We start from the raw sequence: 72089 nt of genomic DNA on the forward strand, positions 1-72089 counted from the left end.
AGATCGGAGTGATCCCAATCTCTGAGGCCAACTAATATCTGTCTGTTCATCCCAAGCACACTACAACAAACAAGACCTTAGACAGCGCTTTTTTTAGCCTTAGACAGCGCTTTAAAGCGTTGTCTAAACCTCCGCTGCTAAAGGTTTAGACAGCGCTTTTTTAAATCTTAAAAGCGCTGTCTAAGCCCCCCCCCCCCCTTAGACAGCGCTTTGGCCAAAAGCGCTTTATAAGACCCTCTTATTTTAAATTTTTTAGATATACCTTAGACAGCACTTTTGAAAAGCGCTGTCTAAGCCCCACCCCCTTAGACAACGCTTTGGCCAAAAGCGCTTTCTAAGACCCTCCTATTTTAATTTTTTTAGGTATACCTTAAACAGCGCTTTTCAAAAAGCGCTGTCTAAGCCCCCCCCTTAGACAGCGCTTTTGCCTAAAGCGCTTTCTAATCCCCCCCTTAGACAGCGCTTTTTACAAAAGCGCTGTCTAAGGTATACGAAAATTTTTGAAGCTTTTGTTTTAAACCACATTTTTTCCAGGTTTATAAACCAGAATTTCTACCTGTTTTCAACCAGATTTTGACAGACAATTATCACATTTTATATATGCCATTTTGGCCTTTTTTCTACCAATTTTTGGCTAACAAATATATATATATACCAATTCAAAGCAATTGAAAACAAAAATATAATGAAATAATGCATTATCAGATATAAATTATAATCAAAGCAATTGAAAACAAAAAAATAAAGAAATCATGCATTATCAGATATAACTTATAATCAAAGCAATTGAAAACAAAAATATAATGAAATCATGCATTATCACATATAACTTATAATCAAAACAATTGAAAAAAAAATAAAGAAACCATGGATAATTTACCTAAGTCACTAACTTATTAATCCACTCGATTCAACATTCTCGTTAATTTTCTCACCATGAAATATCCAACACTGATAACTTTGATCAATTCCATGCCTCAGCAAATGCGATTTCAATCCATGTGCGTCAACCTTACCAATATAACAACAACGCAAGCAAGGACAATGCATTCGTCTGGGGTTTTCAGCGTGTTGAACAGCATACTTAACGAATTCCGCAACCCCACTCTCGTACTCTTTGGTCATTCGATCGGCACAGATCCATGTTTTATCCATGGTTTTCCTACTTATTAAAGTAAACAATTAATCCAGACGAAAATACATAACTAAGGTAGTATCTTTGAATATCCTAACAATTATAAAGTTTCTAGTAAAAGCAACATTAGAGGGAAATTACAGTTTCCAAAACTACCACTTTATGAAAAGATGACAATTGTGAAACAAGTTTCTGTTCAAATATTTACAGATAGCAGCAAGCTATGGACAACTTACTTTAGATCTCAGGAAGAGAGCATCATAGAAGTCCCGTTCAGATTCTGACTGTTCACACTCAATCAATTGAATATCAGTTGGTGGCAAGACAAGTATAGGCCTGAAAAAACATAAGCATAATTGATAACTATCATTATAAATTAAGAAATTCACTCATGCATACTGAAAGAGACAATTCACATGAAGTAAGAATGACTACCTTCCTTCTTTATCCTTTGTTTCCTTGGTTCTTCTTAACATCAAGGTCCTCAAAATTCCCTTGACCAATTTCAGGGCTCTTTGATCACCCTGCTCATAGGGCTTTTGAATCAACTTAGTCCACCTATATTACAAAGCAGATTAACAAATGAAATAGTAGTCTTCAAATGATTTTTATTCCAAAACATTGATCAATTTACACTAGCTACAAGATAGCCTAATATTTGACATACCACTGCCAACTGCACCAAGGTTCAATGCGCAGGAAAGACAGGAGACTGAATAGATCCTCCAAACTATTCTGAAACAGAGAACATCACAATTTCAGAAAGAGATTCTTGACAATACACTCTTTTGCTTAATAACTATGAGCTCATTATATGGGAGGAGTACTTTTCTACTAGCAATTCTATAAATTACACAAAATGTTTCTCAATAATTAACCTGAAGCGGTGTTCCAGTTAGACACCAGCGGCAGTGTGAGGACAGGGCAATAGTAGCCTGGGCAACCTGACTTTTATGGGCTTTAATATGGTGAGCTTCGTCTAGTACCACTCTGAACAATTGGACCCTGTGGTAGATGCTATTCTCTCCATCCTGGTTTCAAAGAATCAGGGAATCCAAAATGAGGAGGTTCACTATTTAAATTTATGAAAATAAAATACAAATAAATATTTCCTTACACTTTTATATGAAGCTGATAGGACACCATATGTTGTCAAGACAACGTCGTACTCTAACAACAAATCAACATTATCAGTTCTACCCCCACCATAATGAACAAATATGGATATGCTGCCTGATTTTGAATGTGTTTCAAGCTCGTCCTGGATATTATAAACCATTGTAAATTGCCTTTCACATAAATATTGAGATATATATAAAAGAACAACCATGCTTTTTTAATTGGCTTAAATATAAAAGAACAACCATGCTTTTTTAATTGGCTTAATTAGAGAGGAATCTCACCTTCCACTGACCCAATAATGCCATGGGACAAACAATCAGAGTGCCACCCTCTACATTGTTAATATTCCTCCTCTTAGTTGAGAAAATGTTGTCATATAGGCTCTCTGCGTTACTGTCTTCTGACTTCACCCTGCCTGGATTACTTAGAATCAAAGCAATTGTCATAACAGTCTTTCCAAGTCCCATTGCATCCGCCAGAATCTACAATAAACAAACACAACTGCAATAAGACAAACAGTTCAAAGTGCATGTCGCATTTGGTATTTCAAAATTGATGGCTTCAAACAAACTCACTCCTCCTCTTGCTCTCTGTGTTGCTTGTGGAAATTTCTTTGCCGCCTCCCCAGTAAATATGTTCACATAAATTGTCCTTCTGATAAAAAGTATGTCAGGTTAAAATGTATATTGATATTGAGGTAAAAGCTACGTTTTGTTTGAGGAACCATGTACTATTAGTACTTACCCATTGCATATATTGTAGGCTGACCAGCAAGGATGTAGATTTCTATCAGCATTTTCATCATCAGCTCCCTTCTCAATTTCTGTCATCCAATACAGAGCTTGACTCTGGTAAGGCTTTAGACTACACATCAGGGTTGTTGGTGCTTTTTTCTCCTAAAGATACGTAAGACATAAATGGGTTGGCCACAGACACAGAAGAAAGAGAAGTTGAAGACTATCAATTGAAATTGGAACACAATTTATACACCTCTAAGTCAAAGACTTCAGCAGCTCCAACAAGTTTATTCAAAGCTGACTCTGAAAGAGCTTGTTCATTCTTATTTGGCTCAGGAAGTGGCTCACTGATGCCTTTTCTTCGCTTATTAACAGGAAAAACTGAAGCTTCATCTGAATCAAGCTAGTAATATAAACAGAAAATTTAGGCATCTAGCATGCATTCACAACAACAACAACATTCAATTCAATTTAAACAATAATATCATGAAAGCTCTATAAAAGTGGGGAAAGAAAGAAAATAGTTGAACATACTTTAAGAATCCGCTTCCGAGCCTTCATTTCCTCAGGGGTGAAATCAGCCTAGTTAAAATAACAAAAACACATTACAAATGCAACACTAACAAACAAACAAACAAAACAATTAAAAAATAGTGATTCAATACCTTCCTATATGGCTCAATCTCTAGCATGTTTAACAGTGTAAGGAGGGGGTAAGCAGCAGAGTTAATGTGGCCACAAGCCTCTAGCCTCCAAGAGGTATCAACAGACTCCAAGAATACAGATTGATGAACATAAAAACTGTCCATAAATCAAACGAATGGGTTCATCCACCAATAAACTCAACATCATATTCAAATGAAATAGCCAAGTTACAGGCACAAAACTAAGTAAAAGGGAAAGCTTTCATCAACATCATTTAAACTAAACTAAACTAACATAAGGAAACAAGAAGTTACCCATACCTCACTAACAACATTATTTCTTGCATCATTTCCAATTTATATGGTGTGGCAATGCATCGGCCTTGAACCCTAACATTTCCAGATTGCACAAGAGGCATGACAGATTTTGCCCATTCCATTGGCAGCCTCCCAACCTAAAGTGTTAAATACAACAACATAACCAAAATATATGACTTCGATTCCTTCTCACAAAAGCATCAAATCAAGCAACATTGCATTTTAATAACAAAACAATTCAGGGAAATTACACACAATAAAATATTTCAAATAGTAAGCATTGCAATCAATTGATATTATTATTACCACTCCAGAACGTTTGGTTGAGACGCGAACAATCCATTGGAACTTGTAAGAGGTATTTGGGTCAGGGAAATTGAAATAAACAATCTCATTATCCACCAATCTCCTTAGTCCTCTAGCTGTGGAAGTAGCAACCTCAATCTTCCTTCCGAGTAATGACCACCCAGGCTCAACAGGAAACTCACCATCCTCAAGATTCGGAATCTTCTTCTCTTCCACTGCATCTTTCTTCACCACCTTCAAAACACTAACTTCGTCATTAACAGCGGCTTCTTTCCCTTTCACTACCTTCAACACCTCCAAATCATTAATATCTACTTCCTTCTCCTTGGAAGCTTCTTCATTTGATTGAATCCGCGTTGCTTCATTAATCGGATCAGCGATGATGGATTCCTGTGTTTCACAAATCACATTGACATTGATAGCTTCTTCCTCAGTTTGAATAGGTAGTTCAACTTCCGTTGACTTCAGCGATTCATCTACGAATCCAGTCTTAACCGATTCCTGAGTCTCATAAACCACATCAACATCGGCACTCTCCGTATTCTTTGGAATCGTTGATTCAACTTCCATTGATTTCATCGATTCGTCAACAGTGACAACTTGTGTGTTCGTAGCCTTTAGAAAATCGTCAAACGGGAGCCTTGAACGCCGCTCCACGGAAGGTTTGACATCTTCTTCTTGAGGCTCGTCGTTCACCTTGATCATCGGGGTTTTGCATGCTTCGAACTCGTCGGAGTTAGGGTTCAGAGTAGGCGGCGTGGCAAGAACACGAGCGTCGCCATTGCTGGTTAGGGCGCGGACAACGGTGAGTGGCTGAGCGACGAGAACTGGATTTCCGTTTCTAAAAACGACATTGTCGTTTTCCATTGTTCTGAAAACCTTCTCTTTTTTTCGAGAACGTTCCGTCATGGATATACAGAAATATCAGAAAATAACTTAACGAAAAGAGAAAATATCAAACCTATTCGAAAGCGCTTTTGGTTTTAATTTTTTTTTTAATTTAAAGACTTTAGACAGCGCTTTATCAAAAGCGCTGACTAAGGTCTATATTTAAAAGCGCTTTCTAAAAGCGCTGTCTAAGGGGGGGTCTTAGACAGCGCTTTTAGAAAGCGCTGTCTAAGACCCCCCCTTAGACAGCGCTTTCATTATTTTTTTGGAACATTTTCCGTGTTTTATTTTAATTTTAACCTTAGACAGCGCTTTCTTTTAAAAGCGCTGTCTAAGATGCGCTGTTAAAAGTCATTTTTGGCGTAGTGGCACCTGTCTTCGGAAGATGTTCTAGAAACCACTGATACAATAAAGGAGCACAACAAGCAATCAACCCCTTCTTCTTAGTATACCTATGACTTATGTGATAATAGACATCGGCTAACAAAGTGGGTACTGGGTTCCTAGTAAGGAAGACACAAATGGCAGTCATGTCTATAAAACCATCCATATTAGGGAACAGGACGATGCCATAGATAGCCAATGCAATAGCAGAGTAACAAGCATCCCAACTTTCTGCCTTCAACAGGGTATGAGCTCTTTCCAAAAGAAAACTTAGTGAAAACCCTTTGGTATTTCCTTTGGTCTCTAAATTATCTTTTGCTTCTTTTTCATCCATGTGTAGCGCACTAGCAATGTCCTCGAGGGGCAAAGATTCATCTGTCCCTTCAAATAGTGACTTGTCCTTCATAGGGATCCTAACAAGACGCTCGAATTCTTCTAACGTTGGTGCTAGCTGGAAGTCTTGGAATGTGAAGCATCTTAAAGGTAAGTCATAAAATTGGGCTAAAGTGATCAAGGCTGTATGGTCCACTTGTTGATTGAGGATGCTGAGCAAATTGCCATAGTTCTTTCCAAAGTTGATTATGTATACAGGGTGCATCTGAGAGATCAGGCTACGTAAGCTCCTTAGATCGGGATCTTTGAACTTGAATGAGTAAATGTTCCTTTTGCTTGATTCCATGTTTCTTGAATTCCTGCAACTCATGATACTCAGATTCCTTGGAAATAAAATAATATGAATGCTATGCTATGAATGATGTTATGTGTGTCACATGTAGGTTAATATACAGGTCATGAGAGCGGGTATTCTTGGTTTCTAAACAAAACCCTTTTGGTAGAATGCTAAAGGTAAGAGGTTCCCAAAGTCATCAATCAATGTTTAAGAAAGTTATTGTCATGATGAAAACTCATCTGCTAATAACATCCCTAAACAGAGTCTCGTTTGGGTGAGGCCTTCGTATAGTCCCAAAGAGGAAGACTCCTAGTGGGTCCATACTATACAACTCTCGAGTCCAAGGTTCTAATAAGGTTCTCAGAGTCATAGATCGAGGTTGGGAATACCACTGTAAGGTAGTAATACGCCCAAGGGATCTCATCTGATTGGGGCTTTCATATTACCCTAATAAGTCTGAGACTTTTCAGGTAAATACTACATAACCACCGGATATAATGGGTTAAAAGGTCCCTAGAGTCATTGATCCAACTTGAGAATACTATCGCCGTGACGAAAACTCGTCGGGCAATAATATTTCAAGAGAATCTCCTCTAGGCGGGGTCTTCGTTTCTTCCCAACAAGGAAGACTCCTTGTGGGCGACCACTACGCAACCACCAACTTAATCTTATGGTTTTTCTCAGACTCGGGTGGAGAGCCTATCTCACAAAGTATCATCAACCAGAGCACCCCCAATAAGACATAGTCAATAAATCACAATATAATAATTATGACAGAATAATAATAGCATAATAGAAAAATAACAGACAAACAAACAAGATTAACACACAATTCAGAAACTGAACTAAATTAGGCTTCACTCTCTTTTGCTTGGAGCTAGTCCCTAGCAGAGTCGCCATCTGTCGCATCTCGAAAAATACGATTCCTCGCGATGGTCGCGGAAAATATTAGTGTTCGAACAGAGTCGCCACCGAACTTTATTTATCCCAATGAAGGAATAGGAAAATATCTATAAAACCTTTAGGAAGTGGAATAATGGTCGTCGCAACCATATTCGGGTTCGGGAGTGGATTACGTAAGGGGAAGGTATTAGCACCCCTTACGTCCGTTGTACTCAACGGGAACCTTTTAGTTCAAATGTGCGTTTCGAGTGTTAATTTATGTTTGTTTGTTATCTTTGGGTTATAGAAATTAATGGGAACCTCAGAAAGGGAAAAGGGAGGTTTTTTATTAGTGTGCTCGCGAAGATACAGCAATCTCCTGCCTACGTATCCTTATAGTGCAATAAGGAAGTCAGAGCACTCGTAGTTCGGGAACTACGGTTGGTTGGTGTGTTTTTTATGAACAACTGTTTAGATCGCGTTCTAAAGGCTAAACACTGGCTTGTCTACTCTCGGCGGAGGCTTAAGCATTGGTTTGTTGTGCGCATTAGAAAAGATTAACAGTGTTCCTTTTTAAAAAGAGTTTTGGTCACACGAGGGTGACAAGTTGGATTAATATGTTGGATATTTTGTTTGACTGTTTTCGATCGCACGAGGGCGAGAAAGGATAAACTTGGTAGGTTGAGATATTTTTGGTTGGATGACGATTACTCGGATAATTGAGTAAGATAACTCGTATCCTAATAGTCGGGAAAGGGAATAGAAGACTCTAGACCACTTTCTTTTTCATCCTTAATTATAGGAAAGATTTGATAATAGTTAAAGTGCTTTGGGCGGATGACGAATACTCGGATAATCGAGTAAGACAACTCGCATCCTAATAATCGGGAAAGAGAATAGAAGACTCTAGACCACTTTCTGTTTCATCTGAATATTTATGAAAATAAGGTTGTATATGGTTGATGTATTTTTAGGATAAACGACAAGTGCTCGAATGACTGAGTAAGACAACTCATATCCAAGCATTTGAGAAGAGGAGTTGAAAGCTCAAAACTATCTCCTTTTTCGTATAGTTTGTTACGAAAATAATTTGATTAAGTTGTACGTTTATGGAAAAATGATAATTGCTCGACTGACCGAGTAAGAGAACTCGTATTCAAACAATTGAGGAGAGAAGTTGAAAACTCAAAGTCATCTCCCTTTTCATTTAGTTCATTATGAAAATAATTTGATTTAATCGGGTTTAGAAGTTTGTAGAGGAACGACAATTATTTGACTGACCAAGTAAGAGAACTTGTATTCAAATAATCGAGGAGAAAAATTGAAGACTCAAAGTTATCTCCCTTTTAGTTTCTTGTTATAAAAGGATTTGATTTATTTCTTCTTAAATGGATTAGAAATGACGACCATTTGACTAACCGAGTAAGAAAACTCGTATTCAAATAATCGAGGAGAGGAGTTGAAAACTCAAAACCATCCCCCTTTTCATTTTCAAATAGAGTGTCGTTTAGAGGTGATTAAGTATTTTAATTTAACTTTCGATGTCGGATCGAGGTTTTAAAAATTGCATTCTTGTGAATGAATTGAATTTATTTAGTGAATGGTTCATTTAATCGATTAATTAAAACCGAGTAGGTCTCATTGTAAGAAAGCCCAAGAGTAAGCCATGTGAGGTTGATGGCGATGCTTTTACAAGCGATCGACTTACATAGGTGTTTTGAGAAATGGGCTCGACTTTGAATCGAGAGGTTTTATTTGTTTTTTTAAAAATTGGTTTGAATTGATGGCATGAGAATTATAATCTTTTTTGTATTTTTTAAGTCTTTATCATTTTTTTTGGTTCATTTTAAGATGAGATGAAGGATGTACAATGATATAAAGTAAATATAAAAAATAAATGTTAGAAGCGGAATTTAAAAGAGTTAGATGCTAATTGCGGTAATTAAAAAAATAGCGTTAATCGTTAAATGTTAGGTGGTAATTGAAATCAACATGGAATAATCGAGAGAATTGCAATAAAAATATTAAATCTAAAACAAATAACTAAAGTTTAGTTAATAAAAATATCATTAAATTAAAACTCAAAACAATATTAAACTATCAAAAATCTCAATTCTAAACTATTATCCAAAATATTAATTTTAAAATATTAATAAAGATTTAAATTCTAAAATCATTCTAAATTAAAGTTCTAAAATAATTCTAAATTAACTTATAATTCTAATTAATCTACAATTATTTTAAAAAAAAAGTCTAATTAAATTCTAAAATATTTTCAAAGATTAAAATCTAAAATAATTCTAAATTAAATTAAAAATTCTAAAGTAATTTTAAATCGACTTATAATTCTAATTAATCTACAATAATTTCTAAAAAAAAGGAAAACTAATTAAATTCTAAAATATTTTCAAAGATTAAAATCTAAAATCATTCTAAATTAAACTAAAATTCTAAAATAAATCTAAATCATAATAGGATTCTAATTAGTCTGCAATTATTTCTAAATAAAAAAACTATCTAATTAAATCCTAAAATATTAACAAAGATTTAAATTTTAAAACCATTCTAATTTAAGTTAAAATTCTAAAAACAAATCTAAATCACAAAATAATTCTAATTAATCTATAATTATTTCTAAATAAAAAATTATCTAATTAAATTCTAAGATATTTTTCAATTAAATTCTAAAATCATTCTAAATTAAACTAAAATTCTAAAATAAATATAAATCACAAAAGAATTCTAATTAATCTATAATTATTTCTAAATAAAAAATTATCTAATTAAATTCTAAGATATTAACAATTAAATTCTAAAGTCCTTCTAAATTAAACTAAAATTCTAAAATAAATATAAATCACAAAAGAATTCTAATTAATCTATAATTATTTCTAAATAAAAATTATCTAATTAGATTCTAAGATATTTTCCAATTAACATTAAAAAAATCATTATGGTCTTAACAAAAAAAAACAGCCAATCGTATGGGGGGTGCTGATAGGGATTAATGGGCCAAATCTGGAAGGCCCGAAACAGACCCATCTAGGTTAAACCTAAAACAGAAAAAGGAAAAGGCATCGTTGCTTTCTCAATAGCCTTTCTCTTTCTGCAGTTTTCAATCGTTCCAAACTTAGCAAACCCTAAAAGTTTCTTCCTCCCGGAGAAGACCGCCGAAGGCGACGGCTTACGGTGGAGCCTCCCTTCTTCTCCAACCACCCTCTACCCAAAAAACCTAACTTCAAACACTAACTCCCTCTCTTTTTGGCCGGAGAATCAAAATCCGGCCTTCCTTTCCCCTAAATCGTCCTCAATCGACCGGATCGAGACGAAAACGAGCCTAAAACTCGACCAACCGAAAACCCAAACAAACGACCAAAACAAAACCTAAAACTCCTTTCAAACAGCCAATAGAAACCACATGGAGACAAAACAGTTTAAACCTAAACCCTAAATTTGAAATTAAACCTTCAGTAGTTGCATTTCAATGAAATCATAAAGGGGGTTTTACTCAACTCACAAAGACGAATGCAATAGTATGGAGATTTTTGGAAAAGAAGGGAGAAAAAGACTACTTGATCGGAGCCGGTCCGGCGATGAAGTCTCCTCTGACACGATCCAGATAAGCCTTCTTCTACTCTTTAAACTCTCTTTCCCTTCCTCTGTTCTTCCTTCTTCTTTTTGTTTTTGGACTATGTTGATGTCTTTTTTAATCTTAGGGTTTGGATGTTTTTTGATTTACTGTTGAATCTGGCTTCGTGTTAAGGAAATATTTTTTGAGTTTAACAGAGAAAAACAATTTTAATTGCTTCTCTTAGATTTCCCCAAAACGTATGTTGTGTTGTTTTTGGATTTTATGCTTACAAAGAAGTATCTCCGTCCCCCTGGATTTTTTAGATGTGTTCTTATATATCTCCTGATCTCTTCACAGATGAATTTTTTATCCTCAAAAGAAAAACCGTCTGTTATGCCTTTCCATTCCCGGTTATTGTGGATTCCATTTTTGTAAATGTGTTACTGTTTTAAGTTATTTTCGAAGTGCTTTTTTGAGTGTTCGTATTGGACTTCTGGATAAAATGTTAAACTGATTAACTCATTAATTACTTTTCAGTTCTTTAAGTGCTTATGAAAAGGGTTTTTTAATTAAGCTATTTTTATCCCTGCAGGTTACAATTTGAAGTGATTTTGATGGGATGGGATGTGGTTGCGTGAAGCTTCACAGAAACAAGTTTGAGGCGTATCAGCTCCAAGGAATGTCCAACGGTCCCTGGCTTTGGTCTCTTGGGGCAATGGTTCTTATCAATTGCAACAGCTTTTATTAAGTTAGGATGTAATCAATTAAGTATTTAGGTTAAGTGTATATTTGGACTATTTGTAACCTATTGTACTCAGAATCCGTTTATGTAATCACTTTGTAGCATTCAAACCTTATTTCCATATTTTAATTATGCTTATTCAATTAAAGCACTTTTGAAGCTACAAATTCAATTTTGGTCATTCTGTTTTGTTGGTTTTGCTGTTACAATATTTCTTCCCTTGCAAATCACCACATTTAACTGGCACACGCTCTACTTAGGACGTACACACTAATGAAGCGACGGAACTTGGAGTGCCTGGAACATCTTTAAGAAATTACCCTCAAACCAAAACCTTTATACTTTGATGGCACGAAATATTTAGAATAGGACAAATCCCAAATTATTTACTACTATAGCTTATGGCCGGTAATATGCTTCACTCATCTTTCATAATCAATGTAAACATTTTGACCTTTTCACTAATTACTTGCTATTATTTCAATTCAAATTCTCTTCAGTCAACAAGGCACAAAGAAACCAACTGGGGTTACTTGATTTAAAACAAAAAAATAATTCTAACTTCAACACCTGAATCTGAATATGGTGATTTAATTTAAAACCAACGCATACATGCCTAAAAGAAGATGCAAATTTAATTTGGAGATCTACGAAGGACTTAGGATTTGGCATAAATATTTGGGTTGCGTAAATGGACTAACAAATAGTGAGCATAAAAATAATAACATGGCTCCCAATACTTACTAATAGGAAAATAGATTTTGGATCAGTCATGTAAAAGATTCAAACCACATGAACATGCTTATGCAAATAGCCCTTTAAAACAAAGAGATTTCATGGGTAGACCACAAATGGCCGGACAAATTTGGGGTATGACACCAACAACAATTCGTCTACAACTACTCTCAACAAATGGAATCAACGGAATAACCACCCATTTCTTCTCAGCAAACAACTGCTACAACCAGTGTTGTCTCTACCCCCATTTACAAAGAACCACACATTTTGGATCGTGAACCACATATCCATCTTACCACTCCATTTGAAAAGCTTGAGGTCTTGTGTGAATCTTTGGTAGATTTCGAGAACATGAAGCAAAATGGAATAGACCTTAGTGAGGAACTCAGAAGGCAAGGGTGGGAAAACTATTTCTAAAGGCTCTATGGTCTTGTCTATACTTATCTGGTAAAAGAATTCTGGCATTTTGCAAACTTGGATGATCATTACATAGTGTCACATGTTCTGGGGGTAAAGATTGTTATCACTGAGAAGTCCATCGCCTCCCTTCTGAACATGGAGAAGACATGGGGAAGAAGGATCTACAATATCAACCCTAGGGCAAAGTACATGTCCCAGGAAATTGCCCCAACCATTTTCCAACAAAACGCTGAAGGCAACTCCTCCAAAAACAAAGAACTTCACCAGAACCTCCGAGTCTGGATGAAGATCATTATGAGAACCATTCATCACCGCCCAACCTCAAACTCTTCAGACTACATCAACAAGGATAAGAAGTGCATACTCTACTGCCTTCACAAAGGGCTCAAGCTGAATCTTCCAGCACTGCTCTTCAAATACCTCAGAGACTCTGTCAAAGACACTAGAAACAACATGAACTCCATAACCTACATCCCTTTGGGAAGGCTTATCTCCGATGTTTTGATTGACAGCGGGCTAGTGGATCACCTGATTCATCATAATCTAATGGAGGATGTCACTTTTGACACTGGAAGGCCTCTGAACGCTCACAATCTGAAGAGCATGTGGGTGATTGAGCAAGTTAGGGTGAAACCCTCGTTAGATACCTCCTGAAGCACTCAAGGATCAGAGGAAGATTCCAAATAGCCTCTACCTCTTCTCCAAGATTAATCCTTTAGAGGTTTTGGCACACTATCTAAAGGACCTCGCAAGCCAAGGTGTTGACATCTCAGAGTTCTCTGTGGATTGGCTGCCTGAGCATCCATCAAATTTCATGAAGAGACAACGAGAACCTTCTGAGAAGTCAAAGAAGGCCAAAAAAGCAAAGCTGGGGGAAACTTTTGTGTTAAGACCTCCAGTCCCTCTAATTGAATCTCCAAGTAAGTCTTTGCCTCCTCACTCTCGCTCTATCAATTTAAAGCAAATTGCTTCTTCTCTTTCCCAAACCAAACCCATCTACACTCACTCATAACCTTCTCCCTCTACCACCAAACCATCTGACACTCCCACCTCTAATCCACCATCATCTCTATTTCAAAAATTTAACCTCTCCACCACAACCTTACCAGTTTTTGAAGCTGAAATGCTTAACGAACCTATCTCACCAATCTCTTCATCACCTTCATCTCCACCCTACTACATCCTATCATATGATTCAGAACCCTCTGACCCTCAATCCCCCACCCTGGCTCAGCTTCATGCTCGTGCTCTTGCCTCACAACAACAACTTGAACCAGAAGCCAATACTCCACCACCTGAACAACTAACTCAACCACCATCTGAACAACCACAAAATCCACCACCTGAACAACCAACAACACCACCCTTTGAAACTACCATCGTACCACCCATTGAAAAAATTATCACTCCTACCTCTCAACCTCCCGCTGGCACTACCCAAACACCACCAACATCCCCATCTCCCAACTCTAAACCAGAAAATACCTCCCCCCTAGAAGAAGCAACCTCTTTATTTGCTGAGTCTTCAGTGGAGAAGATCAGATCTCTATCTGAAAACTCTGGTATCAATGATGATCCCTCTGCAGTAAGGATTCACTGGAACAGAGTGATCAGATGCATGACCTATGGGGCTTTCAAACTGAAAAGCCTCTCTGAACAAGTCCGCAACGACTTTATCAGAGAAGCTGGAGAAAGACTACAGGCACGACTGGTCAGAGAGGTAGAGGAAAAGGCCAGAAGAGAAGCAGAAGAGAAAGCTCGTCTGGAAGAAGAGCAATGGGTTAGAGAAGCTGTAGAGAAGGCTGTTGTTGCGGCTACTGTTGAAGCTGAAGCAAAAGCAAAAGCTGACACTGAAGAGGCAGCATACATAGCTGCGGAAGAAGCTGCAAAGGCTAGGACGGATGCTCTGGCTCAGGGGGAGCAATCAAACTTTGGCTTCGCTCCTCTGGTCCTAAAGACTTTGGAAGAGCTGCAGAAGGAGCAACAGATAGTGCGAGCAAGATTGGATCACCAGGACTCCGTTAACAACAATATTCAGAACTTGCTGACTCAGCTGCTCTAGAGATTGCCTCCGCCTCCGAACCCTTAGACACTTAGGCTTCTCTTGTTGCTTTCCTTATGTTTTCTGCTATTGTTTTTTTTGTGCTCTTTGTTTTCTGAATTGCTGCTTACATGTACATGTCTTTATCATATATGAAATTTCTTTTACCTATTTTTGCTAAGTCTTTTTGAGTCTGACAAAATGGGGGAATAAAAACAGCTCTGATGAAAATATATCTAAGCCTCTTGCTACACTGTGCACATTAATATCTTATGAAAACTAAGTTATGCAGGATAACAACTAAAGTAATAACTAGCTGCCACACAAGGAAAATCTGGTAAGAACTTCTGAGAAATTCTATGATCCATCTCAGGGGGAGTCAGATCTCATTTGACTCTGAAATATTATTTTTGTTGATAATATCATTGTTTCATCATCACTCTGAATTTTTTTGTCATCATCAAAAAGGGGGAGATTGTAAGAACAAATTTAGTATCTACAATTCATCTCTAAGATTTTGATGATAACAAAGGATGAAACAAAAATGGTACCCTAACAAAATTCATCTAAGTGTGTAGGACTCTAATCAAAAGAAGTCAGATAGACTTTCATCAGATACAAACATAAGTTCAGAATGACCACTAAGACGCAACTCAAGCAGACAAAGAGAGATCAGACACTCTGAAGCGGAAGAGCGCACTCTAGCATTTGAAGATTTTACACTCTGGTGAATCAATCAGGAAGACATCAGGAACCTCTAAAGACAGTCAGTTGCAAGCAACTATCTGAAGATATACTTGCTGAATAGAAACTCTGACATCTGAACATTCTGATTCAGAAATGATCTCCAAAGACTTAGGTATAAAGACTTCCACTTATGGCAAGAATCTAATTTTGGAAGAGAACTATAGCATCCCAAACTGCTTTGGGAAGAACGCAGAGATTAATGACATTAATCATCCATCATTGCCAAAGATCTTGTCACTCAACGGTCTTCTCATCACTCCTATATAAAGGATGAATCACTTGACTAACAACAACAGAAACACACGACAATACAAACACTACTTTCATATCGTTTATTCATTCTCCTTCTCACACGAGTTACTGCTATAAAAGTGTGAACAATTCTTTTGCTCTTACTTTGTGTAATTTTTGCTTACGTAGAAGCATTAAACATTACTATAATTCTATTTATTTGTTGAATTCTCCTCAAGTGACTTGTGAAGTCTGTAAACTTGAGAGGGCTAAGAGATCTTTATCCTCTTAGACGATCATTTTTGTAATCTTTCAAGATTAGTGGATTAAGTCCTTATTGAAGGTGAAATCACCTTGGCCGGGTGGACTAGAGTAGCTTTGAATTTCAAGCGAACGAGTATAGAATTCTGTGTTGATATTATTTAATTTTCGCGTGTGTTTCAGTTTACAAAAGTTTTTATTATCAGTTAAAACAATCCAAACACCCCTTTCTTGTTTTTCTCTACCTTCAACATAATAGCCTGATCCAAAGGAAATAAAATTAAATTAGGATTAAATTAATTTTTTAAAATCAAATTAACATTAATTGATATATTATCTAATTAGGGTCATAATGAAGTTATTAGAGCATAATATTAGTATTAATATTATTATTAATATTAATATTATCATGAATTTATTATTAAGATTATTATTATATACTACCTCCGTTTTTTATTATATGTCACTTTGGAAAAATATTTTGTACCACAATATAAGTCGTTTTATAATACCAATGAATCATTAATGTTATTTTTCCTATTATACCTGTAACACCCCGATGAAATTAAGATAATTGTTTAAATTAAGTTAATATTTTATTTATTAATTTAATTAAATAATTAGAAAATTATTGGATTATTAATATTATTATTGGGATAATATTATTGGGTTTTATTATTGGAGTATATAAGTTGGAATAATAAAAAGTCCTAAATTGTTTGGAAAAAGGTTTTTCACGTGAAAAAGGAAAAGAGAAGCGGCTGAAAGAGAAAGGGAAAAGAGGCAGAGCAAGAGAAGAGGAAAAGCTTGAAGCAAACGGAATTGCCGGATTTACTCAGGTAAGGGGGTTTATCATCGTTTGATGGGTCTTATGGGATAGCATGTAATGGGTAGTGATGAACCTCTGAATTTGACTCTGATTGAAATGATATGTGATGAATTTGTGAAATATTGATGAACGAAATTGGATGATAATTGATGAAATTGTAGGAATTAGATGTAGTAAGGTTAGCGATTTGAGAAGTTGAATGTATCTGAGTTGTAATTGATAAAACGAACGAACGTGTATGAAAAAATTGGACTGTGAGAGGTTGGATCTGAAGGATCTCGTAGCAGAGAAACCCATAGCAGATCTGGAAAACTGGATTCTGGTCATACGCGTATGGCACTAGGCAATACGCGTATGGGATGGCTTGAAAATGAGGGTTTTGGCGCTGGTACGCGCCATACGCGTGTGATACGCGTATCCCTGGAGTGATACGCGTATGGTGTATGCTATACGCGTATGAGTGAAAGAGATGATGTTTTGAACGTGAAAGCGTCTCTGTTGGTACGCGTATGAGGATGTGGTACGCGTAGCATACGCGTATGGGCGTGGGCGATACGCGTATGGGATGGGCGAGGAAATGCGCCATACACGTATGGGCATAGGCGATACGCGTATGGGCAGACTTGTGGTTTTCCTGAGCAATAGTTGTGCAGTTTTGGTTGTTTAGGCTGAGTGATGTACTTAGCTGAGGTATGATGTTGTAGGGATCATTTCCCGTTGTTTTGAATAGTGTAGGTATTAGTAGAGTGTGCTAATACTATGAGTGATTATGTGGCATGATATGATATGCTTTTGTTGATGATATGTGATGGTATACATGATGATGTGAATGTATGCATTTGTGAATAGACTGTTTTATGGCTTAGAGTGTGAGCATATGTCTATTCTTGAGTTGTTGTTGTTGTTGCATTGCTAGGTGATTAGCATGCATATTATGGCCCATTTGGGGTGGTAGCTAATTCCCATGGTGAGGAATTAGTGAGTAAATCATTGTGATTGTTGTTGTTGATGTTTGCATGCTAGGTGATTAGCGTGCATAGCATGGCCCATTTAGGGTGGTAGCTAATTCCCATGGTGAGGAATTAGTGAGTGAGTCACTATGTCTCAAATGAGTGGGACTAGTGAGCTTGGTAGCCGTGCCTGGATTTGGACGGTGAGGTTGAACTATATGTTCACAAATAGTCGGTACCGCATGCATGGAGTCTCATTGCATAATATATGTATGGCGTATAATATGAATGGATGTATTCCAATATTATACGTGTGTTTGTGTTGGTATTGTTGTGCTGTTATTGAGTATGATGTTTGAATTAATATGTTGTTCCTGAATGTGTGTTTTGATTAGGGTGATGAAGTGTGTTGAATCACTTAACATAACATGATATTTTATAATACTCATTATATTGATTGAGGAACTCACCCTTACAACTATTTTTCAGGTAACGAGAAATGAGTTGAGTAGAAGCTAATTATTGGAGTCCGTAGTGGGTCGTGCTCTGATAGATGTAACATCGGGATGGGTTGTCTTAACTTGTTTCGAATGTTTTATTGTTGGTTGAGAACCATTGTCCATGTAATGTTTTACATGATTGATGAAACTATATCCGCTGTGTTTTATGCAATTGTTTAAGTTTGAAATTAATAAAAGAGCATGACCGTTATATTATTGAAAAGTGTGGAATATTGTGTGACACCCTTAATGGGCATAATTACTCTGATGTTATATTTTGATATTTAATTAAATTATTGGGGTATTTTAGAAGGGTGTTACATTAGTGGTATCAGAGCGTAGTCGGTCGAGTCGAGTCGTAATTATTCTGTTTCCCCTGTACGGGATAGGTGTTGTGTAACCCTATCAGTACTTATTGTTTTAGTTTGTTGGGTTTTCAGAATAGAGATGGCTGGAAGAGGTAGAGATGATGCTGCAATTGCTGAGGCTCTGGGTATGCTAGCTGGAGTACTTGGAGGAAATCCGAATGTTGTGGGAATGGGAGCTGCTCGTCAACTGAGTGAGTTCCAGAAGAATAATCCTCCAATGTTCAAGGGAGCATACGATCCAGATGGTGCTCAGAAGTGGTTGAAGGAGATCGAGAGAATCTTCTGAGTGACTGAGTGCGCCGATAACCAGAAGGTCAGGTTCGGTACGCATATGTTGTCAGAGGAAGCTGATGATTGGTGGGTTGCTACCCGCACTGAGTTGGAAACTGCTGGGAATGCTGAGATTACTTGGGCAGTGTTCAGAGAGAGATTTCTGAGGAAGTACTTTCCAGAGGATGTCAGAGGAAAGAAAGAAATAGAATTCTTGGAATTGAAGCAGGGTAACCGGTCTGTTACTGAGTATGCTGCTAAGTTCACAGAGCTGTCGAAGTATTACACTCCCTATAGTGAGGCTGCTGGAGAATTTTCAAAGTGTGTGAAGTTTGAGGACGGGCTGCGTCCCGAGATCAAACAGGCTATTGGATATCAGCGGATCAGAGTGTTTTCTGACTTGGTTGACTGTTGCAGGATTTTTGAACAGGATTCCAAAGCCAGAGCAGAGAGCTATCAGCAAAGGGTTGATAGGAAAGGCAAGAATCAGAATGATCGTGGAAAACCGTATGCAGTTGGCAAAGGTTTTCAGAAGCAGGGTGTAATGAAGAGGCCTAGTGGGGGAGACTCTAGTGCTCCTGTTAAGTGTTACAGATGTGGTCAGGCTGGACATCGTATCCATGAGTGTACCAGTAATGAGAAGAAGTGTTTCAAGTGTGGAAAAGGTGGTCATTTGGCTGCAGACTGCCGGTTGAAGACTGTGACTTGTTTCAACTGTGGAGAGTTGGGTCATATTAGTCCACAGTGTCCTAAGCCGAAGAAGGAGAACCAGTCGGGAGGCAAGGTCTTTGCTTTATCGGGTTCTGAAACTTCTGCAGATGATCGGTTGATCCGAGGTACGTGTTATATTAATGGCTTTCCTCTTGTAGCTATTATTGACACAGGTGCAACTCATTCTTTTATATCTTTGGATTGTGCTGTGAAACTTAAGTTAGAGATATCTGAGATGCATGGAAGTATGGTGATTGATACTCCTGCAAAGGGTTCAGTGACTACTACTTCAATTTGTTTGAATTGTCCTTTGAGTATTTTTGGTAGAGACTTTGGGATAGACCTTGTATGTCTTCCGTTGGTGCAGATTGATGTTATCTTGGGTATGAACTGGTTGGTGTTTAACCGAGTTTACATCAACTGTTTTGATAAGACTGTGACCTTTCCTGAGATTGAGGAAGGAAGGAGTTTGTTTCTATCAGCAAGGCAGGTGAATGAGGCAGTAACAGATGGGGCAGAGTTGTTTATGCTGTTAGCGACCTTGGAGGCTAAAGATAAACTGGTGATTGGCGATCTAGCCGCGGTGTGTGATTTTCCTGATGTGTTTCCTGAAGAAGTGAATGAATTACCGCCAGAGCGTGAAGTTGAGTTCTCGATTGATTTGGTACCTGGTACTAGGCCGATATCGATGGCTCCGTACCGTATGTCTGCTGTTGAGTTAGCTGAATTGAAGAGTCAGTTGGAAGATCTGTTGGATAAGAAATTTATTCGTCCGAGTGTGTCACCGTGGGGTGCACCAGTGTTATTGGTTAAGAAGAAAGAAGGTACTACGAGGTTGTGTGTGGACTACAGGCAATTGAATAAAGTGACGATCAAGAATCGGTATCCTTTGCCGAGGATTGATGATTTGATGGATCAATTGGTTGGTGCGAGTGTGTTCAGCAAGATAGATTTGAGATCTGGGTATCATCAGATACGTGTGAAAACTGAGGATATTCAGAAGACTGCTTTCAGAACAAGGTATGGACATTATGAGTATTCTGTGATGCCTTTTGGTGTGACTAATGCGCCTGGAGTATTTATGGAGTATATGAATAGGATTTTCCATCCGTACCTGGACAAGTTTGTTGTGGTGTTTATTGATGATATTTTGGTGTATTCGAAATCTGAAGAAGAGCATGCTGAGCATTTGAGAGTGGTTTTAGAAGTTCTCCGAGAAAAGAAGTTATTTGCTAAACTCTCTAAATGTGAATTTTGGTTAGAAGAGGTGAGTTTTCTTGGTCATGTGATTTCAAGAGGTGGTGTTGCTGTTGATCCTTCTAAGATAGAAGCGGTATCTAAGTGGGAAGCTCCGAAGTCTGTTTCTGAGATAAGGAGTTTTCTTGGACTTGCAGGTTATTATAGGAAGTTCATTGAGGGATTTTCTAAGTTGGCGTTACCGTTGACGATGTTGACTAGAAAGGGGCAAGCGTTTGTTTGGGACTCAAAATGTGAAGAAGGTTTCCAAGAGTTAAAGAGAAGGTTAACTACTGCTCCTATTCTGATATTACCGAGTCCGTCGGAACTGTTTGAGGTTTACTGTGATGCGTCATTGTTGGGTTTGGGTGGTGTAATGATGCAGAATAAGCAGGTTATAGCCTATGCTTCGAGACAACTGAGGGTTCATGAGAGGAACTATCCGACACACGATTTAGAGTTGGCAGCTGTGGTATTTGTTCTGAAGTTATGGAGACACTATTTGTACGGGTCAAGATTTGAGATTTTCAGTGATCATAAAAGTTTAAAGTATTTGTTTGATCAGAAAGAACTGAATATGAGACAGAGGAGGTGGTTAGAATTTCTGAAGGATTATGACTTTGGTTTGAATTATCATCCGGGTAAAGCAAATGTAGTGGCTGATGCATTGAGTCGGAAATCATTACATATGTCTATGTTAATGGTTAAGGAATTGGATTTAATTGAGCAGTTTAGAGACTTGAGTTTGGTGTGTGAGAGTACTCACAATAGTGTTAAATTGGGAATGTTGAAGTTAACGAGTAATATTTTGGATGAGATCAGAGAGGGTCAGAAATCCGATATGCTTTTGGTTGATAAGTTAACTTTAGTGAATCAAGGCCAAGGTGGTGAATTCAGAGTTGATGAGAATGGTGTTTTGAAATTTGGTAGCCGGGTGTGTATTCCGGATGTTACTGAGCTTAAGCAGAGTATTCTGGAGGAAGGACATCGTAGTGGCTTGAGTATTCATCCTGGAGCTACGAAGATGTATCATGATTTGAAAAAGTTATTTTGGTGGCCGGGAATGAAAAAGAAAATTGCGAGTTTTGTTTATTCCTGTTTGACTTGTCAGAAGTCGAAGATTGAGCATCAGAAGCCGTCTGGGCTAATGCAACCGTTGACTATTCCAGAGTGGAAGTGGGATAGTATCAGTATGGATTTTGTGTCTGGTTTGCCGAGGACAAATAAGAATTTTGAAGCTATTTGGGTGATTGTGGATAGATTGACGAAGTCGGCTCATTTCATTCCGATCAGAATGGATTATCCGTTAGAGAGATTAGCTGAGTTGTATATTGAGGAAATTGCAAGTTTGCATGGTATTCCGTCGAGTATTGTTTCGGACAGAGATCCTAGATTTACATCGAAGTTCTGGGAAGGTTTGCAGAGGGCTTTGGGAACTAAGCTGAGATTGAGTTCTGCATATCATCCGCAGACTGATGGTCAGACGGAGAGGACGATTCAGTCACTAGAGGATCTTTTGAGAGCTTGTGTTTTGGAAAAAGGAGGTGCTTGGGATTGTTACTTACCTTTGATTGAGTTTACCTACAACAATAGTTTTCATTCGAGCATTGGTATGGCACCGTTTGAAGCTTTGTATGGTAGGAGATGTCGGACACCGTTATGTTGGTATGAGTCCGGTGAGAGTGTTGTGGTTGGACCGGAGATTGTTCAACAAACTACGGAAAAGATTAAGATGATTCAGGAGAAGATGAGAATTGCTCAGAGTCGTCAGAAGAGTTATCATGACAAGAGGAGGAAGTCACTTGAGTTCCAAGAGGGAGATCATGTGTTTCTTCGTGTTACTCCGATAACTGGTGTTGGTCGAGCTTTGAAGTCAAAGAAGTTGACACCTCGATTTATTGGTCCTTATCGGATTTTGGAGAGGATAGGAGAGGTAGCCTATCGTATCGCTTTACCGCCGTCGCTTGCGAATTTGCATGAGGTTTTTCATGTATCTCAGTTGAGGAGGTACATTCATGATCCGTCGCATGTGGTCCAAGTAGATGATGTCCAGGTGAGAGATAACCTGACTGTTGAAACATCACCTATGAGGATCGAGGATCGAGAGTTGAAGCAGTTGCGGGGTAAAGAGATCGCCTTGGTGAAGGTAGCGTGGGGAGGACCAGCAGGTGGCAATGTGACTTGGGAACTTGAGAGTCAGATGAAGGAGTCTTATCCTGAGTTGTTCGCCTGAGGTATGTTTTCGAGGACGAAAACTCTTTTAGTGGGGGAGAGTTGTAACACCCCGATGAAATTAAGATAATTGTTTAAATTAAGTTAATATTTTATTTATTAATTTAATTAAATAATTAGAAAATTATTGGATTATTAATATTATTATTGGGATAATATTATTGGGTTTTATTATTGGAGTATATAAGTTGGAATAATAAAAAGTCCTAAATTGTTTGGAAAAGGGTTTTTCACGTGAAAAAGGAAAAGAGAAGCGGCTGAAAGAGAAAGGGAAAAGAGGCAGAGCAAGAGAAGAGGAAAAGCTTGAAGCTAACGGAATTGCCGGATTTACTCAGGTAAGGGGGGTTTATCATCGTTTGATGGGTCTTATGGGATAGCATGTAATGGGTAGTGATGAACCTCTGAATTTGACTCTGATTGAAATGATATGTGATGAATTTGTGAAATATTGATGAACGAAATTGGATGATAATTGATGAAATTGTAGGAATTAGATGTAGTAAGGTTAGCGATTTGAGAAGTTGAATGTATCTGAGTTGTAATTGATAAAACGAACGAACGTGTATGAAAAAATTGGACTGTGAGAGGTTGGATCTGAAGGATCTCGTAGCAGAGAAACCCATAGCAGATCTGGAAAACTGGATTCTGGTCATACGCGTATGGCACTAGGCAATACGCGTATGGGATGGCTTGAAAATGAGGGTTTTGGCGCTGGTACGCGCCATACGCGTGTGATACGCGTATCCCTGGAGTGATACGCGTATGGTGTATGCTATACGCGTATGAGTGAAAGAGATGATGTTTTGAACGTGAAAGCGTCTCTGTTGGTACGCGTATGAGGATGTGGTACGCGTAGCATACGCGTATGGGCGTGGGCGATACGCGTATGGGATGGGCGAGGAAATGCGCCATACGCGTATGGGCATAGGCGATACGCGTATGGGCAGACTTGTGGTTTTCCTGAGCAATAGTTGTGCAGTTTTGGTTGTTTAGGCTGAGTGATGTACTTAGCTGAGGTATGATGTTGTAGGGATCATTTCCCGTTGTTTTGAATAGTGTAGGTATTAGTAGAGTGTGCTAATACTATGAGTGATTATGTGGCATGATATGATATGCTTTTGTTGATGATATGTGATGGTATACATGATGATGTGAATGTATGCATTTGTGAATAGACTGTTTTATGGCTTAGAGTGTGAGCATATGTCTATTCTTGAGTTGTTGTTGTTGTTGCATTGCTAGGTGATTAGCATGCATATTATGGCCCATTTGGGGTGGTAGCTAATTCCCATGGTGAGGAATTAGTGAGTAAATCATTGTGATTGTTGTTGTTGATGTTTGCATGCTAGGTGATTAGCGTGCATAGCATGGCCCATTTGGGGTGGTAGCTAATTCCCATGGTGAGGAATTAGTGAGTGAGTCACTATGTCTCAAATGAGTGGGACTAGTGAGCTTGGTAGCCGTGCCTGGATTTGGACGGTGAGGTTGAACTATATGTTCACAAATAGTCGGTACCGCATGCATGGAGTCTCATTGCATAATATATGTATGGCGTATAATATGAATGAATGTATTCCAATATTATACGTGTGTTTGTGTTGGTATTGTTGTGCTGTTATTGAGTATGATGTTTGAATTAATATGTTGTTCCTGAATGTGTGTTTTGATTAGGGTGATGAAGTGTGTTGAATCACTTAACATAACATGATATTTTATAATACTCATTATATTGATTGAGGAACTCACCCTTACAACTATTTTTCAGGTAACGAGAAATGAGTTGAGTAGAAGCTAATTATTGGAGTCCGTAGTGGGTCGTGCTCTGATAGATGTAACATCGGGATGGGTTGTCTTAACTTGTTTCGAATGTTTTATTGTTGGTTGAGAACCATTGTCCATGTAATGTTTTACATGATTGATGAAACTATATCCGCTGTGTTTTATGCAATTGTTTAAGTTTGAAATTAATAAAAGAGCATGACCGTTATATTGTTGAAAAGTGTGGAATATTGTGTGACACCCTTAATGGGCATAATTACTCTGATGTTATATTTTGATATTTAATTAAATTATTGGGGTATTTTAGAAGGGTGTTACAATACCCTTAAATATTTATTATTCTCTCTTCTTTCAATTATGTCATTTTGTCTTTCCAATACCATTAATGAAGGATAATTTTGTAAAATCCTTCATAATTTATCTTTTTCATACCATAATTATTACATTTCTTAATATGTGTGAAAAGTCAAAAACGACTTATAATAAAAAACGGAGGGAGTACTCACTAATGCTATTTTATCTCAAATGAATGGAATGTCTTAGTTGATTATAAAAGGGAGTACAAGGATTTACAAAGGAAAATGTCATGAGTTTGAATTCCATATTTCTTAATTTTAGTGCCTTTTCCCTTTTTTTTTACTTCTAACTTTTCTATTTTATTTTTAAATCACAAAAATAGATTTTTATCATTTAATTATTAATTTTTGTATTTTTATTTAAAGTATATTTTAAAATATTATTTTTTCATTAAAATCATGAGTTTATGAATAAATCTAAAAAAAAATTAAAATTAAAATTAAAAAATTAAAATCTTTTATTATTATTAGGTAATTAGCCTATTTTCATTTATTTAAAATATTTTTTTTATCTAAATTCATCAAACTATGAATCCATCCAGATTCATTGACCTGAGTTTAAGAAATTGGGAAAATCAGATTAAATTAAAATATTCTAAAAATAGACAATCTCATTTAATTTTTTTAACATAATTTTACATATAAATAGAACCCATTTTCACAGTTTTCAATCATCCACAATTTACTAAATCCAGTATTCTAAAGTGGTTGTTTTTCACACTGAGGAACAACACCATCAAATCCTAAAATCTTCATCATCATCAATTCCCTTATTCTCTCACTTATATAACTCTCACTTATATAACTGTTTGATAAGTTATTTCTTGTTCCCTTATTCCCTCACTTATATAACTTTGATAAGTTATTTTTTTGTTGTTGTGTATCATGTTGATATTGATTGTATTTTTAATAATTATAATTATTTTAATATAAACCATTTCTACATACTTTCTCTAAAAAAGACTTCGGCAAAAAAATAAATAATAATAAGATTAATTATGAGATATTAATCAATTAGGGTTAATTTATGGGATACAAAAATTAGGGATAATAGATATAACCCTTGTGTTTATATAATTACCCTTTCAATTTATTTTCTTAAATAAATTAATAATTATATTTTTTCAAATAATTAATTTGGAAAATCTTAGGGATAATATGAGATAATTTTATGGGATTAAAACTCAGGATTTTAAGGGATAAAAATTTATAGGATAACTACATAATGGTTTAGAGATAATTTTGGGATGAATTTTGGGACAATAAATATGAATAAATTTTTAGGATTTTAGGGATAAATTTTTTTGGGACAAGGGATATAACACTTGGATTTATGTAATTACCCTTTTAATTTATTTTCTTAAATAAAATAGTAATTATATTTTTGTAAATAATTAATTGGGATAATTTTTGGGATAATATGGGATAGAATCCTAGGTTTTAAGGGATAAAAATTAATGGGATAACTATGGGATAATTTAGGAATAATTTTGGGATAATTTTTAATACAATAAATAAGGATAAATTTTTAGGATTTTAGGGATAAGGGTTATAATACTTGAGTTTATATAATTACCCTTTTAATTTATTTTTTTAAATAAATTAATAACTATATTTTTATAAAAAAAATTAAATGAGATAAAATTCTATAACAATTTTTAGGGATAAAAACAGGGGACAAACATTAGGGATAAGAGATATGGTCTTTGAGTTTATTAATTAAACTTTTAATATGTTTGTTAAAATAATTATATATAAATATTACTATGAGTTTACTTTCTTAAATCAAAATAGTTGGATTTTTTTTATAATCGAGAATGGGGATAATCATGGGATAAATCCCTAAGAAAATTTTAGGATTTAAGAGATAAAAAAGTTAGGGATAAAGAATATAATACTTGGGTTTATATAATTACCTTTTAATTTATTTTCTTAAAGAAATTAATAATTATATTTTTGCGAATAATCAATTGGGATAAAATCAATTTAAACTCACCTCAAACTATAAGTCTTCCGCCCCAGTGCATTGAGACATTTTTCAAAATCAATTACTTCTCCGTCCCCGATGCGTGAGAACTTTCAAGAGATAAAAACAACCAACCAACCAAGGCAAGAGATAGGCTACCTGTTGGCAAGAGATAGGCCGAGAAGAGTCATCAAGTCACCTTAAATACTTAGGTATGCAGATCTCATAGCTTATGCCTTAATCTCTGCAAGTGAGGTTCTAGATGAAGAACCTAGAGACTATAAGGAAGTTATGAGGAGTCGAAATAAGACTGAATGGCAGAAGGCCATGGATGATGAGATGAAGTCTCTTCATGATAACCACACTTGTGAAATGATCAAGAAACCCGTTGGAGCCAGGTTAGTCAATTGTAAGGGGATCTTAAGATACATAAATGAGTCTCTGAATAGAGTCATGATTTATGGTGGAGCATGTAGTGGAAATAGTAAAGCAGAAATCGAAGGGTATGTGAAATGTGATTATGCAAGTTGTATGAATTCCAGAAAATATTTTTATGGATATGTGTTCACTATGTTTGACACATCATTTAGTTGGAAAGCAACACTTCAAAAGCTTGTTGCCTTATCAACCACTGAAGCGAAAGATATCGCCCTCACTAAAGCTGTGAAAGAGGCATTGTGGCTTGAAGTTTTTTCTAATGAGCTGAAACTTCAAGGTTGAGTTATCATTGTTAAATGTGATAGTCAAAGTGCTATACACTTGTTGAAGAATTCAACTTATCATGAACATACCAAGCACATCGATGTGAGGTTGTATTTTGTCAGAGGGGTAATCGAGTGTGGAGAAGTCCAAGTGCTAAAGGTTTCGATAAATCACAATGTTGCTGATATGATCAAGTTACAAGTTTTTCCATTGTATGCAGTTGATAAAGTTGAATGAAGAAAGCTAGTTTGTTCCCTTGATGTTATAGAGTTTGTGAGATATTAGAACAAACTTTTGTATGATCTAAGGGTAGCTTCTTGGTTCGAAAATTCGACAAGATCATTAGCATGTCATCGAAGTCTGTTCACATGTTGTAATCGAAGTATGCTAGGATTGTTAGCATGTCGAATTGAGTCTGTTTGTTATGCCCAATTGTTTAAGTTAGTTTGTTCTCTAAGTTAGCCCATGTAATGTGCCTGTGTGTAAAAGTCCATTAATTTAGTGTGTTAGTTTTCTTATTAATAACATACTAGTCTCTCATAATTGTATAACGCAAATCTTAATTAGGGTGAGAGACGTTATTTGCTATTCTGTAACACTTGTAATCTTGTTTTAAAGAGAAAGTAAAGAATAATAATTTATAATCAACTTATTGTGCTCTTCTTGCTTTTTTTTCTATCCATGTGGATTTCTTGCCGATCAAAAAATCGATTATACTTTGTTATTCCAGTATTGTTTTCACAACATAAAGATTAAGAAATAAAGTTATATTATAGGTATGCTTTACAACATCAAGCTTTAAACTGTGCAATATTAGAAGTTGTCCAAAGTATATATCTCTGGATTTTATTGAGTTTGTATCCTCTATTCTAAAATATGGAAAAGACTCATCATATAGAGAAAAATTTAAAATAATTATCATAAATCGCTATAGAAAATTAAATAATTAATGCTCTTATAGTAAAAAGTTCAAAGATATTATGTCTCTGAAAAAGAACAGGTTCAACACTTCCTAAAATAACAAAGGGAAATAAGTCCTTTAAATCACTAAGTGAAGATAAGATAGATGTAGCCCATTTGTTATAAAAAGAACAAAGAACTTATGTTTTCCTAACAGATGCTAAATGTATTTTTAATATTTTTTCTTTAATTTAATAAATATTTTTAATTTAATTTCTAATACCTCATATGAGCATTTGCTAAAAATAAAGCCTTTGTAGTAAATAAAAGGATGGCGCAAAAAATAATTGGGTCAAAGATTGAACCAATCCTAAAAAGATAAGGGTAAACAAGTCTCTCGCCCTCTAATCGATTAAACCTCAGGGCTAATCGATTAAAATTATTTAAAATTCAAAAAAAAATCCTTGCAATTAATTAGGTACTCTATGTAATCGATTAGGATTTGAATCTTCACTATTTTCAACTACTATTGCTATTTAATCGATTTCATCAAATCTTAAGCAAAATAATGAATAAATGGCTAAGAAAAATATACAAAGTCCCCAATATTACTCATGAATGGATTCTAAAAGTTGAATGCAAAAAGGTTTGAAAATGATTAAAAAATAAATTGCAAAAGGAAATTAAAAAGAAAATGAAATAAAAATAACCAAAAAATGCAAAAATAATAAAAAAATGGGAGAAAAATGTATGTGATGCAAAATATTTTTAGAGACTTTGTGTAAAAAAATTGATAAAAAAGGAATCAAAGATCATTAAAAATTAATTGGGAAAATAAAAATAAAACAAATAAAAGAAAAAGGGCGCCAATGGCTATGTGGTTTGAAAAAATGCGTTGGCGCTATATTATTGGATGGGAGATTTGAATTACGTGCAAGCAGATTCATCTTCAACCTCCCTTTGATTTCTAAAACATCATGAACTCGGTGTTTTTGGCCAAAATCTCACACGTTTCAGCAACAACATCCATCATCGTTCATGTCTCTTTGCTTCAGAGCCATTGCTTGGCTTTGAGCAAAGAGAATTTGCTAAAAAACACGAAGAACCCTAGTTCTTCAAAATTAAATTAAATGATGAATACAAAAGATAAGGGAAAGGTAACAAAGGACTTTTGATCAGTGGAACCTCACGAAGAGAGTGATAACTTATTTGTTCAGGAATTTAACTCGTATCTAGCTTTTCAGTTGAAGCTTCAAATGTCAACAATGGTGAAATCGGAAGTCTGGTTCAAAGGAGTTTCAGGGCACTACAATGCTTCAGTTATCTTCAGATGATGCCAATAATGAGTTATGGGCAAAGATTCGAAGCAAAACGAGCTTGATACGATGGAGCAGTTAACTGGTTTTTGTTGGTTTCGAGTTCAAGTGTAGTGGGTTTTTTGTGGCTTTCTAAAGCTTGTAAATGAAGGAAAAATGATCTTTTATTTATAGGAAAGGTGTTGAGCAGCTCACATAAGTGGAAGGGATATGAAATCGTGTGGATTGGGGTTGAAACTCTCACTTTTGCAACTCGTGTGAGAAGAGGGATGAAAAGTGTGAATTGGTCCTGAAATCTGGTCGTTTGAGACTTGTTTGCATGTGTTTTGGAGTTACAAAAAGTTTGTACATGCGAAGGTGGTCCCAGATTGAAACATGAGTGATTTGGTAACCTGAAACTTGCATGAAAAACAGAGTTCATGACACCATCTTTGCAGCTAGGCCAAATGAAATCCCCTCGTGCATTTTTGATTTTGCTTCGTACATTTTGTTCCTTTAATTGCAAAGAATTGAATGAAAAAGAATCATATCAAGAGGAGGCTTGAGTTGAAAATGGCATGGTCTCAAAGTTCAGGTCGTGACCTGATTTCTGGGTCAGGCATTAGGTTGAATCAACCTTGGGCATGTTTGATATTTTGAGACCTCGCGTTCATGATTGAATAACTTTTGATTCCCTCATGATTTTTGAGCCAAACTTGGGCCAAATGAACTTTGACATAAGCTTAACAAAAGACAAAAGGAATGAGATGAAAAAGATGCTTGAGCTGAAAATGGCATGGCTTCCAGGTGGGGTAATGACAAGGTTTTTGCCCAATTTGGCAACTTAGCCCTTTCCAAAATTGAGGTCTTTAGGGATTGAATTGATGCTTGAACCTTGAAGTAAAGTTGTAGAGGAACTCATTATGAACATCTGGATTAAAGGAACTTGTCAATTGGTTGAAATTTGAAGAAGTTATGGGGTTTGGACCAAAAGTAAATCCTACTTGCAAATTAGGTCAACCAAACTTGTGCCAACTTAAAGTTCTTTTGCATCCTAAGTTAAAATGATGATGGAATGAGCATCCCTTAAAGAGAACTTGATTAAAGCTTGAATGATCTTGAGGATGACTTGAAGATTGAGTGATATGGCATAAACACATGAACCACCCTTGAATCAATGAATCACACTTGCATCTTTCTTGACCAAAATGACCTTCGTTTTGTCTTGAATTGAAGCATGATCACCTATATGAACAAATGAACAAACAAGTATCATCTCTTATTGGTGCTTTGGTTAGTTGATGAGTAAATCAAAGTAAAAAACTCTAATGTTAAGATCAAACAAAGAATGTGGACATGCTTGTGAGCCAATGACCAAATGCAAAAGGTCATGCTAAAGTTATGATGATACATGATATGATTTCATGTATGCAAATGAAACTAAGCAAAAGGTAGGAATATGAAGAATAAATTTTGGGGTATGACAACAACTGACATAGATGAAGTAAAATTTAAAGACACAAATGATTTATCATCATATGACATATGGTGCGATGTTACAAAATCAAGGATCCATGTGGAAGGATACATATTTGACAAACTAGAAGAGTTCAAACCTTTAATAAATGAGACATATATGACATGTGGATGAGCGACAAGAGTCTTTTGGAGTTGGTCTACAATATCAAATATTTGAGAAGTGGTTTTAGATGAATATACATAATTAGAACCAACACTAGTGGTAGTTAGAGCAGCAACAACAACAAACATTGGATGAAGGACTTTTAAAATTCTTCTTATTTGCTTTCAACAATTTGTGACATTGAGATTTTCTATGACATTTCTTCTTGTAAAAAACACATTCATCATTACCAAGTCCAATTTTACCTTGATATTTTACTTTGTGAATAAAAGCATAAAAAAACAAATAAAGAAATATATAAAGTTCATTTATTTGAAATTAGATTATTAGAGACTTCAGTCTAATTTCTCAATCCAATAACCCATTAACAATTAAATCAACACTAATAGGAGTACGATGTGAAATACTTTTCTGAATACTTCCAAAATCATAAAAAAAACATTAGAAATTGAATGAACAAATTGATTTCATAAGAGTCAATTAATCGCATAAGTGTGTTGAGCTCATAACCCACAAATCCATTGACTAAAACTACACTCTAACACCATCTTAAATGTGGTTGGATTTCATTTCTAAAAATTAATTTAAATGGTGAGGTTGCGTTCACACATTTATATATTCAAAAGTTCAAAAACCTAAGTAATGAAAGACTTCGATCAAACTCCAACACAAATATAACCCTTAATAAAGATAAATATAAATGTTATTATTTTTATATAAAATTAAAATAAAATAAAATTAAAAGTTAAAAATATTTATCTAAATAGTGAAATAATCAAACATTATTATTTTGCGAATACTTCCAAATACTTTTTTAAATTAGAATTAAAGTACATAACATTAAATCTATAGTTTTAAAATAGTAATAATAATTTTTTTAAAATTTTTTGATTTATAAATATAAACATATTTACATTAACTAGTCAGAATTAAACACTAGATCAATAATTTCATACTCATTTAATTCAAGAAATTCATAGTATAATTAAAATATTTATATTATAATATTTATATTATAATTAATTTTTAATAAAAAATCCAATACCAGAGTTCGTGGCTTAATTTTCACGATTATATGTGTGAATAAAATTATTATAGTGGCTATTTTTACTTTGTCTACGAATTAAAATGTTGTAATTATTATTCACATAAATATAAAATTAAAAAAAAATTTAAAGATGCATTAGGATATGTTTGTAAGAAAGATGATAGGATAGAAAAAGCAGCGAAGGTTGTTAACAATGGCACTGTCATCATCATCATCACAACCGTTGCCATTAACACTTCCTTCAATTTCATCTTCACAATCACATTCTCTTCCAACCTTTCGCTGTTATCATAACTCTCACTCCTTCCTTAGCAACGGAGCACAGTTCACGAAGCTTAGCATCACTCATCGCCGAACATCAACCATACTTTCTTCCGTCGTTGCCTCTGTTGGGAATGAAGATTCTGACCTACGTGTTTCCTCTACACAGCAACTGAATGATGATGATGATGATGTTGAGGAGGATGATGATGATGATGAAGAAGAAGAACCAACCCCTCAAGACCTTGAATATATTGCCCAAATCAAAAGGGTAAATTTACTGCTTCTTTTTTTTTTTCCTAATTTTTTATTTATTTATCAGTGGATTTTGATTTCCTATTGCAGGTTTTGGAGCTGCTTAAAAAAAACCGGGACATGCTATTCGGGGAGGTATACTCTTTTTTCAGTTTTCACTTTTTTTTAATACTTTTTCCAATTTTACTTTACTAATTAATGGAAGGGAGAATTTCATCAAACTTCTGTCAATCAGATTGACGATGTTGTATGAGATAGAGTGTTGGACGGGGGAAAACCAACACGAGAATAAATTAAACTTAGGGGAAATGAAGATGTTGTGTTAGATGTGTGGTAAGATTAGGTATGCTAGAATGAGAAATGACATTATTAGAGAGAGAGTTTAGGTAGCACCTATCCTTAAAAAGATGGCGGAAACTTGACTTAGGGGGTTTAGGTATATGAGAGAAGACCTGTAGATTCGACAGATAGTAAAGAGAGTAGATTGGATGGAGGATAGTCAAATCACTAGAAGCAGATGAAGGCTTAGTAAAACTATAAGAGAAAGTATTAACAAAGATCAAGGATTTACTCTCTTTACAATCCTCCTTTTTCTAGTATTTCCTTTCATCCCGCGCAACATTGTCATCTTTGCTACATCGAATTTATTCTTGTGTTTGGCTTTTACCTCCCAATGCTTCATCCTATTCAACAACTGAAACCCTCATTTACCTCAGATACCCTGCATGAATATGAGAGCTTACATCTCTTTACAACTCTCCGTTGATTTGAGCAATAACCTAAGATGTTTAAACCATACTACTTGTGAGGCACTTTTCTTCTGTAACCCTTACATTTCATACACATAGTCTTACCTCTACTCAAATGGGTGCCATGTGCTTCTAAAGCTAGTCTTTAACCTCCTTTCCTCTCTTGACTCACTAAGTGAGACTATTTCCTAAATAAAAAGCATGCATCTCGAAGTTAGCTCTTGAATGTGCTATGTAAGTACATTCAAGACAGGTAAAGGTACAGGGGCATAAAATTGTCGCTTGAAGCAAATCCTATTGTTATTAATGCTAATTATATAGATACAAAAGTTTAATTTTCTAAAACTTTGTTCATATCATTTTTAAGATAGCATAATATAATTTATAAGTTGAATCGATTAAATTCACTTTCTACTAAACATCGTTGAATGTGTAATTATGCTAATTATAAAATTGGCGCTTGAAGCAAATCCTATTGTTATTAATGCTAATTATATAGATACAAAAGTTTAACTCGCTAAAACTTTGTTCATATAATTTTTAAGATAGCATAATATAATTTATAAGTTGAATCGATTAAATTCACTTTCTAGTAAACATCGTTGAATGTATAATTATGCTAATTATATATTTCCATCAAGCTTTTAAAATAAGCTTCAGTTTTTACTGTGCGTTTGTTCTTGCTCACTATGTAAGTGCATCTCCCGATCATGTTGTCCTTGCCCATGATGTTCTAATGATTCTTTCTTTATCCTATTTCCAGGTCAAACTAACCATAATGATTGAGGATCCCCGAGATGTTGAGAGAAAAAGATTACTCGGTATTGAAGATCTTGATGGCCCAACACGAGATGATCTAGTTACCGCTTTGGAAGAAGTAAGTTTTTCCTTCTATAGCAATGATTATCTAAATTGTGCTTTAATTTGTAGAAGCATGAACAGTCTAACTCGTACCAGAAGCTTTAGAGTTTATTTAAAATCTTGTTTGGAATGGAACATTTGGTCACTTTTTAGGGTAGATATATTTGGCTTATTGTCGAAGGTAGATTTTTTTAGGGTAAAATCTTGTTGCGCTATTGTCCAAAACTTCAACTTTTCAAACCTTTTGTGATAATCTAGCTAATGCTCCGTCTCACAATCCATTTTTGTGTGCTTGAACCAAACACAAGGAGTTGGATTAATATTTTTGTTTGAGAAAACGTTCTAAATAAATCTCTCCAATTACATTACATTCCATCCCACTTTCAGATTGCTAAAGTACCTTTCTGCTAGTTTTATTAACTTTCTGTTAATCACTTTTGGTAACTTCTAGCTCTAGCAGCCCTTCTACTACGTGCTTCTAAAGCCAACATGATAGCAGTTAGAGAGTAATCAGCAGTTCATTGTCTGAAAATTTTCTTTGTCTGTTTGTGTTATGTGGCATTGGCTTTTAAACTCCATATACGGTCAAAAGCTGATTTCAGATTAAAAAAAATGGTTTTGCATTTACTAGGTGAATGAAGGGAAAATTCCAAAGGATAAAGTTGTTCTCCAGATGCTTGCTGAGGAAATGAATGCATGGCCTAATTTAGAGGTATGGTTGAATTTGGGCTTGTTTTAATCTATGTTTCAGTGTGCATGTATATGAGGCAGTTGATTGCATTGTGTTTATACAGTTTGGCCTTTACTCTATCAGGTTCTTTGTATTGTTTTATTGAGGTACTATTTTTCAAGTGGATAAAAACATTAATAGTATTATAAGGCTTTGAACTTGAACTTGTACTAGTGTCTCTTTATATGCTTACTAATTTGATTAAGAGTTGTGTTTTTTTGACACAAATTTGACATAAAGTTTCGACATCAACTTGAATGGCTAACACAATTCAAAGATATTACATTCAGTAGAAGATGGTTAATGAATATATGAAGGTGAGGTGACACATCACAACTCATTATTTATCCACTCAACACAATTAACATCAATTTTAACACAATTTGGATGGTTAATCGATACTTGTAAATATGAACATTACAAAATTCTGGTTAATAGAGTCCTTCAACAGCAACAAAAAGCTCATTCTATTTCTTATACCTAAATGGATGAAGGAAAGTTACCTAAGCAAGAGGTGCACCGCGACTAGGGTCATGAATAATGCCGGTATTACTCCCTTGAGATAACCGTTTCTTTCACCGAAATCGAGACTGCGGGACCTTTACGGTGGTGATTTGAAAATTGATCCAGCACCCTTACGTTGTGCCCTGATGACCCTACCCATCCCGACTAACCTACAACTCTACCTACTGTGCGTGAAAAATGGAGCTGGAAATGGCTGAAGAGAGAAATTAACAACATATTCGAATTTCATCAACCATATAAATTGATTATCAAAATTTGATGTCAAACTTTCGTGTCAAAATATCATTTCTCTTTTATTTAACTACCTTACTTAAGAGTCTTAGTTGTAATAGGAAAACTTCAGTCACATTTTACTTTTTGCTGAAAGAAAAACTAGATAAACGTTGAAGTTTGTCTGTAGTATGAACACCACACCTCACCAAGGTAGTCAAACTTGAGATCCTATGCAAGATCGGGTTGGGGTGATTAGATCGTGAATCGGGGGATCGTAACACGGATCGTAAGATCCTACCAAATTTAGAAATTCACATATATTTTACATATAGATTAATAATATGGATATGACACTACATAATATAAAAATAAAATTCAAATAACACTAAAATTACTTTTAAAAACTGAAATTTCATAGGATAATATTCATTAAAACTAATTCAAGACAATTCCAAAACACCACAGCATTCAAAGCATTCAAAACAGTAGCAAATAATAATTGAAAACTTATAAGAAAATGGGAGAAAGATTCCAACAGCAGGGGGAGTAGTGAAAGCACCAACAACTAAAGTTCCAACAGCAGAACTTGAAGCCATGGGAGACAGGTTGAAATTTTTTTTAATGAGAATGAAAGGTTACTTTAACCGTGAAAGAGAAGATAGAGAATGAAATATTGAGTGAGACAACCATTTTATTTAAAGGAAGAGAGATGAAATAGTTTAATCGAATAAATTGGAATGAATAAATATATTTTGGGAAGTTACCCTAATCATAATATATTTTGGGAAGTTGAATAAATTCATAATTATTTGGTGGCGGAGTATTAATTACTCTTAATTATTACTCCCTCCGTTCCTTTTAAGTGTCACTTTCTTGATAAATTTGTGTTTCTTTTTAATTGTCACTGGTAGAATTCAAGGTAGTATTAAATGCACTTTTGTCAAAATTACCCCTATATAATTATTACAGAGAGAGAAAAAGTAAAATGAATGTAGAATATAATTAAGGGTATTATAGGTAAAATGAGAATTATTGTTTAAAAAGTAACATTAATAATTAGTTTTCTTGGTATGTGTAAAAAGTCAAAATGTGACACTTAAAAAGGAACGGAGGGAGTATCATTTATCCTAGTTATTAGGCTGAAAAGAATCGTTTCAGATTGCAAAACTAATTTAAACAAAAACGGAATTTTTCAACAAAAACGGCGATTCTACCGTTTTCACGTGATATCACGGCGATTCTGGCCGTGCCTACCAAAAAACGATTCTGATCATCCTCTGGCACGGTGGATAGTTGCAAGATCGTAAAATCGTACGATCCTACGAGTAGGATCGCGATTTTGACTACCATGCACCTCACTAATGTAAAAACCTATTTTACAAAGATTTACCACTGAATTTGATTACGCTCTTTCTAAAATTGTTTAGTTTTTATCCATTGTCAATGCTAAGATTTTCTAATTTGTTTTATTATTTTAACTTATTTATTCTCTTTTATATGTTTGACAAATTTGATTTTCATGTTGGAAATACAGTGAAGGTCCTTTTACTCTATTTCCATATAAAACTTCAAATTTTGCCACATTGTCCCGAACTAATTGTTTATACTAACTTCCATTATTTTCCACTGATATAATGTATAACGCCAAATCAGTTGCTGATATTTTTTTTGTTCAAATGGATAGGTTGAAATAAAAAAGAAAAAGCCAAAAAAATCTCTATATGCAAAAACCACTGACACTGGAATCGATCCTAAAGTGGTTGCAAAGAGACTAAACATTGACTGGGATGTGGCTGCTGAAATTGAAGATGTGGATACAGACGATGAAACAGAAGTGCCTTCGGTGTTGGTCAGTTCCTTACATGCCTTGTACATTATTTGTGATTTAATTTTGGTTAGTTAGCCACCATTACTATTGTCATGTAGACCATGGTACTGCAGTTTTACATTAGTGTGGAATCTCTGGATTCATTTTAGTGGGTTCCTGTACCTTTTTAATATAAACATGGGCGATAATATTAGGCTAATAGCTTTCACCCATTATAAATATTCGGGTCAGCTATTCTTTATTAAAAATGTACTGGGTATAAATATTGAGCAGTGTAAAGTCCTTTTCTATGTGCCTTTTTCAAGTTTGTTTCCTTTTTTGGGTCCATTACTGTGTCTATCATTGTGTCAATGTTGTCTTTCCTCTTTCCTTTCCTTCTATTGGCCTTCCACGCCGCAAAAATGTCCCGTCTTTAGGCAGGTTTCACTCCCAGTTTTATTTTTGAGCTGTCTGCATCTTCCATCACCCAGGCTCACTGGGCCTAGGTATGGTGTGTGTTGGAAAGTCCATGTTATATGCAACTATTTCCTTCCAGGGGTTGCTCATTGCACTCTTAATAGTGCTCTCAAACCCTATGTGGATTTTCTAAAAATGTTCTTTTCGCACTGTCTGGATTTCAAAATCTGGACGCTATCACATATTACAAGAGAGTTCAAGCTCATCCAAAACGCCCAGAATGCATAAAAAATCGTATCAGGGTTTTAAAATCTGGATGCATCATATATTAGAGAGCTCAAGTTATCCGAAATGCCTAGAATGCACAAAAAACACCCTGTTCGGATTTCAAAATCCATACATGTTCGAAATGCCCTGCTTCTTTTTCTTCTAAACTTTTAATATTTTAAATGCAATTTTGTCCGGATTTTGAAATCCTGACACACCACATATGACGAAAATGATATACTATTGTCATTTGATTTTGTTTCCAATCTCCTAACAGTACGAAAGGGTATTTTCTAGTTTCCATAGAGTTTGAGAGAACTAGGGTGCAATGAGCATTGTCCTTCCCTTCTATAACAGAATGTATAGATAAAACATTTATAGTTTGACTTTATGATATACACATTTGCTAGTCTAGTTTCTGAGTTCTTAAAAAATTATTGGTGCAAAATACGGAATTTTTTTTATCATTCTTTTGATAAATTTTCTTTTCCTTACCTTTTGTTATTAGTTTTTCTGGGTCACCCTTTAAGCTTTTTATTAAGGAAGTTGTTTATTTTGCAGGGCTATGGAGCACTATACTTGGTTTCAGCTTTCCCTATTATTATAGGTGTTTCAGTAGTTTTGATTTTGTTTTACAATTCCCTCCAGTAGGAACTGGCATTGCACTCAAATTCAGTGTATAATATTACTATATTGAAATGAGTTAGTATATCACAATATGTTCACATAACATTCTCCAGGGTTTTTTCTGTGTTGAATTAGAAATTGTTAGTAGTTGGTAATTATTTTTAACTCATGACTTCCAAAACCTAGCTGCCCCCAAAAAATATGGTAAAACAATGTGGTTGGTAATTAATTTTAACTCATGACTTCATAAACCAAGCTGCCCCAAAAACATATGGTAAAAACAATGTGGCTGCTGGGATTCGAGCCCAGGTCTCCACGGCCACAACGTGGAATTCTTACCACTAAACTACAGCCACTTTTGTTGTCAGTCAGCCTGTTTGAGTTATTTTGAATAAACTTCTTAGCAGAATCTTATGAAAAAGGGATTATTATAAGAAATTTTTACATAATAATTCTTCTATGCAGGAACTAGAACTATGTGGATATCAAATGAGTTTAGGTTTTAGTGCGATGAAGTAAACCTCCGGTACGGCGGAGCATGGGTGGATCTACAAGTTAGCATTCTAACACGTGAATTTGTATACTGTCTTATAGTATCGTATATGCAGTCGAATCATACTATTGGATACCCGTGAATTTGTATACTATTGGATGTGTGATTTGACACCTCACTCACCGTCCAATCATATTTAATGGTGGAGACTTCTATGAATCATCAATGTCTTGGCGGATATGTTTTTGAACTGGACTTCACCCTGATTGGACTTTATTTCTCATGGGCATGTCGTCGGCCCAAAATAATAATCTCTTAAAAATTAGTTTTCATATATAAATTATTTCAAAAAACATCTCCATTGAATTCATCCTAGATAGTTGAATTTATAAGGAATTTTTGGTAGCTAAATAATGCCGAATTTATTGTAACTAAAGAACTGCTATATAATAAGAAAATTATATCCAATTGAAAAATCTTTGTCCAACTTTGTTACAAAATTTCATCTTTTCAAATAAAGTTTGCGAGGTTTGATTTTATAATCTAAAAGATTAGAGTTTAAAAGTCGACCTAAAAATAATATTGATTTGTAAGATGAAGATTGTTTTTTCTATATTTTATTTTCTATCGTGTAAATTAATGTTGACAACAAATGTTCACTATATTTGTCTTTAGATTCTTTTCTATACAAACATGACATCACCTATTGTTCTCCTCTTCATTTTTAAAAGGGAGAGAAGTGTGGTATATGCAAGCACGTTTGAACTTCACTATGTAACTTACTCTATATATAACCCTTCTTTTATCATGTGCCCGTGCACACCACATTTACTATATAATAAAAGGGTTAATCAACCTTTTCTTTACCACTCTTAACCAGAAAATCAACATCATCTTAAGGGAAAAATATATATAATTAATCTAGATTAGAGAGAGAACATGATCATCACTACTAAAATATGGATGGAACATGCTAAACACACTTCACGTTCTACGCATTTTTTATACTAGCAGTGCATCCACCAAGTTCAATTTCTCATACAAATATCCCTAATATCAGAAATCATGGCTTACAAAAACTAGATAATGGAGAGCTTACAAAAAGAAAAGCAAACTGTGGTGAATTCACTATCATCATTACAAGTTTCAAAGCCAAGGTTCATGAGTCTTAGTCTTCCGAATTCCGCGAACTCGTCACCTTTGTTAACTTCAAAGAGAAAACCAAAAGGCGAGGTTGCAGAATCTCCAAGTCAAGATAGTAACTTGACACTCAAGCAACAGTATATGCTACAAGAAATCATCTTCAGGAAGAGCAAATCATGTGGAGAAGGAAGAGCAAGTTTATCACCCTTTGATGAATTCGATCATTGGTTAATCAAACCAAACACGGCCGAACATGACAACACTAATCACGAAAGCTTATTCGTAGATGAAACTATCAAAGAGAGTCATGCGAGTGACAATGAGCTTGAAACAATTGCAGACGGGGGATTCAAATGCAGTGCTCTTTGCATGTATCTTCCGGGATTCGGCAAAGCAAAGTCGGTTAAACCTAAAAAAGAAGGATTAGAAATGGAAGGTACAATATCTAGGACAGTTTCTTTGGAAAAATTTGAATGTGGTTCTTGGTCTTCTTCCAAAATATTCAATGATATTGAAAGAGATAACACAAGTTCTTATTTTGATCTTCCATTGGAATTGATCAATGGAAATATTACTAATGATGTACATTCACCTATTACATCAGCATTTGTTTTTGAGAAGAACCTTAAGGGGGTTCTTAAGAATGGTTCTTCTAAACCAAATGGTAGAAAATCAGATACATCGCCTCATCAAGTTAGGTTTTCTATGTCTTCCTCTACACCTCGTTATCCTCCTTCTCCGGTTTCGTGCAATACTCCTAGTTTAATAAAAGCGAAAGATGATTTTAATGCGTTCTTAGAAGCAAATAGTACTTGAAGAACTCAGAGATGTTTCTTCTTTTTCTCACTAGATCGAACGGTTCTCGTAGCTGATGCACCGTGGAACAGCTGAAGAGAATCCAAATCAACTACTTTGGTTGAGCATGATTGAATCACTTCAATAGAAAGTGGAGTTAGAAAAAAAATACTCACATCATTTGTTTGTTGTTCTACCAGTTTTTAACATGAACTACATGTTTGTTGATTAATTTGCAAGGGAAAAGCATGGGATGTTTTTGTCTAATGATATAAATGATTGCATAAATCTTCTCATATTGCAAAAAGTATATCATTCAAATAATAAAATTTAGTTTTATTATTGAGTTTTCCTATTACAATAGTTAAATTCATACATTTTATTTAAATGTTTGAGGATTTGTTATGATTTTGAGATATAAATTTGTAATGGGATAATTTCACTAGATCTTAAAAAGGAAGGTTCAGGAATCTAAGATGCAAGTCTATTGTCTCAATTTTAAGCGGGTGTCAAGTGTGAAAAAGGTAGATTGCTCGATACGCCACGAGGTGCAAATTTGGGTGATAGACCGCCCGTTTAAATTGGACCGTCCAAGTCAACTCACATTGCCCATTTACTTAGTAAACGTAAGAGATGACATGTCAAAGTAGCAGCCGATTAAAGTTCAGTCAAGGAAGGATAATCGCGTCCCTAGATTCTAGGGAGACTGAATCCCCTCTAAGCCAAGTGTCGCATCCGCGAAAAACAACAGGCGGGCTAAAACAAAACAAACAGAGCCGCCACCGTGCGTTATTTATCCCAAAAGAGGGAAAGGAAACGCTCGAAGTAAACCTGGAAAAGACATGGTCTCGCGACCAAAGAGAGATGGGATCGGGAGTCGGTTATGCGAAGGGAAGGTATTAGCACCCCTACGCATCCGTCGTACTCGACGGGATCCACGCTCAAAAGAATAGAAGAAAGGTTGCTTAAACACTGCTCAAAAGAATGCACACACACACACTGAGAACAACACAGGTGGGAGAAGAGGGGAAAAGGCTCGCTAGGATATCGCATCCTATGCCTACGTATCTCATCTGGAATGAGAATCAGAGCTACCGTAGTTCGGCTCACGCACGCCGAAACAAAACACACGCGCAGACGCTGAGACGTCAAAACAAATACACAAACGGGCAAACATGGAAACCGAATGCCAACCGCTGGACTTACATCAGACTCTGAACCAAACAAACACACACAGGAAACCAACTGCCAATCGTTGGGCTTACGTCGGACTCCACACAACAAACACCAATAGGATACGGACTGCCAATCGTTGGCCTTACGTCCATCTCCTAACACACAAGAGGGTTAACCAACAAACAAGTTACTAAGGAGGCTGGCACTCGAGCCTAGTAACTGTCAAGCAAACACACGCAAAAAGAAAAAGGGTGAAAACACAGACTAAAAGGGAGTCGGGAACTCGAGCCTGATAGCTGTCAAGCACAACACACTCAAAAAGAAAAAGGGTGCCCGGAGAGATCTCGTACGACCTCCTGCCTACGTACCTCATCTGGTATGAGGATCAGGGCAACGTAGTTCCCCTTAACAGGGGAGAAACTTCTAACCTAACCAGAAACAGGGAAATGACAAACTAGAAGGGAGCCTGACTCGAGCCTAATAGTTATCATGCAATCCACAATAGTCCTAGGTTGAGGTTTCTATCTAACTTGCACAGGTAGCAAGCTATCCTAAACAGCACAGGCAAAGCAAAGCAAACATACACACAATTAGCACACACTATATACAAACAAAGTGGGCTCATACAAGGTTAGGCTGTGAAACACAAGCCAACTGGAATCGGGTGATGTTAGCTCTTAACCCTAACATTGAGAGTTAGGGTGAAGCAGATGAAATGGGAAGTGAGGGGTGTGCCTCACAGCTCTTATCCCTGGCCTGGGAGAGCTTGACTCAAATAGAAGGGGTGGGAGTTCAGAAAGTTGGAACTCTTCTCCACATATGACTGACTCAACATGGATCTTGGGTTAATATCCACAATGCCTCAACATAAGGTGTGTGAGCAAAGTGGATGACACACAGAATAGCAGGAGATGGATTGCACATCTCTTTTATCTGCCAATTGCCTTATCAAAGGTCTTTTCCTGCTTGGCACAAAGATAAACAAACACAAGCATTGCCTCTTAAGGAGGGCTTCAGACAGGTGCCTGCCCAAGTAACATGACAGGTCTTCCAGACTACATGAAGTCAGTGAATTATACCTCAAATGGTTAAGCAACCAAGCAACAGCAAAAGCAAGTTCAAAAGAACTCAAAGCAACTTAGGTACCTTCAAGAAGATGCAGAAGTGGAATCCATGGATTTAGGTCTTGTAATGTAGAAACAGATGCTCCTCAAGGCTTAGGTGGATGAATGGATGAAGAACAATAGCTCAATCGTGCTGGATCTTGCTTGAATCTCCAACTGCCATGGATGAGTTTGAACTTCAACAGCTTCGAATCTTGATGAAACTTGATGGATCTTGCTTCAATCTACCTCCACAATGCTTATGGATCATGAACCAATCGAGAACAAGGCAATGTATGTGAAAGAAATTGATGAAAAGTGAGAGAAAAAGTTTGCAGAGATTTTTCAGATCTGGAAATTATGAGGTGTTAATCATGAAAACAGTTATGCTTTAGCTTTTATATGGTGTGCTAATGATGTTGCTAATCACAATTAAGCCAAATGCAAATGGATTAGTGAAATGGAAGTGTAATGCCAATTTGTCAATTCACCCTCATGTAATGCATGCCAATGGAACAGTGCTCGAATTTGCCCTTGGAATCATTTCAAATGCTGTTTGGAGCCAAGTGTAATTGGTAAAATGTGAAGGCAATGCATAATTTTTGAATTACCACTTTCCCTCCAAAATTCAAATGAAAAGTCCAAAATTTTTGTGATGGAAATGCATGATATGTGATGCATGAATTGGATAGTGCATGTCAAGAGAGAAATGTTGCAAAAAGAACCACTTCATTTGGCCTTATGGTTTGAAAGTTATGCCTTCTTGAAGTTCAAATTCACTTGGCAATGATTGATCCATATCTCTTCAACCATACATGAGAAATTCATGTTCTTGGACTTTTTGGAAATGGGAGAACAAGATCTACAACTTTCATGTTCAACAAAATTTCATTTGAAGCATTTTTGATGATGTAATCTTGAGGAGAAAATCTTTCCATTTTTGGCAATTTTGAATTATAAGTCACTTTCTATTTTTGGAAAGTTTTGTCCTGACTTTATTTTCTTCAATGTTGATGTTTGAAATGTCAAATGAGACTTGTTTGAACATGAATGAAGTATTTCTAACCATCTCCCACCTTCAAATCCAACAGTTGACTTTTGGTTGACTTTTTCCAATTGACAGATGACTTGATCATGCACAGATGAATCTGAGCCTCAATCTCCTGATGCAATGGCTCCAAAATGAAACCCTAGTTTTCACAAGCTCAATAAAAGCATATGATGATCCCCATCTCCACAAAGACCCCATCTTCTTGCCAAACCCTGACTGGTATAATTCAACTGATTAGGGTTGACCAGAGGTCAAAACCCTAATCCCAAGGAAACTGATTAGGCACAATCAACCTCTTGGTGATGATAAGACCATGATGATGGTGATGTACCATTGCAACAAAGATAATGACCAATCTCCTTGAGGAACCAAGAAACCCTAACTGAAGCACAAACCCTCAGATGATTAGTGATCAGTTCATGAGACCCCCAAGCTTGCATCTCTTAACCTCCCCATCTTCTGATAAAGACTTAGGAGGATGACTTGATTATTGTTTCCACATGATATGCAAAGATGCAATGACTAATGTCCTAAAAAAATGAAATGCAACATGCTAAGCTAGTCCCAAGAGAGGAGGGCAAATTTTGAGGTGTTACAGCTGCCCCTATTCAATCCACTGTGAACCTGTCGATATGAACAGCCTCGGCTTTCAGATGATCAGGATGAAGAGTGATTGAATACCAAGAACAGACGAACAATTTGCACTCTGATGGGAAAATAATTAACAATGCCTGTCAGAATCGGCAAAGAAGTAATCTCAAAAGAAGAATCCGTCTGGTACGGAGCAAATCGGCCTGAATACCGAAACAGAAATGTTGACCTGTATACCAAAATAAATGGTAACACAGGAATAACCATGGCCTGAACACCATGTATCCGCTGGGGATTATTATTTTTTACTTTTCTTGAACCCCAGAATTTTCTGAGTGATACTTTTTCGTTTTCTTGAACCCCGAACAAATATTTTCGCGCGCGTGATCCCGGATCACCGCAGTTGAACCCCGACAACTTCATAGTAGTCTTGTTTGCCAAACAATGAACCCCGCTCTCCATTTTGAACCCCAGTCGCCTGACGATAACTCGCGATCGCCATTGTGAACCCCGTTCTCCAGAAAACACCCTGTGTCTCCTTTTCTCCATTTGGACCCCGCTCTCCAGAAAATGCCTCAACACTTCCTTTTCTCCATTTGAACCCCGCTCTCCAGAAAGTTGTGATAATTCCGCTGGCAACGTCGGAAATAACACCAAAACACCACTCTGATGGCGACATATCAGAGGGTACACCTTCACAAAAGGAAGGTAACATGTGCATCTCTTCCTCAGAAGACACCCATAACGACCTTTGTTGACCTCAGCCAAAGTCTAAGGTGACACATGAACAGAAGATAATCCTGAGGACCTCATCCCGGATATAATCTTCAACTCCAATATCCATTTGAACCCCGTTCTCCAGAAAATGTATCAACACTTCCTTTTCTCCATTTGAACCCCGTTCTCCAGAAAATGCCGCAACACTTCCTTTTCTCCGATTGAACTGTATTTTCGCGCTGATCGCGTAACGTCCTTTGATTTTATTTCCATCTCCGCCCGACGGAAAAGTTTCCTCCAATATCGCACTACTGGGGAACATTGCTAACCTGACGTCATGATGCTAAACTCCTCAGAGTAACATCTTCACCGACCGACAAAACCCATTCTCGGATGGTAACCACGGCTTGGGATAACTGATGCTTGCAATGCTGATGCTGATCTTCCAACCAGCGAAACCACTTCTCAAACAATAACCACGGCTTGAGACTAGCTTATGCTTGAAATGCTGATGCATGATATTTTTTAGCGTAATGCTCCATAATCATGGAAATGCTACGCGATTTATTATGCAATATGATATGCTTATCTACATGATGAATGCATAAAAAGTATCCCCCTCAAGGGACTCTTCTGGGAAGCTCGAGGCACTCTGCTGAGGAACTCGACAACACTCCGATCTCCACCCTGCTGGGGAATAGCACTACTGCCGGGAAATAGGCCATCCTCACCAGGAATAACCTCCTCCGCACCCAATCCACTTGGGGACTTCGTTGGGGAATAAACCACCAACGCACTCTGTGGGGAAACCAACAATCTCTGACTTGCTGGGGAATTTGCAAGCTCGACTCTGCTTGGAGAAACCACTACCAATATATACCTCCACTGGGAGAATAACAACCTTCGGGCCTGGCTGCTGAGGAAACACCGATCTCATACATGATGAGGAGATAACCATCCTGACCCTGCTAGGGAAGACACAGACCTTGAATCTGCTGAGGAGGTGACAATCCCAACTCTACTTGGGGAAACCAGGAAATTCTGGCACTGAACACTCGTCGACTCGTCGAACCTTGGTATTCACCATCCCAATCCACTGTCAACTTTCCAATTTTGAGAACTCCCAGGCTCGTCTGGACTTTTCTGATTCATCACCTTGTATTCCCAACCTCTCCGTACTCTACGAAGAGCGAACTCCTGAGATTCATACAGACTTTCCAATCTTCAGACTTTGAAGAGTCTTCTTGATTAATATCCAGGATCGTCGTACGTCTCTCGCTGTCTTTTCACCATTCTTCCATCCATTCGTCCCTGATCGGACTCCTTGGGGATCCTTCGTCAAAAGCTTCCACATCACAACCTGCAAGTGAATGAAAACATCTAACAGTGCCTGCAAAAGAGATCATTAGATAAAAACGTGCCCCAGGCGTGTCAAGATTTCAACACTTGGGTCACTCAACCTTCCGAATAAGATTTCAAGCTTTCAATCTTATAAACATGCATTGGAAGGGACCTGTATGTCTAAAAATGCAAAATTCCTTATCACAAACAATTGGATGTTTTTGCAATCAAAGCGGTAATGAAAAACAAAAAACAAAATTATTTGACTGAATATGCATTTTATTGATTGAAAAAGTGTGGCTCAAAACTGAGCAATACAAAGGAAGCAATTTCTGAAAAGAGGTAATTGCGCACAAAAGGAAAATCTATCCTAATGGCAATGTGAAACCGTGATCTCATCGAGTTCCAACTCGGTTACACCCCATATGTCCTCAGACTCTCCATACCTTCTGCCTTCTGAAAAAGACGCTTCCGACTGTTCCCTACCGGGGATTATCCATGTGCCTTAACCAAAGCGCAAACGATCATGCCAGACGCAGTTGTTCGTTTCAATCCCTCTTTTTCCTGGACCGCCCTTTCGGGTTTTCAGTCCACCGGGATACCCTTTTTTTGCCCAAGCCGCCTTTTCAGGTTTTCGACTTGCCGGGTGTACAATTTTTCATTCTTTATCCCTAACTTTTGCCCGAACCTTTTTAATATTTTTTTCGGTTCGCCGGGATGCCCATTTTTGCCTGGACTATTTTATTCTTTTCGTCCAGCGGGTCTCTTATACGAAGTATTTTTTAACTGCGTCTGCATTTACAGGGGATGGAAAATCCTCGCCATCCATGGTCGTTAAGAACAAGGCTCCGCCAGAGAAAACCTTCTTGACCACGAATGGACCTTCGTAATTGGGTGTCCACTTGCCCCTACGATCGTTTTGAGGAGGAAGGATCCTTTTTAGCACCATATCACCTACGTGATACACTCGAGGTCGCACCTTTCGGTCAAAAGCACGCTTCATCCGCTGCTGGTATAACTGCCCATGACAGATGGCCACCAGCCTCTTTTCCTCAATCAGGCCCAACTCTTCATACCGAGTCCTTACCCATTCAGCCTCTTGCAATTTCACGTCCATCAGGACTCTCAGCGAATAGATCTGAACCTCAATCGGTAGCACAACTTCCATTCCATATACCAACGAGAAAGGCGTTTCCCAGTAGAAGTACGCAACGAAGTTCGATACCCAGGATACCAGCTTCCTACTCAATCACACCATCGGTGCATTCGGTAAACTCCGCTTCCATTCATGTTAATGGCCCCATCAGACATCAGAATCCGTTCGGATTTAGGGTCAGGCCCCTCCTCCGGGATCGGTTCCTCACAATCTTTCGATTGGAGCACCTCGAGATGCCCTTATCAGGGAACTCAAACTTCCTCAATTGATAATCCTCAATGGGTTACCGGGCGAGGTAATCGGACAATACACTCCCCTCGATTGCTTTCTGAGATATGTACTGAATATCGTATTCAATCAACATCATTTGCCCTCTCGCAACCCGTCCGGTTAATGCTAGCTTCTCAAAAGCATACTTGATCGGATCCATCTTGGACATCCACGAAGTGGTATGAATCAGCATACATTGTCTCGGTCGGCGAGCAGCCTATGCCAAAGTACAACAAGTTTTCTCGAGCAGTGAATGTATTGTTTCACAGTCGGTAAACTCTTTGCTAAGGTAACTTGCATGCTTTTTTCGACCAGACTCGTCATGCTGCCCCAGTACACACCTCATAGACCCCTCGAGGACCATCAAGTACAGATTAACAGTCTCTTTCCATAGGGAGGCAACAGAATCAGAGGCTCCTGCAACTATTCTTTTATTTCTCAATGCCCCTTGGCAATCATTATTCCACTTGACCGTTTGATTTTTTCTTTCACGACTTGAATGGGTTCACACGTGGCTGTTAGATGAGATGTGAACCGTGAAATGTAGTTCAATCTACCTAGGAGACCACGAACCTCTTTTTTCTGTTTTCGGTTCAGGCATTTCTTGTATTACTTTTTTTTTTTTTTTTTTTTTGCAGGATCAACCTCGATTCCTCTCTTACAATGAACCCCAACATTTTACCGGACCGCATTCTGAAAGTGCACTTATTTGAATTCAACCTCAGTTTGAATTGTCTCAACCGGTCGACCAACTTGGCCAGATCCACCAGATGCCCCTCTTCTGTTTGGGACTTTGCTATCATGTCATCAACATAGCATTCAATTTCATGATGAATCATATCATGAAACAAAGTCACCATGACTCTCTGACACGTGGCACCGGTGTTCTGCTTCTCTAGAGGACAATCTTCTCTCCATGGTAGCTTGTGCACAACGACATCGGTATCCGACCCTGGCCTATCCTGACACGACCAGGCGAAGGTATCCACATGCTCTTTCAACAGGGCTACCATTCTGCTCTCGACTCGCCTCTGAAACGGCTCCAATTTTCACTTTCTGACCTAGGCGGTGCCTGGAATAACAATCTTGAATCGCTCCTCGTGCGGCCGAATCACGTTCTCCTCTTGTTTCAACAACCTGGCTAATCTTCCAGCAGATCACAATCTTCTTTGCCTTCTTCTTTGGCACGATAGATCGGATTGTCGAAGTCATACAGAGGTGTAACCGAATTGTTATCACTGAGATCCGGAGCATATTTTTCGAAGTCGGAACGAGACAAATCAAAAAAAGGAAAAAATGAAAACAAACATTGCCATTTTTATTTGTTTTTTAAACTACAAAAATAAATGAAAAACAGGGAACACCGCTTTTAATCATAAAACATCCATTTATTAATGATGCAAAATGTTGCACAATGAAACATGAGGTGGCCCTTACAATGGACCATTACGTTTCGGGCAAAACGTATGGCTTCCATGCAAACAAAATTGAAAACAGAAAAATATTACTCTTTCGGATGAGTGACAATGATGATCTTTTAGGCCTTCCAGTTCCCTGGTACGCACGATTTTATCCATGAGTCCAGTTCACAGTCACTGTCAATCTCTTCACCTACTGTACAGGCGTGACCTGGATCCAACATTCCAGCACTGACGAATGTGAACGATGGACGACATCCTCTGTTTTGCCCAAACAAGTCTTGGTCTGGATGATAGCCAACCCCGAACATATCCGCTTTCACCACAATGTCTATGATTTTTCCCCAGCCTAGGGCTTTCCCGTTCTTCACCACTTCCATGGCCTGCTTGTAAGAAGAAATGGACAGCTTTTTCTCTTTCTCAACACAACTGGCATTTTCTACCTTGACGGTCTCAGCTGCCTGACATGGTGTTTCAAATATTTCACTGTCCATTTCTACCTGCTTGAATGATGACAAGTGGCTGACAAAGATGTCCTCCTTCCCCCAATCAACTTTCTCAAATCGGAAACGTCCTTCATCCATCATTCTCTGGATCGTCTCCCTCAGCATTACACACCCATTTGTAGTGACGGTGCAGGCAGCACAACGATTATCACAACCAGGGAAAACTCCCCTCTTCATCAGATGTCTCTTGACCACAGACATTGGAGTCCTCAACTGATCCACTCCCGTCACCTCTAATTTTCTCTTATCCTCTGTCATCACATTTACCCCCATAGGACCATGCATCGGCACGGGGTTAGCGTTAACATCTGGCATCGGTGCAAAATCGATGGCTTTGGCATCCACCAAATCTTGAACGACATGCTTAAAAGCTTTACACCCCTTAACGTGATGTCCGGGTGCACCAGCATGGAACTCGCACCTAACATTCTCATCATAACTTGCAAGCCTCTGCTCCGGTTTCCCTGGAACCAATGCCCTTGGCTGCACCAACCCAAGATCCTTCAACCTTTTAAACAGAGAGGCATAAGTCACGGGCGGTTTATTAAAATGACGATCTGTCGTCCTTCTTCTCACTTGGCACCCAGTTTTCTGTGTCCTCTGTTGAGGTGACTGTCGTTACCGTAGTACAGATTGATTACTAGTAGGGATCGTTACTGTAGCAGCATACGGGTGGTAACGATCTTTACCCCTTTTGGCATGCACATCCCTTGAGTTAACCTCCTTCTTGTGCTGACTATTGCCAAAGGGCTTCTCTACTCCAGACGACAGAGCATCTCCCCGGATTTCCCCCATTCTCAACCACTTTTCAATCCTCTCCACCTTCTCGGCGATTGCTTTCTGCCCCAAGGCGAGCCCTTGCACAACATTGAACAACTCCCTTACCATCTCTTTCAATTCGAGAAGGTCGGCGTTGGGTGGATTCATCATTCTTGTGTCAATCAAACATGTTAGAAGCTGACACCTGCAAAACAGAAGACAAGTTATTATAACTCACTCATGAATGCAATGTTTATCCATATGAGGAACACTCTTTCCTTCGATTCTGGCTTCATCGAGACGGATGAAAAATTCGACAATAACATTCTGACATCAGGATGTCTCTCAACCAGAATCTCAATCGAGAATGTACCCTGAGTATGAATAGACATGAGTTAGATGCCGATGAATGCAAAATGTTGATGATGCTGATGTATGAATGCAATGCACTGTGCCATCCTCCAAGTCATCTGAACATTCACTGCACTGAGTCACGACCTCTGAACTGATCACAACCATCTGTGGTACAGGAAATCATAAATCCGACTTGGAATTCCGAAATAAACGGAACGGAAGGATACATCACCATCATCACCAGAGATCCTCTGAACAGATAACCATAAGACCCTCTGAACCAGCCCGGGGAATCCTGAAATAAACGGATCCCCACTGATAAATACCGCAGACAGAACTCCGGCGTCTCGGAAATAAATCCATAAATCTGACTTATAAATAAGACTTTGATCAACGGCTGAACCAATAGTCACCATCAGAACATGCATCTGTAAGAATCAACCCTCCCCTCACAGGTGAATTCTAATCAGGTCATCCTAAGGCGGATAATGGTCTCGACAATCGGGCAAAGATACTCAACGGGTTTGCCCTTTCGGGTGTGCCATTGCAGCTCTCTTAAGATCGTCTAAACCAAAGATCCGGGAAAGAACGGTCACCGAAGTCAATAGCTCAAAAGAGGTAACCCAACCAAAGTGGGAACCCCACTATGGAAGAGCTCTCTCATATGAACCTCGTCCGGCTTGTGGTATGTCACGTCGCAACAACATGCCCAACCAACATGTGAGGAACGTGAGACCACACTAATCCTAGGTGTATACTCGGGCCTGGGTTTTAGCCCCACTCAGAACACCCACCCCAAATCAGAGGAACCAACCTGTACAGAGGACAGCAAAATGATAGTATGATGCATGCAAACATTTATGCAAATATATACACAACATAATAATAATAAATGCAATAAATAGAGCAACACAAGCAACCTAAACTATCCTAGAGAACGCTAGGAGAGACTCGCTTAGGGAAGATGGACCAGCAATAGGTCAACTTCTATAGTCCCCAGCTGTCGCATCCGCGAAAAACAACCGACGGGCTAAAACAAAACAAACAGAGCCGCCACCGTGCGTTATTTATCCCAAAAGAGGGAAAGGAAACACTCGAAGTAAACCTGGAAAAGACATGGTCTCGCGACCAAAGAGAGATGGGATCGGGAGTCGGTTATGCGAAGGGAAGGTATTAGCACCCCTACGCATCCGTCGTACTCGACGGGATCCACGCTCAAAAGAATAGAAGAAAGGTTGCTTAAACACTGCTCAAAAGAATGCACACATACACACTGAGAACAACACAGGTGGGAGAAGAGGGGAAAGGGCTCGCTAGGATATCACATCCTATGCCTACGTATCTCATCTGGAATGAGAATCAGAGCTACCGTAGTTCGGCTCACGCACGCCGAAACAAAACACACGCGCAGACGCTGAGACATCAAAACAAATACACAAACGGGCAAACATGGAAACCGAATGCCAACCGCTGGACTTACATCAGACTCCGAACCAAACAAACACACACAGGAAACCAACTGCCAATCGCTGGGCTTACGTCGGACTCCACACAACAAACACCAATAGGATACAGACTGCCAATCGTTGGCCTTACGTCCATCTCCTAACACACAAGAGGGTTAACCAACAAACAAGTTACTAAGGAGTCTGACACTCGAGCCTAGTAACTGTCAAGCAAACACATGCAAAAAGAAAAAGGGTGAACACACAGACTAAAAGGGAGTCGGGAACTCGAGCCTGATAGCTGTCAAGCACAACACACTCAAAAAGAAAAAGGGTGCCCGGAGAGATCTCGTACGACCTCCTGCCTACGTACCTCATCTGGTATGAGGATCAGGGCAACGTAGTTCCCCTTAACAGGGGAGAAACTTCTAACCTAACCAGAAACAGGGAAATGACAAACTAGAAGGGAGCCTGACTCGAGCCTAATAGTTATTATGCAATCCACAATAGTCTTAGGTTGAGGTTTCTATCTAACTTGCACAGGTAGAAAGCTATCCTAAACAGCACAGGCAAAGCAAAGCAAACATACACACAATTAGCACACACTATATACAAACAAAGTGGGCTCATACAAGGTTAGGTTGTGAAACACAAGCCAACTGGAATCGGGTGATGTTAGCTTTTAACCCTAACATTGAGAGTTAGGGTGAAGCAGATGAAATGGGAAGTGAGGGGTGTGCCTCACAGCTCTTATCCCTGTCCTGGGAGAGCTTGACTCAAATAGAAGGGGTGGGAGTTCAGAAAGTTGGAACTCTTCTCCACATATGACTGACTCAACATGGATCTTGGGTTAATATCCACAATGCCTCAACACAAGGTGTGTGAGCAAAGTGGATGACACACAGAATAGCAGGAGATGGATTGCACATCTCTTTTATCTGCCAATTGCCTTATCAAAGGTCTTTTCCTGCTTGGCACAAAGATAAACAAACACAAGCATTGCCTCTTAAGGAGGGCTTCAGACAGGTGCCTGCCCAAGTAACAGGACAGGTCTTCCAGACTACATGAAGTCAGTGAATTATACCTAAAATGGTTAAGCAACCAAGCAACAGCAAAAGCAAGTTCAAAAGAACTCAAAGCAACTTAGGTACCTTCAAGAAGATGCAGATGTGGAATCCATGGATTTAGGTCTTGTAATGTAGAAACAGATGCTCCTCAAGGCTTAGGTGGATGAATGGATGAAGAACAATAGCTCAATCATGCTGGATCTTGCTTGAATCTCCAACTGCCATGGATGAGTTTGAACTTCAACAGCTTCGAATCTTGATGAAACTTGATGGATCTTGCTTCAATCTACCTCCACAATGCTTATGGATCATGAACCAATCGAGAACAAGGCAATGTATGTGAAAGAAATTGATGAAAAGTGAGAGAAAAAGTTTGCAGAGATTTTTCAGATCTGGAAATTATGAGGTGTTAATCATGAAAACAGTTATGCTTTAGCTTTTATATGGTGTGCTAATGATGTTGCTAATCACAATTAAGCCAAATGCAAATGGATTAGTGAAATGGAAGTGTAATGCCAATTTGTCAATTCACCCTCATGTAATGCATGCCAATGGAATAGTGCTCGAATTTGCCCTTGGAATCATTTCAAATGCTGTTTGGAGCCAAGTGTAATTGGTAAAATGTGAAGGCAATGCATAATTTTTGAATTACCACTTTCCCTCCAAAATTCAAATGAAAAGTCCAAAATTTTTGTGATGGAAATGCATGATATATGATGCATGAATTGGATAGTGCATGTCAAGAGAGAAATGTTACAAAAAGAACCACTTCATTTGGCCTTATGGTTTGAAAGTTATGCCTTCTTGAAGTTCAAATTCACTTGGCAATGATTGATCCATATCTATTCAACCATACATGAGAAATTTATGTTCTTGGACTTTTTGGAAATGGGAGAACAATATCTACAACTTTCATGTTCAACAAAATTTCATTTGAAGCATTTTTGATGATGTAATCTTGAGGAGAAAATCTTTCCATTTTTGGTAATTTTGAATTATAAGTCACTTTCTATTTTTGGAAAGTTTTGTCCTGACTTTATTTTCTTCAATGTTGATGTTTGAAATGTCAAATGAGACTTGTTTGAACATGAATGAAATATTTCTAACCATCTCCCACCTTCAAATCCAACAGTTGACTTTTGGTTGACTTTTTCCAGTTGACAGATGACTTGATCATGCACAGATGAATCTGAGCCTCAATCTCCTGATGCAATGGCTCCAAAATGAAACCCTAGTTTTCACAAGCTCAATAAAAGCATATGATGATCCCCATCTCCACAAAGACCCCATCTCCTTGCCAAACCCTGACTGGTATAATTCAATTGATTAGGGTTGACCAGAGGTCAAAACCCTAATCCCAAGGAAACTGATTAGGCACAATGAACCTCTTGGTGATGATAAGACCATGATTATGGTGATGTACCATTGCAACCAAGATAATGACCAATCTCCTTGAGGAACCAAGAAACCCTAACTGAAGCACAAACCCTCAGATGATTAGTGATCAGTTCATGAGACCCCCAAGCTTGCATCTCTTAACCTCTCCATCTTCTGATAAAGACTTAAGAGGATGACTTGCTTATTGTTTCCACATGATATGCAAAGATGCAATGACTAATGTCCTAAAAAAATGAAATGTAACATGCTAAGCTAGTCCCAAGAGAGGAGGGCAAATTTTGAGGTGTTACACCAAGTTTCACTATCATGGAGCTAGGAAAGATAACTCTCTAACCCAGACCCAATGAGCCTATATAACTAACCCATCTTAAGGGTTGAAGGGGGGCCAATTCAGATCCATTCTTTCACCCAAAATACCATACTCAGAGCTTCTTACCTCTCTATTAGAGCTAACCCTAACCACTGTCAAAATACCATACAAACCACAAACAACCCTATAAATACAAGGATATCCTCATTGTATATTTTTAACAAGTATAATTGACATCCACCTTGGGGTCCTAGTAAAACTGACTTGACCACCTTCTTATCCAACAATCAACTTGATGCTCTCCTTTTAAATTCCTTCCAATATGGTGAACTAACAAATAACTACTTCATGTATAGAGGCGACCATGAGGCCATAGAGGAGATGCGTGTCTCTATGGACGATTTGTGTCATCATAATCAAACTTTAGAAGACAATGTCCTTAACCTCCAACAACGCAAATAGAAGGCCGGTCCCATTGAGGAGACAAAAGTTTTAGATCCATAACCCATCTCTAACAATATTTGGGGGGGCCCGTACCTGAAAGTTTCAAGCCATCAACACTCACAGGATTCGATGGAAGAAGCGATCCCAAGAGCATGTGGCCTCTATTAACACGTAGACGACGATCATTGAAGCCTCAAAATCCCTGAAGTGAAAGCTCATCTCTAGCATCTTCAAGGACACCGAGTTAAGGTGGCACTTTAGCCTATTGCGACTCTAAGTCGCTAACTACCCGGACATGGTAAATAAGTTGGTCCACCAGTTCTCGGCGAGCAGACACACGAGGACATCAACCGCGGACCTATTCAATATTTATTATTTCCCTTCAAAATCCTTAAGGGGATATCTCGCTCGATTTAATCAGGCGACCATCAAGTTCATCCACCCAAACCAAGAGATGTTCGTAGGAGCCTTTTAGAACGGACTAAAGGCCATATATTTTAATGAATCCCTCACCTAAAGACCTGTTGTTTCCATGGCGTAAATGGTGATACATGCAGAATATTACATAAAAGGCGAGGAAAGAAACACAAAAAAAAGGGTATGGATGCCAAAGAGCGCACATCTGGAAATCCCGATTCTTCCCAACAGCGGTGCATAATCCATTATACCTTTCCCGTCAGGGACCAGGCGACCTTCAAGCGGAGCGGGAGGCCTACGAAAAACTTCACGAGCTTGAACACTCTCTACGAACAAATATGGTGTGAATTTCTCCATACACATGATATCCCTCTTCCTCCATCCCCAAAAACGGACATTATAAGACCTGAACCCAACATATGGTGAAAATTTCATAAGATCAAAGGCCATCACACATAAGACTTCTATGAGCTAAAAAAAGGAGATTAAGTGCCTCATTGAGGATGGTCACTTGAAGAAATACGTTCGAGGTGACTCCCATAAATCACAGGGAGGCTTTAGATCTTAAGAGTGTGATCCCTATAGAGGCCCCAGTTCCAAGAAGTGCAAGGAGCCAAGTAAAAGAGATAAAGATAGACTTATATGTTATACCCTTAATACCATAACAAGAGGCTTTGTCAGGGGTAGAGAGACTAGCTTTTCCCGTAGAAGATATGAACACAAACTTTTAACTGTAGATAGTTCGCCTACCATCCCTGATATGAGAAGGAAGGAAATTATGGAGTTAGAGATCACCTTCTCAAAGAAGGAAGCTGTTGGAATCCAGCTCCACGACAACGACCCCATGGTCATAACCGTGAGGCGTGGTGATTGGGAAATTAAGCGAGTACTAATTAATGAAGTGAATTTTGCAGACATCCTTTATAACGGGACACCTTCGAGAGACTCTGTCTAGATATGGACAACCTTAAAGCATTCCAAGGCTCGCTAGTGGGATTCTTAGGCGAACAGGTGGAAGTAAAGGTTTACATCACCCAGAAGACCGTATTCGAAAAGGAGGAAAGAGCAAGGATGATTATGGTAAGATACCTCATTATAGATGCCCCTCCTCATAAAACTGATCTTAAGGAGGCATATTTTCAAACTCTTTGGAGCCACCTTATCTATAAAATACCCGTTTATGAAGTACTCGCTGCCAAATGGGCTTGTCAGGGTTATCCAAGGTGAGGAGACCAACCTAAGGTGTTATCTAGACAACTTGAGACTGAAGATGATGATTATGGTCGTGGCTCACGTTCAACATATAAATATGCAAGAAGTGAATATTTTGGATTTGAATCCATAATCAGAGCTCAAGAGGGTAGGATGTCGCCTTTAGAGGACGGAGAGTTAGCAACATTGTTCTAAAAGAGCATGAAAGTCTCATGTAATGATGACATTGATAGTTTGAAGATGTTGTTAGACTTAGCACCATGTCTTATTTAGTTAATTTATCGGTTTGGTTTATTATGACGAGAAATCACCTCTTCCGATTGTATGATTATCTTGAAAACATTAATCTTTTAATGGGGGTGACACTCTTTTCCCTACACACGCAAGGCTTTCTAATGAGGTGCATCACATTTCTTTACAAATTTGCGTAGACATTCGTTCTAGTTTTGTAGGACACGATGATTGAAGGTTGGAGCCTTAATAAGGCATTCTTAATGCCTAGAGGCAATGAATTATGATAGAACCTTAAAAAAGATGCATATGTGGCATTGAATATGTTGAATCCTCATGAAGGAATCTTTTTTGCTCACGAGGATAATAAAACTATGGATCCTCATGAAGAAATCCTTTCCACCCACGAGACTATTAAAACATTGGATCCTCAGGGAAGAATCCTTGTCTCCCACGAGGATATTAAAATGATGGGTCCTTAGAGAGGAATCATTTCCGCCCACGAGGCTACTAAAACGTTGGATTGTCATAGAAAAATCATTGCCACCCACAAGGCTATTAAAACTTTGAATCCTCATGGAAGAATCTTTGTCGCCCACGAGGCTATTAAAATGCAAGATCCTCAATGAGGAACCCTCACCCTCCCAAGGGATAGTATAATGTTGAGAAGCTTACTCACCTAAGAGGGATTTATATAACAATATACTCAAGAAAAATAAGCAGCATAATACAAAGAGAAGAAGTGTTCCTTAAGGCCTTAAATGTCATTAATAAAGCCCGAAGAACGGGAGTACAAAGAAAAAGCCCAACGGGCATCATTACATAAAGGCCCTTATGGGCATGGTTAAAAAATCATCCAAGGGAAAAACAATAGGAAAACTAAAGTAAAAAATGAAATCTCAATGGCCATCCTCCTAAGGTCGCCTTTCTTTTGACGTAGGAGTTTCGCCTGCCCCTGCATTGGCATTCTCAAGCTCAACCTTCCGACTGATAGCTTGGAAATCACCAAGGAAATCTTCATGTAAGGGGAGTCGAGTGTTGACATAATTACTCAAGTCAAACATCATATCATTCCACAACAAAGAAGAAAGATCTTTGGGCGGTTCAAACCGAATTGGCAACCTTGTGTGTTGTTTGCCCTCTTCACCCTCTTCAAGGTTTATAGTGAACTTGTCTTTCTAAGTCGAGGAGGAACTCTTGACATTCCCGTATGGCTTCAATATTTTTGGAGGGTGAGTCTAGATGATGGTGCTCCATTTGTGCCCCTCTCACCTCCTTTTTGAAATTCTAGTAACAGACTATCGATGTCACACTGGATGTTATGACATCCAATTCTGCGCAGACAGGTAATGTTGCAGAAAGTAAAAGTAAAGGACAATAAATAACACAGACAATTGTTTACCCAGTTCGGTGACAAACACACCTACGTCTGGGGGCTACCAAGCCAGGGAGGAAATCCACTATAAGCAGTATTAATTCAGGACTTAAACCAATTGTTTAATCCTATCACTTAAGACCTACCCAATGCAATTTCAATCTTAAACTAAGACCAGAGTTCCTACTCACTCCCCCTCAATCACCACAGTGATTACTACCTTTAATAAGTTTAAAGTTAATGGCGAAGTTATACTTCAAACAACTCTTGATTGTGCTTAACAACTTTAATCAAGAAACACAACACTCACACTTAAAAGTTTAGAGTGACACAACAATTACAACTCAATGAACACCCTAGTCCAATGCAATCATCTAGGTGATAATTGCTTGGCTCACAAGTTAAACCTAATACAAGACACAAATAAAATACAGCAGTGAAATATGATGATATAATAAATTCTTCACGCTTCAAACCCCTGAGTTGCTGAAAGTAGGATTGCCATCCTTTTATAATGCAGCACTTGGGCCTTGTACTTGTATTTCCTAAAATTAAGGTTAAGCAAGTTAACCTAATTTCCACATATTAGGGTGCTAACAAATAGGCTATATGTTAGGCCTCTTAATTGTAGCTCAGTTGTTAGTTTCCTGGATTTTAGCTCAGCTGTTAGATTCCTGAAAAATAGCCTGAGATAAATGCTGAAATAGAAAAACTAACTAGCCTACACTTTAGCATATGCTGTCATGAATGAATGTCATAACATTCAGTTTGACGTCCAGAACATAGGCCATATGCTAGGTCTGTTATTCTCCTGAAACACAGCCTGAAATAAATACTGAACTGTAACAGAAAAACCAACCAGCCTATAATTCAGTATCTACTGTCAAGGATGAATGTCATAACATTCAGTTTGACATTCAGACAATAGGCCATATGCCAGGTCTGTTATTCTCCTGAAAAACAGACTGAAATAAATATTGAGCTATAACAGAAAAACCAACTATTCTATAGTTCAGTATCTGCTGTCAGGGATGAATGTCATAACATTCAGTTTGACATTCAGACAATAGGTCATATGCCAGGTCTGTTATTCTCCTGAAAAACAGACTGAAATAAATACTGAGCTATAACAGAAAAACCAACTATTCTATAGTTCAGTATCTGCTGTCAGGGATGAATGTCATAACATCCAGTTTGACATTCAGTAAATCCTGTATTAGCTAATCCTGCAGCATACTACTCAAGCATGTCATGACATCAGTCAAGACATCAGAGTACAGTTAGTGTTTTAACACAAAATGCAGCCAATCAAAAACATCTACAAACTCCCCCTTTGGTAAATTTTTGGCTAAAGCAAGTTGGCATCCCAACAGAGTTCACAGCAGCGGAAAACACACATCCAAGCAGAGAATTAAATTAGCTAATACACTCAGCATGCATAGAAGTTGAACAACAACACACTCAATACACACAGAAGTTAAGAATCAGCACACACAGAAGTTAACAGCAGCATAACCTCTGGTAGAGGACCTTCAACTTCAAATAAATATGTTCAAACGAATCTGTTGTCCCTGGGGTACAGGTGTTACTCCCCCTTTTTGTCAAAAATGTTGATAAAGCAACACTTAATATTACAGACCAAAACAAAATAAATTACACACAAATTTCAGAAACACTGGAAATGCTCTATTCATCTGACTCAGAGTCAGCATCATCATATGTGCCATCATCAGGACTGGCATCCTCTTCTCCCTCTGCACCTTGTCTCGCAGCTCCTTCTGCAGCATCATCAGCTTCACCAAGCACATCACCTTCAGTCATCTCCAACTTGATAATCAACTTTTCCAAATTGAGCTTCCTTGCCTCTAACTCCTTGCACATTTCTTTGAGTATTGCAATGATAGCAGCTTTACCTGGTTGATTGCAAACACTTGATGTCTCTCTTGTTGCCATGGCAATGTCAGGAACATGCGTACCTAGGAACATTTTATGATTGAAGGCCAACGGGCTGTCTCTTCTCTTCACAGAATCATTCTCTGTTAATATGTTTGGAAATTGATTCAACACAATACCACATATGAGGGAAGGAAAGGCTATAGGCCCCTTCACACTAAAGCTTCCTGCATGCTTCAAGGTTTGATCAAAAATATAGGATCCATAGTCAAAATTGGCTTTGGTTCCAACAACATATATGAACTTTCCAAGCATTACAGCCACTGTAGATTTATGAATGGTGGGCACCCAGTTAGCAACTCCAATTTTGTGCAGCATTACATACTTTACACTTAGTTTGCTGGCCACTAACTTGCCTTTGAGAGGCCATTTCCTGACTTGATTAGCAGTGATGACTTGACAGATTTTGTTGTCAGTCACCTCAAGCTCAGGTTGAGCTACGTCAGGCCTTCCCAAATACATGTTGATTACTGAGGGAGAGAAGTTTACACACTTGCCTCGCACATATATTTTTCTGAATTCCTTAGACTTCCCATCAGCATATTCTTCAGACACGTTGACAATAAATTCCTTTACTAACATCTCATAGCACTTTAAGAACTGAGTCACAGTCTTCATTAAACCTGCCTCTTGAATAAGGTCCATAATCTCCTTACATTCCAGGATATTCTGAGCCAATTCCCTTTCCAAAGCCAGCCTCTTCTGATAAACATATTTCCACCTGTTTACACTAGAAGCAAAGTGGAACGATATATTGTCAATTGGCACCTCAGGGACACTAGCTGCAAACTTGCTAGTGTTTGGCTTCTTCTTTGACAGAGTGGCAGTGACATCACATGGAACATCTGAGTCAGACTCCACAACAACAGACTTGGTCTTCTTTTTCTTGGGCACCCCTTTGCTCCAAGATTTTGTTGGACCATGACCTTTCCTCTTGAGGGAACTCTCTGCCACCTTTGGATTGGGAGAGGTTGGCACATCAATCTTCTTTCTGGGGGACCTTTGCGCCATTGTTTTCTTTTCTCTCCTAGTCCTAACCCTTTTGTCTATGCTAGGGACAACTGAGGACAACAACTCATTATCAAAAAATTCCTCCAGGTCAATTGTTTCAGCTTCACAGTTAGGGTTGTCACTGACATCATGAGTGACACGGACTTCCTCACCACCTACATTATCTAAGGGTTTTTCAATATTTGACCCCTTATGAGCATCAGTTTGCTCAGCATCATCAGAGACATTTTTTCCCAAGGAGACTGTATTTTCTTGACATGCAACATTATCAGGTACAATAGTGTTTAAGGGAATGGAAACCCCAAGAACCTTATGATTACAAGACAATATTCCAGTCACCATATTTGCAATGGCATTGTGAACATACCTGGAACCTTCTCTAGTTTGTTCATCAAGCGCGATTGCTGAGGAGAAGCCTGAGACAGTTTCTTTAGGTCTTATTGCATGTGAGGTATTCGCAGAGTCAGCAACAGGATCTTCCCTGTTAGGGTTGCAAGATTCAGAGCTAGAGGAATCAGACATGGTCTTGGAGGAAGATGAGTTTGATTGGTGTGACATGATGATTATCTTAGAGGCGAAATGAAAAGTTTCTTTGAGAGAAAGTTTGCGAGACTGAAAGTTGAAACGTTGGAAGAGGTAACGTTTGTTGTACGAGCAGTATCTATTGTTTGTTGACCAATCAGAGCAACCTCTCAAATGTTTAATAATTTGAATTATTAAATAGGAAATAACTAACATCATTAGTTGCTATAATTTCTCAGAAGGACACATTCCCACTTTGCCCCTTAAATTGTCAAATTGAGTAGCATCCAATGTCATGACATTCTGAGTGACATTGTGCTCAGTCTGCATGTGGTTCATCCATACCAGTGGGGAACAACTGCTACCAGATGCTAGGTACTTAGCTTCTGCAGTGGATAATGATACACAATTCTGTTTCTCCCTTGCAACTACACCATTTTGATGAGGACTAATAGGTGAGGACAACTCATGACTTTCAATCTGCATAGGTACCATTAAGTCCATGGGCAACAGTTCCAGGGTTTTGGATGTTTTTGGATGTCCAATCTTGGGATGTGACATCTTGGCTAGCTTGCCCATCTGACATTTTCCACATACTTTTCTTTCATCCCTAAGCAGATTTGGGACTCCTCCAACTGCTTCCTTGGATATGATCTTCTTCATTCCTCTTAGATGAAGTTGTCCAAGTCTTCCATGCCACAACTTCACTTCCTATTCTTCCTTGGCTAAGGGGCACTTTGAGGAGTAGTTTGAGACTTTAGATTCCCACAGATAGCAGTTATCTTTGGATCTGGATCCTCTCACAACTTTCTGATTACCTATATTCATCACCACACATGCTTCCTTAGTGAACTGTACATTGAAGCCCTAATCACATAGCTGGCTTATGCTGATGAGGTTAGCAGTTAGTCCTTTTACTAACAACACATTATTCAGTTTTGGAACTCCAGGACAGTCCAACTTACCAACACCTTTGATTTCTCCTTTAGCTCCATCACCAAATATCACATACCTGGTAGTATGAGGTTGTATATCCACCAATAAGTTACTCATCCCAGTCATATGTCTTGAGCAGCCACTATCAAAATACCAGTCTTCTCTGGTAGATGCCCTTAGAGATGTGTGAGCTAGTCTAGCAACCCATTGTTGTTTCTTGATGGGGGCATTATGCTGGGATGCCTTCTGCTTAGGTCTGACTTGAGGGGTCTGGTTAGGATAACCATGCAACCTGTAGCAGAAGGATTTTATGTGACCAAATCTACCACAGTAGTGACATCTCCATCTCTGAAATTTCTTCTTCTGATGGTTACTCCTCCTGTTTCCCTGATGTTGTGACATTGGTTGTGACTTCTGCTTGATTTTCTGCACTTCAGCCTTTGAGCTTTTGAGTTCAGTTGAGGATTTCTTAACAAAGTCTAAACCAGACATGGTTCCTGACTTCTGTCCCACCTTTAGAATCTCTTCCAAAGTGGCAGTTCCTTTATTCAGCATTCTGATGGATTTTGTCATTTGTTCTAGCTTAGAGGTCAGCAAAGTTATCTCACCATTTAGACCATCTATGACTGTCAGATGCTTCTTTTTCTCAGCTTCCAACTCCTTGATGAGTTTCTTCTGCTTTTCTCCTAGTATACACACTTCTGCACTTTTGACACATAGCTCTTTATATGAAGCAGCAAGTTCATCAAATGTAAGTTCATCTCCACTTGAGTCATCATCAGAGGCACAAACACTAGTTAGTGCAGTGACATGTTTTGCAGATTCTCTTTCTGATTCACTCTCAGAGTCTTTATCAGACCAGGTGATAGATAGTCCCCTTTTTTGCATCTTGAGGAAGGTAGGACATTCAGCTCTAATGTGTCCAAAGCCCTCACATCCATGACACTGGATTCCCTTGCCTTGGTTGAACTTTTCTTCAGATTTTGATCTTCTACTGATGTCAGATGATGAGTTCTTGACATTTGGTCTACCTTTTTGATCAACCTTCTTTATGAACTTGTTGAACTGTCTTCCCAGCATGGCTATAGCTTCTGATATGCTTTCATCACCACCAATATCTCCTTCTTCTGAATCCTCTTCAGTATTTGATACAAAAGCTATGCTCTTGTTTTTCTTTTCAACATTTTCACACAAGCCCATTTCAAAAGTTTGGAGAGAACCAATAAGCTCATCAACCTTCATATTGCAGATATCTTGAGCCTCTTCTATAGCAGTGACCTTCATGGCAAATCTCTTGGGCAAGGATCTGAGAATATTTCTTACAAGTTTTTCTTCAGACATTTTCTCTCCTAAGCCACCAGAAGTGTTGGCAATTTCAAGAATATTCATGTGGAAGTCATGAATAGTCTCATCCTCTTTCATCCTCAGATTTTCAAACTTGGTAGTCAGCATCTGAAGTTTAGACATCCTCACCTTGGAGGTACCTTCATGAGTTGTTTTGAGGGTATCCCAAACTTCTTTAGCCAGCTCACAGTGATGCACCAGTCTGAAGATGTTCTTATTTATCCCATTGAACAGTGCATTCAAGGCCTTAGAGTTTCCAAGGGCTAATGCATCTTGCTCTTTGTCCCACTCTTCTTCAGGAATTTGCATAATGATTCCATCTTTACCTGCCTTCGTTGGATGTTCCCATCCTTTGTTGACAGCTCTCCAGACCTTGCTCTCCAGAGACCTCAAGAAGGCTATCATACGAGGTTTCCAGTCATCATAGTTAGAACCATCCAGCATGAGTGGTCTATTTGAGAATCCTACATCCTTGTCCATGGTACTAGAAAGTAACGTCCCTAGATCTCACCCAGAAATTAACATGCAGGGTGCCTGCTCTGATGCCAATTGAAATTCTAGTAACAGACTATCGATGTCACACTGGATGTTATGACATCCAATTCTGCGCAGACAGGTAATGTTGCAGAAAGTAAAAGTAAAGGACAGTAAATAACACAGACAATTGTTTACCCAATTCGGTGACAAACACACCTACATTTGGGGGCTACCAAGCCAGGGAGGAAATCCACTATAAGCAGTATTAATTCAGGATTTAAACCAATTGTTTAATCCTATCACTTAAGACCTACCCAATGCAATTTCAATCTTAAACTAAGACCAGAGTTCCTACTCACTCCCCCTCAATCACCACAGTGATTACTACCTTTAATAAGTTTAAAGTTAATGGCGAAGTTATACTTCAAACAACTCTTGATTGTGCTTAACAGCTTTAATCAAGAAACACAACACTCACACTTAAAAGTTTAGAGTGACACAACAATTACAACTCAATGAACACCCTAGTCCAATGCAATCATCTAGGTGATAATTGCTTGGCTCACAAGTTAAACCTAATACAAGACACAAATAAAATACAGCAGTGAAATATGATGATATAATAAATTCTTCACGCTTCAAACCCCTGAGTTGCTGAAAGTAGGATTGCCATCCTTTTATAATGCAGCACTTGGGCCTTGTACTTGTATTTCCTAAAATTAAGGTTAAGCAAGTTAACCTAATTTCCACATATTATGGTGCTAACAAATAGGCTATATGTTAGGCCTCTTAATTGTAGCTCAGTTGTTAGTTTCCTGGATTTTAGCTCAATTGTTAGATTCCTGAAAAATAGCCTGAGATAAATGCTGAAACAGAAAAACTAACTAACCTACACTTTAGCATATGCTGTCATGAATGAATGTCATAACATTCAGTTTGATGTCCAGAACATAGGCCATATGCTAGGTCTGTTATTCTCCTGAAACACAGCCTGAAATAAATACTGAACTGTAACAGAAAAACCAACCAGCCTATAATTCAGTATCTACTGTCAAGGATGAATGTCATAACATTCAGTTTGACATTCAGACAATAGGCCATATGCCAGGTCTGTTATTCTCCTGAAAAACAGACTGAAATAAATACTGAGCTATAACAGAAAAACCAACTATTCTATAGTTCAGTATCTGCTGTCAGGGATGAATGTCATAACATTCAGTTTGACATTCAGACAATAGGCCATATGCCAGGTCTGTTATTCTCCTGAAAAACAGACTGAAATAAATACTGAGCTATAACAGAAAAACCAACTATTCTATAGTTCAGTATCTGCTGTCAGGGATGAATGTCATAACATCCAGTTTGACATTTAGTAAATCCTGTATTAGCTAATCCTGCAGCATACTACTCAAGCATGTCATGACATCAGTCAAGACATCAGAGTACAGTTAGTGTTTTAACACAAAATGCAGCCAATCAAAAACATCTACACTTTTGTATGAGGCCGCCCTGGTAACATTTTGGACTGTCAGTCCATTGCTCTTTACGGTCAGCCTTTTTCTTGTCGATGCGATATTTCCTTTCAACGACCGAGACAAACGATATATTTTCTGCAAAAAAGGAAAAAGAATGCTATGTATAACAAGGTGAGTAAATAATTCTAAAAACTAGGAACAACTACAGTCACACACTTATGCATGTATTCATCAATCCCATTATCCTTCCCCTTATCTAACTCAATCATTTTCTGAGAGCTCATAACTTTAAACTCATCCAAAAAATTATCCACCTCTCTCTTAGTGAGGGTAAGATAATCGAAGTTAAATATAAGTAAATGTCACTGGGTCTTCCGCCCAAGACAGAGGAAAGCGAGGGAAGCCATCCTTCCTAGTTGTAGCCATGGATGCACCATTTTTCCCTATTACTCTTACAAAACCATCCTTCCAGTTCTTGTAGTAGTTGAAGTGAGACTTGAATAATATCCTCCCAGACATGACACACAGAGTCACCCAAGGTCTTTTCGATCCAATCTTAGTATCATAAAAGAAAAAGAATATCTATATGGTAGGTTTGACATTCACTCGCCGACATATGGTTTCGAAGGCCCTAATGAAGCCCTAGATGTTCGTCAGGATTGAGAAAGGAGCAACATTTGTAGTCGCCAAAACCTCCATTTTGAACAAGGTAAAGGGAATCAAAACCCCCAAATCTATGACGACGAGAAGAAGCAGATAAAAAAATGAATTGGGCGAGTCACAGAGGGCGAACATGTTGACCAGCTCCTCCTCAGAACATGCTTCCATAATAACGTCATCCTCATCGCTAGAGCTCAAGAGGCTGATATGTCTCTAAAAGGAGGCCACACCTCTTCACAAGTATAATGGGTCTCGAAGTCCTCGATACCCGCGTACTTATGATTGTTATCCGTCATTAGTTGCTTGGGATTTCCTGGGAAAGGACAAGAAGAAAGAGAGTCACTTTACTCGCAAAACTAATAGTGCTCTGATAACTCCCAAACATGCCTATTTTTATTTTTAAAAGCCTATAGTTGATTGAGTTGTTCGTTTGTTCGGTGTCCTTCATGCAACACATATACATTTCTGCCCACTCTTTACTATTTAAGGGCTCTATCACCTTACCACTCTCATCTAAATCCATAATAATTATCATTAAATAGAAAATGAGAGTTTAGGAGTAAAAGCATATACTTGTAAAAGAAGGAAGGAAGGTTTAGCTTGGTGAGGTTTAAAGGCGAGTTTGCTCTGAGTTTGGTGAGGATTCTAGTGTGAGTTTGAAAAATGAAGGATCTGAAATGTAAAAGAGTGGAGGATGAACCCCTCTTTGTAAAGATCTAAAAATTGGGCCTAATAGGTAATGAACAACCTCTCACTAGGCACACCAACATTTGCTATAAGATTCCCATGTCTCTGACACGTCTAGGGAACTAAGCCAATTTGGCTTCTTAAGACAAATCCATCATTAGCTTCATTTAATGTTGCATGTGTCCTTGTATGTGACGCTTGGGGTACTCACCCCAAGCTCTGTTTGAGGGACTTGCCTCAAGCTATGATTAAGGGACTTCTCCTAGGAATGATCCAAAAAGATCTTTGGAGCCTAATCCGAATATGAAAACTAAAAACGATCTAACTAAATCACTTTGTCCTTTTCAAACCATTATGTTTGAGGAATTTTGTACAAACATAATTTCACTAGATCCTAAGAAGGAAGGTCCAAAAATGCAATATGCAAATTAATTTTCTTAATTCTAGACAGACACCCAACAAGAAATAGGAAAATCATACGATACGCCACACAAACTGATAGTATGTGGCAACAGCCATACACTGTGAACCATGCAATAATTAATGATTTGATGCTTAGGCGATGTACACGAACATTTTAAATAATAATTTATTCACATATGCTTCTAGTATTTATATACTTTAATTCAGAGGGAGGGAGTATCTGTATTATTTATTTATTATTGGATCAATAACATTGGAACTTGGAAGGTAGTTCACATGATGCTTCTATCTACATACTTTAATTGAGAATGAGTACCTATTTTATTTGTCTCCACAAATTATTCTTTCATTACAACTAGATTACAACCAGGGGCAGATGTACTTTAATAATACTTAGTATAACTTTTTAGCCTCCATTAAATTAAGCCTTCAATATTAAGAATTTGGAGTTTTTATTCCACATCAAAATTACAAAGTCAAACACACCCACATACAAAGTTGGATAATTATTATATTAACCACACAGGTGATTTACAAAGAAAGAAAAATGCTAAAATGACACTTTGACATTACAGCATATTATATACAGTTCAATACACTTTTTTCTTTATTTTATTATTTGTGTACATTGGAACTATACTCATTGAAAATAATGTTTACGACTACAGTGTAAAACGGATACTATAGTATTTCTTACAAAGAAATTACAAATAATTTAACATCTTAGTAATTAAGGGCTTCAACTTAAATTACAACCGGTGTGAACAAAAGATTTAATCATTTTTATCAACTTCAATTGATTTGTCAAACCATTATTTTAAATTATGTTTTAGAGTGACATATTGATCTTTGATCGATTACTTTAAAAGAGTTAAATCTCTTCAAAAACTTTCCAATATATGAGAACTGGCATGTAGATAAATATTATAGAAGATCCAAACTTCAGACACATTCAATAATTTCATGTAATTCACGTCTAATAAATAAAAAATTATTATTTTCTCTCATCTATATATATATTCAATTTATATAATTAGTTTCAGTTCACTTTTCTTCCTCACATACTAACTTGAGCGTTAAAGTGTTAATCTTGCATGTTAGTCCACTCTCCACTGTATCGGAAGCTATGATCCACAACTATCACTGATCCGGACTCCATTTCTGGTTCTAGTACAAAATAATTGCACAGTCTCTAGGAAATGACTTATGATTCTCGCATTTTCCACGATTTCATGTTCGTTATTCGGTTCGTCAATCCATAACCTTTTTTAGGTCATTGAATCAACAACTCTTGAAATCGAACACGAAGATTTTTCTTGTTCAATCTAATCAAGTAGCATATCAAATTTGATTTCCTAAATTCCAGATCTCTGATTTCTATACATATGGATAATGGTTGGATCCAAAGCTACTCGCTCCTCCATAACACGAGCAGTCGTTGTCGCTGCCACTGCTCAAGCAACGATCAATTGTGGAAAAACATCTCATTTAATCTAAACTACAACGAACCAAGTTTAAATATGACATAAAATTTCGATGACGACGAAAGTGGCTAATCTATTATAATATATTAAATCTGAAACACGTATTATAATGGGTACATTTTAATATAATTTTTGCCACTTCACAATTATTTCTACGTGGTATTTTCCAAATTTCATCTTCCCATCTCAAAAGACACAATCACATAATGTTAGAGGTCACATGTTCGAATCTCAACAAATACAAAAAATATATTAATTTAACAATTACTTATTCACTTCCATTCCTATTATTTTCATAAAAACTTATGTAATATCATTTTTTATTTTTCTTGCAATTATTTTTTAAACATAAACAACACAATCACATAAATACTTTACAATGTGATTCATAACAAATTATAATAATTCTTTTTTTAAACTAAGTTAATCAAGTAACTACATTTGAAACTTTCATATTCATCTTTGACAATATAGACATAAATTTGAAGAAAAAAAAGTTTCATTTAATAATAATTGTAAATAAAATTTAAACTTTATTCATGACTAAAAATAAATAAATATCATTTGCAACTTATATCTTAAAAAGAGATAAGTATCAAAAAGACATGATAATCAAAATTAAAAAAATTATATAAATCACAAATGATATCTTACTGAATTTTTTATTTTTTCAAAATTAAATAATTCAATAAATCTCAACTATAATTGATAATAAATTATTAGACATAGAAAATTGTCAATCATATTTATTAAAAAAATTCTTAATATAATTATAATTCAATAAAAAAAAGTTAATTTACAGCAGGTCTTAATCTAATTATATATATATATATATATATATATATATATATATATATATATATATATATATAATATATATATATATATATATATATATATATATATAGCTCGGACAATAACTTACTAGGTATCGATCGACAAAATTAACGATAATAAATATAAGCACCAAACCACGGTACACCATATGAGACACTTTTCACCTAAGTGCCAC

At 37.4% G+C, this 72089-nt stretch overlaps 4 protein-coding genes and 1 non-coding gene across 6 annotated transcripts; 3 read left to right on the forward strand and 2 right to left on the reverse strand.

The window, feature by feature from the left end:
- Positions 1–1143: 1143 nt before the first annotated feature.
- Positions 1144–5171, reverse strand: LOC127136905 (DNA repair protein RAD5B). The gene is made up of 13 exons (XM_051063415.1): positions 4263–5171; positions 3960–4093; positions 3660–3795; positions 3529–3576; positions 3248–3397; positions 3002–3153; positions 2833–2911; positions 2539–2739; positions 2253–2396; positions 2014–2166; positions 1803–1870; positions 1571–1693; positions 1144–1471 (listed from the first exon to the last, which is right to left on the reverse strand). Exons 1-13 carry the CDS (start codon positions 5169–5171, stop codon positions 1357–1359), a joined length of 2412 nt encoding a protein of 803 aa, XP_050919372.1. The 3' UTR covers positions 1144–1356.
- Positions 5172–13680: 8509 nt separating this feature from the next.
- Positions 13681–14619, forward strand: LOC127136906 (uncharacterized). The gene has a single exon (XM_051063416.1). The coding sequence runs from the start codon at positions 13681–13683 to the stop codon at positions 14617–14619; it is 939 nt and encodes a 312-aa protein (XP_050919373.1).
- An 18095-nt stretch (positions 14620–32714) lies between these two features.
- Positions 32715–40052, forward strand: LOC127074879 (ycf3-interacting protein 1, chloroplastic). 2 transcript variants are annotated; one of them, XM_051016290.1, is made up of 7 exons: positions 32715–33153; positions 33228–33272; positions 34650–34763; positions 35379–35459; positions 37900–38064; positions 39268–39313; positions 39799–40052. In XM_051016290.1, the coding sequence occupies exons 1-7, from the start codon at positions 32815–32817 to the stop codon at positions 39837–39839; spliced, it is 831 nt and encodes a 276-aa protein (XP_050872247.1). In that variant the 5' UTR covers positions 32715–32814; the 3' UTR covers positions 39840–40052. The 2 variants fall into 2 exon arrangements, with proteins under 2 accessions (XP_050872247.1, XP_050872246.1); XM_051016289.1 differs by lacking the exon at positions 39799–40052 and having other exon boundaries at positions 39268–39438.
- Positions 39618–39689, reverse strand: TRNAH-GUG (transfer RNA histidin (anticodon GUG)). The gene has a single exon. It is a non-coding gene; the product is annotated as a tRNA-His (tRNA).
- Positions 40053–40912: 860 nt separating the features above from the next.
- LOC127136907 (uncharacterized) lies at positions 40913–41785 on the forward strand. Its single transcript, XM_051063417.1, has one exon. The coding sequence runs from the start codon at positions 40913–40915 to the stop codon at positions 41783–41785; it is 873 nt and encodes a 290-aa protein (XP_050919374.1).
- The last annotated feature ends 30304 nt before the right edge of the window (positions 41786–72089 follow it).

This window comes from Lathyrus oleraceus, chromosome 4 (genome assembly GCF_024323335.1).
Source record: "Lathyrus oleraceus cultivar Zhongwan6 chromosome 4, CAAS_Psat_ZW6_1.0, whole genome shotgun sequence".
Classification (NCBI taxonomy): domain Eukaryota; kingdom Viridiplantae; phylum Streptophyta; class Magnoliopsida; order Fabales; family Fabaceae; genus Lathyrus; species Lathyrus oleraceus.

Bases quoted from the DNA above. Each gene is read 5' to 3' on its own strand.
- LOC127136905 (XM_051063415.1), bottom strand. From the start codon at position 5,171: ATGACGGAACGTTCTCGAAAAAAAGAGAAGGTTTTCAGAACAATGGAA. The intron at 3,577-3,659 runs GTATTGAATCAC...TATTTTAACTAG, and splicing joins AGATTGAGCCATATAGGAAG to GCTGATTTCACCCCTGAGGA. The intron at 3,398-3,528 runs GTATGTTCAACT...TTATATTACTAG, and splicing joins CTCGGAAGCGGATTCTTAAA to CTTGATTCAGATGAAGCTTC.
- LOC127136906 (XM_051063416.1), top strand. From the start codon at position 13,681: ATGCTTAACGAACCTATCTCACCAATCTCTTCATCACCTTCATCTCCA.
- LOC127074879 (XM_051016289.1), top strand. From the start codon at position 32,815: ATGGCACTGTCATCATCATCATCACAACCGTTGCCATTAACACTTCCT. The intron at 33,273-34,649 runs GTATACTCTTTT...TCCTATTTCCAG, and splicing joins GGGACATGCTATTCGGGGAG to GTCAAACTAACCATAATGAT. The intron at 38,065-39,267 runs GTCAGTTCCTTA...TTTATTTTGCAG, and splicing joins CAGAAGTGCCTTCGGTGTTG to GGCTATGGAGCACTATACTT.
- LOC127136907 (XM_051063417.1), top strand. From the start codon at position 40,913: ATGGAGAGCTTACAAAAAGAAAAGCAAACTGTGGTGAATTCACTATCA.